At 46.9% G+C, this 72,089-nt stretch overlaps 1 protein-coding gene across 2 annotated transcripts; it reads left to right on the top strand.

The window, feature by feature from the left end:
• The first annotated feature begins 27,591 nt into the window (after positions 1-27,591).
• LOC137423487 (mitochondrial fission regulator 1-like) lies at positions 27,592-64,348 on the top strand. 2 transcript variants are annotated; one of them, XM_068110717.2, is made up of 8 exons: positions 27,592-27,782; positions 33,555-33,693; positions 34,533-34,640; positions 37,536-37,648; positions 43,351-43,577; positions 46,786-47,026; positions 47,766-47,958; positions 63,932-64,348. In XM_068110717.2, exons 1-8 carry the CDS (start codon positions 27,754-27,756, stop codon positions 63,974-63,976), a joined length of 1,095 nt encoding a protein of 364 aa, XP_067966818.2. In that variant the 5' UTR covers positions 27,592-27,753; the 3' UTR covers positions 63,977-64,348. The 2 variants fall into 2 exon arrangements, with proteins under 2 accessions (XP_067966818.2, XP_067966817.2); XM_068110716.2 differs by having other exon boundaries at positions 27,709-27,782; positions 33,562-33,693.
• The last annotated feature ends 7,741 nt before the right edge of the window (positions 64,349-72,089 follow it).

Raw genomic sequence — 72,089 nt, 5'->3', positions numbered from 1 at the left:
TGTCCATGTCGGTAGGTCACCAGTGAAGGAGCGGCGCTCCAACGCGAGTCGAAAGAATTGATGCGACCAAAGACGGAATTCGTCCGAGTTGCTTTATTGAAACAAAACAGCTCAGGTATTCTCACAAAAGCCCGTTTATCGGGCAGCAATATATATACACATTTATGTCGGGAAGTTTGCCTGGGAAAAGCTATACCGGGCATGCCCGGGTGTCAAGGGCGAGCCTTGGAAAGGCGAGTCTGGACCTGCCCGGGCGTGTTTGGCTGCGGCCTGGCAAGTCGAGGCTGGGCGTGCCCGGGCGCTCTGGACGAGCACTGGAAAGGCGAGAGCGGGCATGCCCGGACGCTCTGAGCGAGCCCTGGAAAGGCGATAGCGGGCATGTCCGGACGCTCTGGGCGAGCCCTGGAAAGGTGATAGCGGGCATGCCCGGACGCTCTGGGCGAGCCCTGGAAAGGCGATAGCGGGCATGCCCGGACGCTCTGGGCGAGCCCTGGAAAGGCGAGAGCGGCATGCCCGGGAAAAACGAGACCGGGCGTGCCCGGGAGGTTCGGGCGTGCCCGGGAACAGTGAGTCCGGGCATGCCCGGGGGAGGCGCGTCTGGCCGTGTTCTGGCCGGTGCAAGGCGATTGTGTGCATCCAGCGGTAACCGCTACAACTGCAAACGTCCATTGAATCATCATGGCCGCCGACAGACCCGAACATTCCCGATTAGGCTAAGCCCCGGCCCACTACCACAGACAGAGTCCGAACATTACGAACATTACAAATCAACTTGGTTCCGTCATTCACCGGTATTTTTATGCTCTCGACTTGGATGGAGCAGTTGATCAGGTGATCTCCAAGTGCCACCAGTGTGCTGCATTGCGCAACACACCTCACACCATCATCAAACAGTCCACTGGAGACCCTCCCGGTGCCGGCGGTATATCCTTCGCAACAGATGTAATCAAACGCAATCACCAGTTCATTCTTGTATTGCGAGAATGTACCACCTCTTACACTACATCGTGTATCATGGACAATGAACAACACAGCACACTCCGCGATAACTCGGTCCGTTTATGCATAGAACTCCGGCCATTGGATGGACCATCTGCTGTCATCCGCACCGATCCGGCCCCTGGCTTTACACGTTTGGTTCATGACGAGCTTCTTCAACATCATCGCATGTGCATTGAGATTGGTCGCATTAAAAATCCCAACAAGAATCCCATCCCTGAGAAGGCAGTTCGTGAACTTGTGGATGAACTTTTACGACAGCAGCCTATGGGAGGACCAGCAAACCCACTCACCCTTGCACTGGCCACTGCCAGTCTGAATTCACGAATTTGTGCACAGGGCCTCTCAGCCCTTGAGATGTGGTGCCAGCGGGATCAGTTCACCAATCAACAAATGCCGTTCTCTGACCTGCAAATGATAGAAACCCAACACCAGCTTCGTTCTACAAACCACCCATTTAGTGAGAAGGCCAAGGCGCCCAAGGGGTCTGTGTCAAGCCCAACATGTTGGTGGAAGTTGGTGATTTAGTCTATCTGTACTCTGACCGTAACCTGTCATGCGCAGGAAACCGTTACCTCGTGTCGGCCATTGGTGACCCTGGTGTAACATACGCAAGTTTGTAGGATCCCAATTGAAATGTGCAGCGTATCGGGTCAAAGAATCTGAATGCTACAAGGTATCCAAGTACTGGGAAGATACGCCCGCACTTCCTCGCAATAGGGTACATGGTGGTCCTCTGTACACTGAAGACGTTTGCCTCCAACCAACATCAAAACCACCAAACCCCCCATATCCCTGATAAGCTGTCTACACCTGCTGACAGTTCTGAATCCTTTCCAATCCCTATCAGCCAAGCACCGGATCACATCTCCATTACACCCCCAAAGCTTAACACCCGTCAACCAGATCACTTCCAATCTGTTGAGGCCATCGGTGACACCAGTGTGGATCATCCAACGTCTCCAAGCGACTGTGCACCAAGACGCTCCAGCCATCCACGATAACAGCCCAAGTACTTGAAGGATTATATTTTGGATGCTTAGGATCGTCATGTGATGGTCGTAATACTTGCCTAAGTACTGTTATGGGGCAGAATAGTCCCTGAGGTTGGAGTGGAGGCAAAACCCTGTAATAGACTTGCAGATACATGACTAATTACTCCCGCTAGGGAGTAATGCATTTGATCGTGTGTGTGTGTGTGTGTGTGTGTGTGTGTGTGTGTGTGTGTGTGTGTGTGTGTGTGTGTGTGTGTGTGTGTGTGTGTGTGAGTGTGTGTGTGTGTGTGTACAAGATATCTGGAAAAGTTCTGAACGGATTTGGATGAAAGTTGGTGGGATGATTGCCCTTGGGATAAGGAAGAATTGATTAGTTTTTGGTGAAGCTCAGGATATTATTCCGGATCCAGGAATTTTTGTGAAGGATTTTTTTACCATTGGAAGATCGGGCTCATTTTTTTTTTAACATTATCTTCGACATATTCTTCTCTATATTCTATATATATTCTTCTATATCTATCTATATATACAGTCACGTGAAAAAGTAAGTACACCCCATGTAAACTTTTGACTTTTTCAACATATTTCAACATACAACTATTTGATCTTCATTTCAACAATATTGTTGGGGATTTGGGAATTGTGTGTGTAATTTGATGTAAATTTTTACCCTTTGGTATGCTGTAAATATTCCCTGTAAATATCACCCTCCAATTGTAGTGTCAAAGATAAAAGGTCATCTGTAGTTAGGCCATCGCACACACGTAGCAAATCTATGATTTCCCTCATTAGTTATATCCTTAGTAAAGGTAGTTGAAGGTTCTGTGATCCACTAGTTCATTACGTTGCATCAATTAAATAAGACAGGTCCCTCCGACGCCCCATGGCATCTTCCAAGTGCCAGGTTTGCCAGGTTTGCCAGGTTTGCTGCAATTGACTCCTTTAGCCACTTTGCTGCATTTTCATCTCCTTTAGCCACTTTGCTGCATTTTCATCTCCCGTCCACTTTGCTGCATTTGACTCCATTACGCACGAGGTAACCTCGGAGAAGAAAGGCGTGTCTCCACCTCGTCATCTGGGGGGAGGAGTCAGCCAAGCGCGAGGAACAAGGCGTGGCTTTGCCAACGCCTCATCAAGAGGGGCGGGATCGGTGAGCCCTCGCACCAACTAAGGCTGAGGCGAGCTCACCGAGGGGCGGATCCAACGCACGCGGGTTGATCCCAAAAGCACGTCATAAAAGGGCAAGCGCGGGGTTTTATAGGAAGAAGCGGACACGAATGGTTACGTGCGCGGACTGCCTCAACGTGCTGCCCCCTTGCGCTGGAGCTTGCACCGCCTCATGTCGTCTTGGGCCCTGCTGACTGCGGAATCGACGCGAGAAAAACCAGCATCACGCCACCGGCCCTGACACCTTCTCGAAGCGACCTCACTGGACCGTGCCCCGTCCTGCTGGCATTCAATCCAATCGGCCATTTCCCCCGTGTAAGTGTGCCCGTTTGTCTGTCTTTCATGTTGTCTTGGGGTTATAAGTAAGACTGTTCATAGATAAGTTAATAACTGTGTCTTCTGATTCTTCCATTTCCTTGTATATTACTTTGATTGCTTTTCTTCCTTTAGTTGTGCGTAAATAATAATAAATCCTGTTATTCCCTACTTTGTCTTCTACTTCTTCATGCTCTTTCGGTCGCTTTAGAGGTTTCCATCATTGCACACCTGTGGCACGATTTGGCCAACGTTTAGGATCGGGTTTAGTACTGCTAATGGCTCGAACTTCAGGTTGCTAAAACCGCTCAGCAACTAGTCCATCTAAAACCGGGGTTCGAGCGGTACTTGTCTCCCTGTTCTGCGGAGGGACGGATAAAGGTATTCGGGATAAACCCTGGACCCATAACCCTGATCTGTTCCATCCCGCGGGAGAGCGTTACAAGTACCAGGACCGGGGAGACGGCCAGCTTAACAGGACAAGGGGCTAATCACCCCTTGCTAACGGGAGAGCCGTCCCCCGTATCCGTAACAATTAGTCAGGTTCACTATGTTCAGATTGTTAAGTTCATTGGTTTTCTTTGGAGATTTGCAAAACTATACATTTCTGGAAAGTTTATTGTATAACTAATTGGAAAAGTGATGTTTTCATTTGCACGGAAGGTTCCATGGCGGCCATCTTGGATTTTCAAAATGGCCGCGCTAAAAATTGATATTTCTCAATAGCTCGGCTTCTAGAATACCTAGGGTCTTGATTTTAACAGCTAAACCTACATTTTCAGGGGCAAGGAATCCAATCGTACCAAGTAAAATGGCATATACCCATCCCTAGACCAGTTACGGTCAGTTATGCCTTTTGTCCTACTATTTTTTCCATAGTTTGATATACATGTATCGTGTTTCCACTGTTCATTAGACCATTACACTTGTTACATCACTATTATGATGCCTGGTCCTATTATAAACTCCACACTTTTTCTTTTTTTTTTAATATACTGAATCGAGGCTCGTGAAAGAGCAAATGTGATTGTAAGCTAATCATAAGATGTGCAGTAATGTGATTGCAGTGCCACCTAGTGAGTGTAGTGACAACTACCGTTGCAACTGGTCCAGCGAGGACCAGAGTACTGTATGTTTTGCCCATTGTCAATAATTGTGGCATTTTGGATTGTCGCAAGTTTAGCCACGTGGTCCTATGCCTGACATTGGTCTTTGGCGTAGGTTCATGCTCCCACACAGTAATGAATATATACATTTGTTGAGACCCATGTAATGGTACAGCTAGCAAATAAATCAATGAAACAAGTGGCAGAATATCTGGTACCAGGCCTAGAAGTTCACGACACTGCGCGAGAATCAATTTAGATTCTCGTGGAAGAATTTCGCGACTCTTCTAATTTGCATATGACCCTTCTAGCTGTAGTTTTGATTTTGTGTATTTGCAGGTCCTAATCCATCATGAGTGAGGTACGAGAGCATGGTCAACACATGTGTGAGGAATCCATGAACTGGGAGCTATGCTTGCTGTGCCAGTCTGGTGATACTGGGAAAGGAGCCTTGGTGTTACACCCCAGAATAGACTCCTACAATCGTCTCTTGGGGGTGATAAGAGAGAGAGCCAGCTTGAAAGATGGCAACTTTGTTCAAGTGCAAATACGACTGAAAGACAGCACAAAAGAAACACTGTGCCAAGAGAAGGCTGTTTGGCACCGCACTTGCTACGCCAGTGCAACAAACACAGAACTGATACAACGTGCAAGGGACCGCAGAGATCATGAACTGTCTACTGGGTCATATATTCCAAAGAAACGTGGACCGAAGAGAGGAAGCACAGAGATGGATGAGTCAGGTCCACCAACTTCTGGTTCTTCATTATGTTCATTGCCGTTTACACGGTCCTGCACTGTGCCACTGGATAAGGACCAGTGCTTCTTCTGTCAGACGGATGATGACCAGCAGTTGTTCACAATTCGGACTGAAAATGCTGGTAAATAACTGAGAAAAGCTGTGGAGATGTCTGACGATGCATCATTGAAAACAAAGCTGAACACATCTATCTCACCCACTGATGCACACGCAATAGACGTGAGGTACCACAAGCCATGTTGGACAAGACATGTGTTCCATGTTGTGCGAGATGAAACTACCAGAAGTACAGACAAAGAGCACTTGCTGCAAAGGGCAAGTCTGATTGAGCTGATCAACCTCATCGATTTTCAAACTCAAAACCAAGCTTACCTCTCAATGGACGATATTGAAACCACCTATGTCAACATGCTTGGTGCAGAAGGCCTTGACCACCATTACCCTGCATTCACTAGACGCTGGCTGAAGGAAATGATCCTCACTGAGCTGCCCACCGTTAAGTCTGTTCTACAGAAGAATCGAAGGAAATCAGCCGTCCTCTACTCTCCAGACGCATGTGAGGAAGACATGGTCCATGCTGCTATCACAAGTGAAGAGGATGACGTGAAGAACATGAAGGCCATCTACAAATCAGCACAGGTGATACGCAAGAGCATTGCAGACTTCACAAAGAAGGACAAGCCAGAATGTGCCATACCAGTGTCTAGCAACATCGATGATGTTCCAGCTGAACTATACACCATGATCCGCAGGATCATGGTGGGGCCCGTGGATGAGCTGGAGACCGAAGCGAAGACCAGTGTTGTTGACAGAACGGCACTCACATTGAGCCAAAACATCATGTATGGATTCAAGTCCACCAGACAGGTGAAGTACAATCCAAGCAGTGATTCTGCAACATTCAGGCCACAACATGCAAGAGAAAACCCCCAAGTTCTGGGACTGGCACTGACTGTGCACCATGATACACGAAGCAAAATGCTGATGGGTCTTCTCAATGCACAGGGACACTGTGTCTCACATGGTCGCACCCTGCTCCTCGAAGCTGCTCTTGCCAATGCTGTCGTAGAAAACACTAGACAGTTCCAAGGCCTGTATGTGCCACCATTCCTGAAGAAGGGCGCCTTCGTGTTCTTTGCTGCTGACAACACGGACTTTGCTGAGGACACTGCTGATGGGAAAGGAACCACTCATGGAACTATCACTGCAGTGTACCAGAAAGCTGATGTTCCGGGAGAGCAGATTGCACCACCTCTGATCATAGGTGAAGCACAGAGTCTATCAGTCACTCCATACCATGTGGACATGCTGCACTGTGACAAGCCAAAACCACAAGTAACCAAGAGGACAGAGGAGTTCATCATCAACAAGGTTGGAGTCTCAGGATCATATCAGCTGACACACCTGGGATGGCTGGTCGCTTCTGCTGTATCAAGGATGCAAGACGGAGGACATTCGAGCAAGATTCCTGGCTGGGCAGGCTACAACTCGCTGCTGTCTGTAGGCCAGTCGGTAACTCAGGTTGGAGCCTTACCACTACTCCCAGAGGTGGCACATGAGTGGTCAACACTACTGACTGTGATCATGCAAGCAAGTCAGCTGAGAAGACTGGCAGTTGGTGAAGATCATCCTACTGTCATTTCATTTGACATGGCTCTGTACGAGAAAGTGGTGCAGCTACTAGATGCCAGAAACGCACAGTTGTTCCCAGACTGGGTGAACTGCATGTCGTGATGGCTGCTCTGAGGGCTATCGGAACCTCCATGGAGAACTCAGGTATCGATGACGCCTGGATGGAGGGTGATGTCTATGGTTCTGCCACGACCAGGCAAATCCTGAAATGCACGCATTACAAGCGCGCTCTCCGTGCTCACATCTATTCATATGTAGCACTGTATGAGATGGCACTGGAGGAGTTCTTCAGAGACAATCCACAACTGAAAGACGTTTGTTTGGTTGCCACAGAAGAAGTAGAAACTGCCTGCCGTGAGGGGAACAAATCCATGAAGGCCGAATCAGTGAAGCAAGCCAACTGCAACCTCCTTCAGGCCTTTGCCACTGCTGATGTGGTGAAGACATTCCAGGCCATGTTCAAATCCATGATGAACTACCTACCCCGAGTCGAGACGATCCTGTTCTTCGTGGCAGAATCTCGGAATGGTGATCTGGTGCTGCATCTCGAAGCTGGAGAAGCACTGAGCAAGCTATTCTTTGCCTTCGACCGCATCAAGTACAAGCGGCTCTGGCCCCTCTACATCGCAGACATGTATGACCTGAGAACCAACCACCCAGACACCTGGAGGGAACTTGCAGCAGGCAACATACCAGTCACCAAGAACGAGATTCCCTTTGTATCGATTGGTGCAGACCACGCATGCGAACATATCAACAAACTGATGAAGGTTCGCTCTGGACTGATTGGCATCTCTAACAATGCCAATGCTAGACAGAGATTCTTCATGGCCACACCAGAACTATCATGCCTGTCGAGAGAATTCAAAGGTCAGTTTCATGTGGAAGCTGGGAAGGTCACAGAGCATCATGACCTGGGACCAAGTGCAGTCAAGAAGGACCATGATGCAATCGACAAAATCAAGGCTGCCATACTCAGTCATGGCAATCCATTTGCCACAGAAGGTGACCAGTTGCACAATCTGATCACACATGCCTACATCCCACAGGAGTATGTTCCATCAATCTTGAACATTGATGTCACTGGTCAGCAGCTCTATGAAGACTATGTGTCAGAGAGAATCAATGGGGACACCAGCCTCTGGGCACCAGTGAAAAAACACAACAACAAAATGTTCATGTCGGGGAACAGGAAAGCCACTGTGAAACTCCGAGACAAGACTGTAGATCTGAAAGAGACCAAGGATCTCTATGGATATGGACGGCTGATGGTCCTGGCCAGGTCAAACCGAGACATCGACCAGAAACATGCAATTGGGAACTATTAGTTCACTTTGACACCGAGAGCACTCTTCGCTCCAAATGGGGCAATACTGACAAATCAAAGTTAATCCACCTCCTGGGGAAGTTGCCACAAGCAGAACCCCCCCATGATGATCAGCAGCCACTGCAAGCTGCAAGTGCTCTGCACCCAGATGCAGCAGATGTAGAAACCATGGACTTCACATCCAGTGAACCTCCTCATGCATGTCGGAAAATTGCAGTGGTGGACGGGATGGTGGTTGTGCAGAAGCTCACCAAGAAACCAGCCACCTTAGTGACAGTCAAATATCTCAGTGACTGCTTCAATGGGAGACTGATGTCTCTAACCAGAGAATATGATGAGATTATTCTCGTGTTCGATACCTACAAGGCTGACTCCCTGAAGAGTACCACAAGGGAGAAAAGGAGGCAAGGAAAGGATCCAATCAAATATCAGGTCAGAGATGACACCAACATCAAACACATTCCAATGAGCCGGTTCCTTTCCCATGACAAAACAAAGGCTGATCTGACCAAGTATCTGGCAGCAAAAATCCTTGAGTGCAACATAGACTCGTCAAAGCTGGTCATCACATCTGCTTCAGGACGCACTAGGAGCAACAGCGAGCTCCTCTTTCAGGACAACAATCACGAAGAAGCAGACACACTGATAATCCAACAGGCAGTGCTGGCATCACATCGGAACTCACGTGATGCAGAGTTGATGTTCTTCTCTCCAGACACAGACATACTAGTGCTGGTCATAGCAAATTATGACCTCTTGCTGAGAAACACATCAATTTCGATGACATCTGGAGTTGTCCAAGTCGAGCCAATATGGACAGCTCTAGGTCCCGAAAGAGCGAAGGCTTTGCCCGCCTTCCATGCATTCACGGGGGAAGACAATAGTGGGAGATTCTCTAGAATAGGCAAGGCAACATGGCTGCAAGTCTACATCAAATGTCATCAAGATGTCATCAAGGCTCTGCAGATGCTAGAAGATGCCACTGAGGTGACTGAAGATATGCTCTCTACATTATCTACATTTGTATGTGCTGCATACTCACCAAAGGGCATTCACATCGAGACGATCACAGAGCTACGATGGCATCTCTTCTGTAAGCACATGGCAGAAAGTGACAAACTTCCTCCTACCCTTGGGGCTCTCAAGCAGCACATCCTCAGAGTCCACATCCAGGCCAGAGTATGGGGTCAGGCAAGTATCCCTGAGCAGGAGTTCCTGGATCCACTGAAAAGTGGCTTCTACAAGGACACAGATGGTCAGGTCAAGCCCACCACAACTGAGGTCGTCCCAGCCCCCAAGGCCATCATCGAGATGGTTAGATGTCAATGCAAGGCAGACTGTTCATCTTCCAGATGTTCTTGCAGATCAAAGAACTTAACATGCACAGACCTCTGTCAGTGCAGCACCCAGTGCCAGAACGATGAGGACTCCCACGATGTGATGTTGTCTGATGAGAGTGATGACGATGTGTAAACGTGTTTATTGTCAGAGACGCTGTAATCGATTAGTCCCTATATAAATACTTGATCTGATGTGTTCTCCTACGCCATGATATTCAAGCTGATTTTTAGCTGAAGTCCAGGTACATAGCATCCAAGAGGTTGCCCTAAAATTAATGCTTGAGGTTACCTATTCCTGAAATTCACAACTCTCCATGCAGGTTATCTTCTTTGTACTACAGAATAAAACATTCGTCAACATAATATTTGGCTCTATGATTATTTTAGCTTATTTTACTTGGTACGATTGGATTCCTTGCCCCAGAAAATGTAGGTTTAGCTGTTAAAATCAAGACCCTAGGTCATCTAGAAGCCAAGATATTGAGAAATATCAATTTTTAGCGTGGCCATTTTGAAAATCCAAGATGGCCGCCATGGAACCTTCCATGCAAATGAAAACATCACTTTTCCGATTGGTTATACTATAAAGTTTCCAAAAAAGTATAGTTTTGCAAATCTCCAAGAAAAACCAACGAAAATACACAGTGAACCTGACTAAATTGGTGTCTGGGAGTGAGATTCGAGGCCCGAACCAAATTTTTAAACATCTCGAAAAATTTGGTCAAAATTAAGAGCGCCCGAAATTTTTTAACATCCTAAATTTAAAATAGTGCCATGGATGGTCAAGGCGATCGGATGCAGGTGGGTGAGTCAGAAGGGGGGGGGGTAGAAGTGACCCAGGACCCCAGGGAAATGTATGTGGGAGAAATGGAGGAGGAGAGAAATGAGGTTGTGGTTGAGGGGGCATCAGGCACACAAAATGGCGCCCTCGCGCACGTGGTTGTAGGGACACAAAATGGCCGCTCGCACGTGGTTGCGGCAGCCACGCCCGCTGCGCCAATGGGGGTGGTCCAAATGCAAGCCTTCATGGCCCAATTAATGGCGGAAATACAGAAAGAAAACGACAGTATGGACAGAATGGGAGAGCAAATGGGACAAATGATGGAAAGAAATAGTAAGCAATTGGGGGACTGAATGAGGGCCGAAGGAGAGCAATTGAGAAATGACTTGGAAAGCCAGATACAAAAATGTGGGGAGACCATGGATCGCATGTTGGGCGAGCAGGTCCCAAGGGTGCACGACGAGGTAAAGCAGGTCGAGAAGCGCTGGTTGAGCGAAGCGGAGAAAAGCGCGGGTAAAATGACGGGGATAGAGATTGCGACCCAGGGTATGGGAAAGCCGGCGACCACCGAGGTGGGAGAGAAAATTTTATTCGGACCAGCGGTCGAGGGAAAGAAAAAATAAATTAAGTCCGAATCATTCAAAGAAGTTATGGGAATTGAAATTGGAGAGACCGGGGGCTTAGAAAAGCACTCGCGGCAGGGAGGAATGGATTGTGCACAAAGTCTAAGTTCACATCCTGATGCCGTACTTGCTAATCCTTATAAGGATTTGCAGGTGCGCGTGGAGAAGAGGATCCCAAAGGTGAGATGGGCTGTATATGGTGCTAAGAGGTTTTTCGGCAGAGTGTTTGGCGCGAAGAGAATTGTCGCACGCTTGGGATCGCGAAAGCACCCGGGCGTTCGTGGAAGGTCCTTTGTGTGTTGTGTTAAAGCGAATGGCACGCGTGTGAGGAAAAAGTGTGCGTCAAAGAGTGAGCATGTTATAAAGTGTGGGAGTGATACCGAGTGCGAGCAAGAATGCACGTTGGAGTGTACGGAGTGTGACAAAGGGAGTGAGAGCGATACGGAGTGTACGTGCGAGGGTGAGAGTGACACGGAGAGTAAGGTGGTGGTGTAACGTGTGCGAGGAAGCACACCTGAGTTGGTTGTGGCGCGGGTGTGGGAGGGCACATCGGAGCGCGTTAGTGGGTGGATGCAAGAGTGCACGCCCATGGTGAGTGTTACGGAGGACGTAACGGAGGAGAGGTGTGGACCGAAGTGTGCGAACGGCGAGGGTGTGCGAGAGGTGTGGTGTGTAACAGGAAGTGCGTTGGTGGAATGGACGGAGTGTGTGGAATGTACGGGCGGCGTTGGAACGCCGGGCTTGGTGAGTGTGGAAAGGGTCGCGTGTGCGTGTGAGCATGCGAATAAGGCATCGACGTTGAACGGGGTAGCGTTTAGGGTGACGAATAGCCGACGCGGGCGCTCGGTGCGCGGCGCGCTTTGTTGGATGCGAAGCTTCGCGCGGATCGCGCTTTGTTGGATGCGAAGCTTCGCGCGGATCGTGCTTTGTTGGATGCGAAGCTTCGCGTGGATCGCGCTTTGTTGGATGCGAAGCTTCGCACGGATCGATGCTGTTTCGCCCCACTACAGAGCGTCACGCACGATTCGGGTCAGGCCCTGCACTGAATGGTCGGGGCCGCGTCAGAGCAGCGATCGGCGCGATTCCGGGGGAAGGGAGCCGGGTCGGACCTTCGCCCCCTGGCGGGGACGGGGTTCCGACCGGGCGAGCCTCGGTCGTCGGGCCGGAGACCGCAAGGTTCCGAGCCGCGATGATGCGTGGAACCTCGGCCCGAGCATGCCTCCTCCCCAGAATCGTGAATGCTGGACGGATCCAACTGCAGGCGACCAAACCACCCGAATTCATTGCTCGGCTTTACGAAGCCGGGCTTTGGAGATGAATTGGCGCACCGAGAGGCTCAAGTAAAGGACATTTGGTAGGGATAGGGAATTTGGAAAAGCAAAATTTGTGATTGGCAGTGGTTGGAAAATTTTTGATTGGTTGGAATTTTGAGAGCAAAATTGGTAGTGAGAGATGCCCGATGTGGTGGCATGGCAACTTTGCCATCTCTCACAACGGGGGCAAAGGAGCAATAGGTTTATGGGGTTTATGGCAGTGACAACTAGCCCGGGAGGGTTAGGATATAGTGTGTAGGGACCTAGAGATTGACCATAGGTAACGGTAAGGTTAAGTAGCGACTTTGGACAGATAGTGGGGACATAGAGAGGGTAGTTGGCTGATAATGACGTGGTATGTGCTTAGTTTAAAGGGAAGACGGGGAGCACCAAGTTAGCGGGAAACCAGGTAGTTCAGATGATGCCGTGTGGTTGTTTGAGAATTGAAAGAGTATTCAGAAGTGTATTGTGAGAAGGTAATTGTGAGTGTATTGAGCATGGAAGTGCATGGAGCAGTGAGTGAGGAACAATTGTGATTGCACAGGTGTGCAACTGAACAGGTGAACGGAACAGTGTATGAGTGAGTAGTGGTGAATTGTGTGTTGTGTTGACCAAATGGTCCAGGGAGGAAGGAGGGTGCAGGAAGCACCAGGTGTGATGGCACAGGTGTGCAACTACAGGTGAATGGAGAATGGTTGTGTGGAATATATGGAGTGTGGAATATATAGAGTATGGAATGGATGGTCGTGGAGTGAGTATGGTGGAAACTGTGGAGTGGAGTGGATGGTGCGAAGGTGTGGATGGGGGAAAGGAGGATGGACCCCCATCACAAATACCCGGGGAGGGTAGTTTAAGAGTTAGGTAGAGGGTATAGGTAAATTGTGGTTGGATATTGGCATCTGTGGTGCGTGTGGAAGAATGGAGTTTGGATGGGTGCATTAGTGACGTGGAAATGGCTGGGCGTGTGGCCTGTTAGTGTGTGTAGTTGAATGGGCACTCCACCACTGTGAGGATGTCGGCCAGGTGAGGCCGCAGGTGGGCTCTGGGAGCCGTTAGAGTTGTGGACGGGGCCCGAGGATCCGGAGGACGGACCCGGGTAGCCCAGTGCCAGAGGGCACCGAGTGGGAAGAGCGCCAGAGGGCCTTCCCCAGTAGATAGGTTAGGGTAAGGAGCAGGTAAGCTCGGAGGCAACTACAGTGGTGGAGGTGTGCAGGTGGGTAGACCTGCTGGGAGAACCACACGACCCAGTCCTGAAATTGTGCAAGGGCACAGGGAGTTGAATCGGGGGAGTGAGACCCCAAATTGAGGAAGCACCACAGTTTGGGCAATGGGAATTTGATTCGTAAAACCGCATCGAGTAAGATGGCCAATGGTTTTGCAGGGAAAGACCCCGGGTAGTGTAAAGTGTGTTAATGTCATTTAGAAGATAGTTAGGATTAAGAATCTCCTCGCACCATCGGCATCCACTCACCTGAGGTAACAGAACTCCACACCATGCCATGGTTTGTTGTTTTTATTTTACTGTGCAAATGTTTGGATTGTGAGACGCATCATGACGTGGGTGTGACACTGTGCTTGTTGTTCCATCTCTCCCTCCTTATGAGGATTGATGATGAATTGGTGATGGCAAATTTTGGTTAGAGGGATTGTGGGGACGAATTTGGTATAGGGGAAATATGGGGAAGACGTGACGTTAGTGACGAATTTGTAAATGTGTAGATTGTTGTAAATATGGGGTAAGGGCAAGGGTAGAGTAGGTGACGGGGGGGGGGGGGGGGTGAAGGGGTGATGTACGGTAGGGACGAGCTTTTCTCCGCTCCATCTCCAAATGCACCTCGCCTTGCATTGCCTTGTTCGAGGTGTACCCTTGTGACCTTACCCCTCACTCACCTGTCTTCTGTTCCCGTCTCCCACCCGAGGACTGTGCTCTCTGGGCGCGGAGGGGAGCGTGCGGGGGTCCGCCATGGTGAGCCAGAACTCCCGCAACCAGCATGCATTGCATTGACGCACTACTTATGGACCGCCGTCTTGCAGCCAAGCACCACTTTATGGACCCCACGTTTCACGGCCTGGCACCTCTGCTGGAGCCGGCCACGATGGCCCAGGGTCTTGCTTGCGGACCTCGGTAAGGTGGCACCTATGCCACGCAGGTGGACCACCCTTAGTTGGCCCCTGTGGCCCTAAATAAAAATGGACACATTCTGTGCTGTTGATTATGTCCAAATAGGCCGCATGAAGCAAGAAAACATCAGGAAGAACATCGGCCCAGCAGAAAAGAGGAAGACCACCACCAGTTGTTTTTTTTATGTGTGCTTATTATGAACTGGTGACTGTTGCACCGAAGGGTGCTCTTGGTGCTTTTGGTGATTGGTGCTTTGAGTGTATTGGTACTGGTGCGTCGATGCAATGCGTGCTGTCTCCTCTCTCCCAACAGGAATTTCTTTTTGTCTCCCCAAAAGAAAAATCACAGGTCCTGGGTTGCGTTTTGTAAATAGTAAAATAATGTCACTGTAAATAATGCTTCCCCACCGTAAATGTTTAGTTTGAAAATAATTCCGCAATTCGGTTAGCTGTGGGTGTGAAACTGTTAGGCAGGGTGCAACGCAATTAGCGGAACATATTTATTTGTGTTTTAAAATTGTCGCACTCAAGGTCAGGTTAATTGTAGAGGGAATTACACCTACGTGTCACACTAAAGGTAAAATTTTCGGGCCGGGACGTCCCGTAAGGAAGGAGGGTGCAGTATTGGGGATTTGGGAATTGTGTGTGTAATTTGATGTAAATTTTCCCCTTTTGTATGCTGTAAATATTCCCTGTAAATATCAACCTCCAATTGTAGTGTCAAAGATAAACGGTCGTCTGTAGTTAGGCCATCGCACACACGTAGCAAATCTATGATTTCCCTCATTAGTTATGTCCTTAGTAAATGTAGTTGAAGGTTCTGTGATCCACTAGTTCATTACGTTGCATCAATTAAATAAGACAGGTCCCTCCGATGCCCCATGGCATCTTCCAAGTGCCAGGTTTGCCAGGTTTGCCAGGTTTGCTGCAATTGACTCCTTCAGCCACTTTGCTGCATTTTCATCTCCTTTAGCCACTTTGCTGCATTTTCATCTCCCATCCACTTTGCTGCATTTGACTCCATTACGCACGAGGTAACCTCGGAGAAGAAAGGCGTGTCTCCACCTCGTCATCGGGGGGGAGGAGTCAGCCAAGCGCGAGGAACAAGGCGTGGCTTTGCCAAAGCCTCATCAAGAGGGGCGGGATCGGTGAGCCCTCGCACCAATCAAGGCTGAGGCGAGTGTCCTTACTTTTTCCACAGGCGAAATTTGCATTTATGTTTATTTAAATTATACAATGGACTACAAAATGTAAATGTTTCATGATATTTGTTATATTGTATCACCTTTATCGATCAATATTTTTGAAATGAAGATCAAATAGCTGTATGTTGAAATATGTTGAAAAAGTCAAAACTTTACATGGGGTGTACTTACTTTTTCACATGACTGAATAAAAGAAAGTTTTAGTTTGTTTGTTTGTTTGTCTGCGCAAGCTAATCTCCTGAATGGTGAAAGATAGGAGGAAACCTCTAATACAAGAAATGTCGGGACGGGCCCTGGAAAGGTTGTAGGCTAGGTGGCGAGGCCGGTCGAGGCCCAACTCGGCCAGGCTGGGCCCATTTCGCAATTAAAAGCTGAGCTGAATTATAGTAGTCAATCTTCTATGGCCGCGAGTAAAAGCTGAATTATGGTAGTAAATTCATTCAAAAAGAACTAAAAATGTCGGGACGGGCCCTGGGAAGGTTATAGGCTAGGTGTCGAGGCTGGTCGAGGCCCACCTCGGCCGGGCTGGGCCTATTTCGCAATTAAAAGCTGAGCTGAGTTATAGTAGTCAATCTTCTATGGCCGCGATTAAAAGCTGAATTATGGTAGTAAATTAATTCAAAAAGAACTAAAAATGTAGGGACGGGCCCCTGGAAGGTTATAGGCTAGGTGGCGAGGCCGGTCGAGGCCCACCTCGGCCGGGCTGGGCCCATTTCGCAATTAAAAGCTGAGCTGAATTATAGTAGTCAATCTTCTACGGCCGCGAGTAAAAGCTGAATTGTAGTAGTTATTTATTGTTTTGGGGAGAGGGGATGTTAAGCAAAACGTATTATTCCAACTTGACCCACGGCGGGAGTATGCGCTCTACTGAGTGGTGTTCTAGTTTGTACATTTATTTGAAGTGTTGACTGTATGTGAGATTGTGATTTGCCAAACGTTTTACTTATTCATTTATTTGTGCTTTATCCCTGGTTTATAGTGGGTTTTGTTTTTCAATGTGTTGCCTGTAAAGGGTTTTGTTCACCCTGTGTGCTCAATATAGTGGTACTGTAGCGGTTACCGCTGAACATACACAATCGCCTTACACCTGCCGAGGACGCAACCATGGAGCGATCGCTGTGCCGGGCTCGCCCAGACCGCCCGGAGACGCTCAGTCTCGCCTTTCCCGGGCATGCCCGGACTCACCTTTCCCGGGCACGCCCGGCCCGTCCGGCGACACTCAGTCTCGCCGTTCCCGGGCATGTCCAGACTCGCCCAGGTCTCCCGGACACGCCCAGTCACGCCTTTTAAGGGCAAACGCTCCGGCATGAGATATTCGAGTGCTTGTATATAATGCTGCCCGATAAACGGGCTTTTTCAGTTTTACCCGAGTTGATTTGATGCAATAAGGAAACTCGGACGAATTCCAGCTTTTTGTCGCGTCCATTCTTTCGATTCGAGTTGGAGAACAGCTCCTTCATTGGTGACCTACCGACATGGACACGGTAGTTGCCCTCAAACTGCCTACCTTCTGGGAGGCTCACGCGGCGGTTTGGTTCGCCCAGGCGGACTCCCAGTTCGCCCTGCGAGGCATCACCGCCGACGACACCCGCTTCCATCATGTGGTAGCAGCACTCGGCTCAGCCACCGCGGCCCACGCCCTCAGCCTCCTCCAGCACCTGCCAGCCGCTGACAAGTACGGCGCGATCAAGAAGCTCCTCCTCGACGCTTTCGCCCTCTCATCGGCGGAACGCGCACGGCGCCTGCTCGACCTGCCCGAGCTCGGCGACACGCGCCCGTCCGAGCGAATGGATTACATGCTCTAGTTGCTCGGGGAGCACGCCCCGGATTTTCTTTTTCAAGAGCTGTTCCTCCGTAAGCTGCCTCGCCAGGTATGCCTCGCCCTGGCAAGCACGCAGATCACGGATCCCTGCTCCCTCGCCAGGGAAGCCGACAAGATCTCCTCGGCAGGCCAACGCATTGGGGCAGCGACCTGGAGCCCGCCGCCGTCCGAAGCAACGCCCATGGCGCCCGAGCACCCGGCACGGTCGGCGGCCGAACTGCCGGCGCAATTGGCGGCCGCTACGCCGCGCCGACCGCCTCCAACATGACGACCGGGGCCTCCACCTGACCAGGCGTGGTGTTACTACCATGCCAGGTTCGGACAAAAGGCCCGGACATGCCGACCCCCGTGCACTTTCGGCAAGTCGGGAAACGGCCGGGCCGGCGTTCATTACCAGCCATGAGCGCCAGCCACACGGGCAACTTACTTTTTATCAGGGACAAAGCGTCCGGACGGCGCTTCCTGTGTGACACCGGCGCCCAACTGAGCGTCATACCCGCCTCCGATCTGGACAGGCAGTCCGCGGTTTGCGGCCCCTCCTTGGTGGCGGCCAACGGATCGGCCATCCACACCTTTGGCCCGCGCAACGTCACCCTCTGCTTCGGCAGCCAGCGCTTTCATTGGACATTTGTGACCGCAAGCGTGCCCATGGCTCTGCTGGGCGCCGACTTCCTCTGCGCACACGGGCTGCTGGTTGACGTCAAACGGCGTCGCCTCGTCAACGCCGAGACCTTCAGCTCCCTGGCATGCACGTTGAGCAGCTCCGCGCCGACCGAGCTAGCATGCGCCCTCCCGGCGGCGAACGAGTTTGCTCGCCTGCTCGCGGAGTTCCCGGCCCTCACGCGGCCAACGTTTTCGGCCGTCGCGGTACGACATGGTATCGAGCACCACATACCAACTACGGGCCCGCCGGTCTACGCCAGAGCCCGCCGCCTCGACCCAGCCAAGCTCGCCGTGGCCAATGCCGAGTTCGACGCTTTGGAACACCTCGGCATCGTGCGGCGCTCCGATAGCGCGTGGGCTTTGCCACTACACATCGTACCGAAGCCGGGGGGCGGCTGGCGCCAATGTGGAGACTACTGCCGCCTTAACGACGTTACCACCCCCGATAGGTATCCGATCCCGCACATTCAAGACTTCTCCGCCCGTTTGGCAGGACGGGTCATTTTTTCGAAGATCGATTTGATACGAGGATACCACCAGGTACCTGTCAGGCCGGCCGACGTCCCAAAAACGGCCATCATCACGTCGTCCGGCTTATTTGAATTCCTTTGAATGCCATTTGGCCTCAAGAACACGGCTCAGGCGTTCCAGCGCTTGATGGACGACGTGCTGCGCGACCTGCCGTTCCTCTTCGTCTACCTGGACGACATCCTTGTCGCCAGCGCGTCCCGGGCCGAGCACCTCCTCCACCTCCGACAGCGAGCACGGCCTAATCGTCAACCCGGCCAAATGCCACTTCGGCACGACGGCCGTTGATTTTTTGGGCCACCACATCACCAAGAACGGGGCCGTGCCGCTGCCTACCAAGGTCGAGGCCATCACCGCGTTTCCGCGTCCCCGCTCCATCAAGGCCCTGCAGCAGTTCCTCAGAATGGTGAATTTCTATCACCGCTTCATGCCCCGCGCTGCTCAGCTCATGCGGCCCCTCTACGAAGCCCTCTGGGGCAAGCCGGCCAAACACGACGTCGTCTGGTCCGCATCCATGGACGCGGCATTTACAAGCTCAAAGCGGGCCCTCGCCAACGCAACACTGCTCGCTCACCCGGTGCTCAACGCTCCCATCGCCCTCACCACGGATGCCTCTGACTACGCGGTGGGCGCCGTACATGAGCAATGGGTGAACGGGGTTTGGCAGCCACTCGCTTTTTTCAGCCGGCAACTCCGGCCGAACGAGCTCAAATACAGCACGTTTGACCGCGAGCTCCTCGGTCTACACCTGGCCGTTCGTCATTTCCGCCATCTCCTGGAGGGCCGACCCTTCACGGCTTTCGTCGACCACAAGCCGTTGGTTTACGCAATGGCCAAAGTCACGGAGCCGTGGTCGGCCAGCCAGCAGCGCCACCTCTCCGCCGTGTCGGAGTTTACCACGGACATCCGGCACGTCGCCGGCAAAGACAACGCCGTGGCTGACTGTCTTTCTCGGGCCAGCGCGAACGCAGTCCACCTCGGCGTGGACTTCGCGCTTATGGCGACTGACCAGACCACCGACACCACGGTGCAAGCCCTCCAGGCGGCGGACATGGGCCTCCGCCTGGCCGACGTCCCCTTCGCGGACACTGTCCTGCTCTGCAACGTCTCCCAAGGCCAGCCTCGCCCCATCGTGCCCGTTACCTGGCAACGCCGCATCTTCGCCTCCCTCCACGGCCTTTCCCACCCGGGCCGGAAAGCTTCCCAGATGCTGGTGTCGGCGCGATTCGTCTGGCACGGCCTTCGACGGGATGTCCGCGATTGGACCAGCACCTGCACGGCCTGCCAACAGGCAAAGGTCCACCAACACACCCAGGCCCCGCTGGCACCTTTCACCGTGCCCGAACGGCGTTTCGACCACGTCAACGTGGACCTGGTGGGCCCCCTCCCCCCATCACAGGGTTTCACACACCCGCTCACCATGGTGGACAGGACCACCAGGTGGCCGGAGGCCATTCCTCTCGTCTCCACCACCACCGCCGACGTGGCGCAGGCTTTCATCGCCACCTGGGTCGCCCGTTTCAGCGCACCGGCGGATATCTCTTCGGACCACGGGCCGCAGTTCACCTCCGAGCTGTGGGGCACGGTCGCCCGCAACCTGGGGGTCAGGCTCCACCCTACCACGGCCTACCACCCCCAAGCCAATTCGTTGTGCGAGCGGTTCCACCGTTCCATGAAGGCCGCGCTCATGGCCGGCCTTCAGGACGGCGGCTGGACCGACCGGCTACCGTGGGTCCTTTTGGGCCTCCGCACGGCCCCCAAGGAGGACCTCCGGGCATCCACCGCCGAGCTGGTCTACGGCCAGCCGCTACGCGTCCCGGGCGAATTCCTGCCCGACGCTACCAGTCCCTGCTCCGCAGCTCGCCAGCGCTCGGACCTCCAGGAGACCGCCCGACGGTTTGCCCCCGTGCCAACGTCCCACCACGGTGACCCCCAGTCCTACGTCCCCCCAGCGCTTCGCACAGCGGAGTACGTTTTTGTGCGTCATGACGCACACCGGGGGCCACTCAGGCCGCCGTACGACGGACCCTTCCGGGTCCTGCGACGGGACGACAAGTCCTTCGTCATCGACGTCGGCGGCAGGTCGGACCGGATTTCGGTGGACCGCTTCAAGCCAGCGCACGTGGACATCGACCAACCACCTCGGTTGGCCCTTCCTCCGCAGCGAGGCCGCCCCCCGTCCACGGTGCCTCCCGCTCGACCACCCACCCCCACTCCGGACCCCCCCCCCCCCACGACCCTCCAGGGGTCACTTCGGCCGGGTCATCAGGACCCCCCTTAAATTGACCCTGCCGGTGCAAGTCGATTCTGGGGGGGCGTGTGTAGCGGTTGCCGCTGAACATACACAATCGCCTTACACCTGCCGAGGACGCAACCACGGAGCGATCGCTGTGCCGGGCTCGCCCAGACCGCCCGGAGACGGTCAGTCTCGCCTTTCCCGGGCATGCCCGGACTCGCCTTTCCCGGGCTCGCCCGGCCCGTCCGGCGACACCCAGTCTCGCCGTTCCCGGGCATGTCCAGACTCGCCCAGGTCTCCCGGACATGCGCAGTCGCGCCTTTTAAGGGCAAACGCTCCGGCTTGAGATATTCGAGTGCTTGTTATGCTGCCCGATAAACGGGCTTTTCAGTTTTACCCGAGTTGATTTGATGCAATAAAGAAACTCGGACGAATTCCAGCTTTTTGTCGCGTCCATTCTTTCGATTCGAGTTGGAGCACAGCTCCTTCAGTACATAATATCCGTGACCTCCAACATTGTAGGTGATCATTACCTTTATTGTACTCAGCCATAAATTTTAGTAACCAGTTACTCTCACCTGTTTTCTTCATGTATAACCTCGAGAACTGTCTGAAAGGTACGAGTACAACAATGAAAGGATGTAGAAGGAAAAAAAAGAGGTTACGCCACCAACCACCATGTGTATTACACCTACGGGTGAGGGCTGGCACGGGGTTGCCGTGCAGGGGTTTTGGTTTTGCATTGGCTATGGGTTTGCCTCGTGTGGCATGATTGCAATTGGTGAATAAAAGCTGACTTATCACTTCAGCAAGACTGGTGTTTGGTCGGGGTGTCGAGTTTGGACTACATCCGGATGCTGATCTTCACCAAAATTAAATCGATTCTTCCTTGTCACAGACAACCGGTCCAACAAGTTTCGTCCAAATCCATCCATAACTTTTTGAGATGTCCTGCTATGTATCGTTTTTGGCCCTATCTCCAAATGGTGAAAAATCATTTCAGAATTAAATAGTTCTCATATCCGAATCCATATTCAGATCTTCACCAAAACCGAATCTATACGTCCTTGTCACACACACAACCTCTCCAACGAGTTTCATCAAAATCCATCCATAACCTTTTGAGATGTCCCAGGATGAGCTGATGTCAGAGGCGGTAGAGATGGGAGACCAGTCCAGATGATTGATGGCTGCTTGAAGACCATGCCAGTTGGCCTGAGTGAAATGCCAGACTCGTCGACGCTGAGGAGGCTCTCTGAGAATGGTCAGAGAGATGTCCACTTTAACAAGCACATGATCAGATGAGCCGATTGGAGCAGAAGAAGAGCAGCAGACATTTTCAGGGAAGTTAGTCATGACCAAGTCCAGAAGAGAAGATGCTCCGTTGACTGAGATCCGGGTCGGGAAATTGACAGATTGTGTCATTCCCAGTGAGTCGCAGAAGTCCTTTGCTGAAGAGCCATGGCTGGTGAGAGAGGTACCCACCCCCAGCCAACTGGCATGGTGACAATTGAAATCACCACATATGAGGAAGAGAGAGTTGGGATGGGTAGATAGAAGTTGGTCCATATTATCAGACAGCGAGATGTAGATGGAGTCATCACTGTTTGGTGGACTGTACAACACACATATGAACAAAAGGTGGGAGCGAAGGGGCAGCCGTAGCCAAAGGTATTCCTGGGGGTGAGGTGGAGAGAGGGCAGTGCAGGGCGAGTGAGGAAGAGTTTTTTTTCAAAGATAGCAACCCCACCTCCAGGACGAGGCTCAGGTCTATCATACTGGAGGAGGGAGTAACCTGGGCGAGATACCAAGGAATCAGAGACATCATGAAGGAGGAAAGTTTCTGTTAAGCAGATCACGTCTGGTTTGTCAGAAGCAACCTGTATGGAGAGATCAGTCAAGTTTGAGTGAAGGCCCCGGATGTTTGAGATCCATATCGTTAATGAAGAGGAAGGGGGAGCATCGGAAACAGAACAGGGGGGGGGAGGGTAGGGTAAGATGTGGAAGACGAGGAAGAGGTAGGGAGAGCTGTTGAAAGTGTGTCAGAGATTTCAGAATAGCTTGGAGAAAGGGAAGAATGGGGCGGACAAAAGGTTTGATGGTGATTGGGTGAGGCACAGTGAGGTGTTATTTGAGGAGGGGAAGAGCGAGGCAGAAGGTTGGGGGAGATGAAGGTGAAAGTTGGAAAGGGGAAGAAGTGGGGAGGACGCTTTGAGGAGGAGGGGTGAGAGGGGAGTCTAGGAGGGAAGGAGCGAGGGAGAGTCTCGGATGGGAGGGGTGTGGGGGGAGTTTAGGAGGGAAGGGGCAAGGGGGAATATTTGAAAGAGATGGGTGATGGGGAAGATTTGGAGGGGAGGGGCAAGGGGGTTGATTTTGAGGGGAGGGGTGATGGGGAGTTTTGGAGGGAAGGGGTGATGGGGAAGATTTGGAGGGGAGGGGTGAGATTGGATTTTGAAAAGTGTACGATTAATGGGAAACGAACATTTATTGCAAAATGAGTTTCTTGAGACCTTCAAGTCAAAAATACGTTTGAGGACGCTGAAGACGGGGTGGAGTGCAGGAGAGTTTCGGGAATGTAGAAAAGTGGAACTGTAAGAGATAGAATTATTTTTTTTGGAATGAATAGATTTGGTGAGCAAGTCGAAAGCATTCGTTTATAGAAGAAGAAGAAAAAGGTGTTATAATATACGACAAAATACAGTTCTTCAGGGGAAAGTTTAAACATTTTTAACAACGTGATCACGAACAACGTGGTCGAAGAACGAACGAACAAATAAGAACAACTAATAAACGAATAAGAACAGAGAAGGAAATTTTTTTCTTTTTTTTTCTTTCTGAGTTGAGATTTTAAACAAGGAAGTATGGGATGAAAGACTGGGACAAAAAACAGGGAACGAAAGTAATTGCAGCGCAATCGACGAACCGCTAAGAGAAAAACAAAGCCTCATGGTTGGACACGGAAGCCTACTAGGCCTCAGAATACGCGACACGAATTAACCGACGATTTTGTATGCAGGTATGAAAAATTAACACCGAGAATCTTACTAAAGACACACTATAAGTATACACACCGAAAGATAGATACAGTTTCGACAAAAAACACAATTGTGAAAAAATTACTTCACCTCGAAAGCGTGAGCGCATGGACAGCTTCGAAAGAACTTGACCTCCAATCTTGCGCATGCGCAGCTTTCTTCTTCACACTTATGGTGAAGAATCACTTATGATTAAATAATTCTCATATCCGAATCCATATTCAGATCTGCACCAAAACCGAATCTATACGTCCTTGTCACACACACAACCTCTCCAACGAGTTTCGTCCAAATCCATCCATAACTTTTTGAGATATCCTGCTTTGTATCGTTTTTGGCCCTATCTCCCAATGGTGAAGAATCACTTAAAAATTAAATAATTCTCATATCCGAATCCATATTCAGATCTTCACCAAAACCGAATCTATACGTCCTTGTCAGACACCCAACCTGTCCACCAAGTTTCGTCCAAATCCGTCCACAATGTTTTGAGATATCCTGCTATGCATTGTTTTTGGCCCTATCTCCCAATGGTGAAGAATCATTTTTAAAATTCTACTAACTGGATCCGGATCTGGATCTTCACCAAAATCTAATAATTTCGTCCTTGTCACATACGCCACCTCTCTGCCAAATTGCGTCCGAATCCGTCCACAACGTTTTGAGATATTTTGTTCACAAAAAAACAAAACAGTTCACAAACACAAACGGAGATATTAATACCGTAAATCGATGTTTTTGTGCACGTTCTGCCTGAAATTGCTGAGGCGGACCGCGGTTGTTTCCATTTGATAAGTTCTACGATTCATGTGTTTGTTATCTATTCTATATATATATATATATATATATATATATATATATTTATATAATTATAAAATTGAAATCTTGCGTGTTTGTGTGTAACATTCGATCGGTCCGGGGGCGTGGCTTACCCCTTTGAGAGAGTAGTAATATCCACCATTTTATTAACTCGCATAGCTTTGAGGCCTGTTTTGTAGGCCCGTGGTGTCTTGCTCTCTCACATAGTTTTATTTCAAATCAAATTCGATATATCATTTCATTTTTCACAGTCGCTAACATCGTTTTAGACTCGGTTGAAAAAAAACGGGAAGAAAATCCGATGAAAGTTTCCGTTTATAGAACGAAATGAATTCTGAAAGGCTTGTATCTTCAAGGCCATTGAGTCTGTCTCACGCCTTTATCTTCAATCTAAGTCGCCATCTGATTTCATTTTTATCGATGGTTTTAGACTCGGTAAAAGAAATAATTGAGAACATTCACGCACACACGGGAAATTGCAGAGATATATTTTAAAAATCGCGCCACGTTGATATACGAAAATACACCGCCTAAAATAGCAGGCATACAGTATATATCTTCGTTATTTCATTCAACATTATTACCCGGAAGTAAAATATGTTTCAGGAAATTACCGAGAGATATTTCTTCGATTTTTTAAATTATTTATATGCGCATACACTTTAAATAGGTTTATTTGAAATCTTTAATTTTTTACAATGTAATTTATTTGTCATTTGATGATCGGCAAAACTATAGCACAAACACAATACTATTTGCAGGAAGAATGTCGTATCAACCCTCCGACGGCGCTACGGGCGCGGACAACGAATCACACCTCAAGTCTATGGACGTGAATAGCAACATCCGCACGAATCAGTCATCAATGATTTTCATTGACGCGCCTGGAGGCACAGGGAAGACGTTTCTTATTAACCTGATTCTCTCTAAAGTGAGAGCGAGTGGAGAAGTTGCCCTTGCGGTGGCCTCATCTGGCATAGCTGCTACCCTCATGCCTGGTGGAAGAACAGCGCACTCAAGGTTCCAAATCCCTCTGACACCGAGGGAAGATGGCGTATGCAACATCGATAAAAAATTCCACTATCGCAGACCTCTTTCGAAGTACAAAACTCATCGTGTGGGATGAGTGTCCTATGATCAGGAGAGAGAGTTTCGAGGCTGTGGATCGCACGTTGCGTGATGTATGTGACAAAGACGAGCCTTTTGGAGGGATCTTGACGATATGCTGTGGTGATTTCCGTCAACTTCTGCCCGTGGTGAAAAGAGGGTGTGATGCTGACGTTGAGAATGCGTGCATAAAGAAGTCCTACTTATGGCAGAGCTTTGGAATGTTTCACTTGAGAACTAATATGCGACTGACCGACGGAAGTGGGCAGTTTTCAAGATTTTTGCTCGACATCGGCGAGGATAGAATCGAGAAAAATGCGGATGATGAGATAGATTTGCCAGAGGATATACTGCTGACAGCGAGTGGGCTCGATGAGTGCATCGATACCATATATCCATCATTCGCCAATCCGATGGAGGTTTTTTCAGCAAGGTCTATATTAGTGCCCCTCAACGATATGATGCGAAACATCAATTCAAGATGCATCACAAGGTTCCCTGGTGCTAGCAAGGAGTATGCTGCGTTCAACAGTGTGACTGAGGGTACTGATGCAACGCACTTCCCAACGGAATTCCTAGATTCCGTTGAAGTCTCGGGATTGCCGCCGCACAACCTCGAGCTCAAAAAAGGATCCCCTATCATTTTGATGCGGAACTTGGACCCTCCGAAACTTTGCAACGGGACGCGCATGATTGTTGAGGACATGCTTCGAAATATTATAGTTATAAGTTCAACGTTTGAAGGCGAAACTGTAATGCTCCCTCGGATCCGACTAAATCTGTCGGAAGCTGAGGATATCCCTTTGCAGCGCTGCCAGTTCCCCATACAATCCTGCTTCGCAATGACGATCCATAAGGCGCAAGGGCAAACTATGGAGAATGTGCTGGTCTACCTGGAGAAACCGGTCTTCCAGCATGGTCAGCTGTATGTGGCGCTCAGTCGAGGGAAGAGGAAAGAGAACGTGCGAGTTTATGTAAATGGAGGATCGTCGACAAAGAACATCGTAATCAGAAGTGTCCTCTGACAACAAAATCGTGGTAATCCACGGGTCGCGTGTTTTTTCTAAAAAAAAACAAAAAAAAAAAAACGTGATCGGAGATAAGGGCCGAAATCACGTGTCACAGGTAAGTGATTTAGAACGCTGGAGAGGTGAGCCTTATGGCTTGCTGGCCCAAATAATCTCCCTGATGATGTCCAGCGTTCGCTTTAGTTCTATTCTCATATCTATTCAAACTGACATTGACCCAACGGGTCATGGGTCGTCTAGTAAAGAATATTAAGCGCCTGGTTTCTTGTATCTTGACGAGGAACGGTGACGACACGGTGACGGGTCACGTGCACACCACAAACCAATGGGCGTGAACGTGTGGGCGCCACATACGGTCTGACACAAAACTGCCAAACAACGACTTTGACAATATTATTTCTTCATTCGTCCTCCGTTTTAATGTTGACAATACTATTTCTTCTTTGGATCCTACGTTCACTTTCCTTTGAAGAGAATTCGATTTCATTAACGTTTATAACATATTTAGCTATTCAGAGTGTATCTACTAACTCGATAATAGTTTCTCCCGCTCATAGTTTTCAAATAAAGTTACATTATTTTCCTAATTGTTAACTTGTGTGCATTTTATATATTAGTCTGGGAATGCAAAATGCTATTATATGGTTTGAAAGAATTATTTTATAATTCACTGTGGCTGCTGTTTCATCCAGAAACGCGACGTTTTATTTACAATTAGCCAATCAGCTCGCAGTTTTCGAAACATTCGTCCATTCATAACGCGATGGTGGAAACACAATGGGCCAATCAGCATGCTCGGAGGTAAAACGAACGTTCGTTTGAAGAAACGTTATGGTGACGGTGTACCAATCAATGAAAAGGTGGGTCTTCGTGTTTAACAATTAACCTCATCTAATGATGCATTCATTACAGGTTGGTGTACAGGGAGCTGATTAATTCAGGCGTGATGTTAATCTGAATTTAAAGATAATCAATCGATCGCGGCTAAAGACTTATAGTTATATATGGACATACACACAATGATACATACAATGATGCATACAATGATACATACACATACGATACATACACACAATGATACATACAATGATATATACAATGATACATACACATACGATACATACACACAATGATACATACAATGATATATACAATGATACATACACATACGATACATACACACAATTTTTTTTTTTTTTTTTTGTACACTGAATCGAGGCTCGTGAAAGAGCTGACATTTATTTCACAAACAAATCAACCAGCCAAACAAAATATATAAAAAGAGGGAGCGGAAGACAAGAGAAGGGGAAGCACACAAACACTTGAGGGCACACAACATTTGAGAGCAGGGAGATGTGTGGGAGGGAGAGGGCTTGGGGGGAGGAGGCGTGGGAAGGGTGGGAGAAGTATAAAACACAAGGACACCAAGGACTTCCAGGACAGAAGTTGGTATTTCAAAAAAGTGGAATTGGGGTGAAATTATCGGGGATAGAAAAGATCAAGGTTTTGGATGGGGGAAGATAAGAGATGGTGGTGAACAGCTGTTTTAAAGACCTGGAGGGTGGAGTGGGATTGAAGAAAGTGAGGGAGTTTGTTCCAGAGGCGGGAGAAGAGAGGAATGAAGGAGTGAAGGTGAGCAGAGAGTCTTGATTTTGGCAGTTTAACCATAGGGTTGCAGGCAGATCTTGTGCGACCTGTAGGAATATTTGGGGGACAGAGCCCAGAGAGAGCTGGGGGGCAAGGCCAGAGAGGAGTCGGTAGAAGACGGAAAGATCACCAACCTGCCTGCGCTGAGTGAGTGAGAGGCCCTTGGAGTTAGCTTCATCGCGGGAGATTCCAATGATTCTGAATGCTTTGGTTTCAACAGCGTGAAGACGAGCTAGGTGTGAGGCAGGAGCACAAGCCCAGATAGATGTGTGGGAGGGAGAGCAGAGGGGAGAGCAGTATTCCATTGAGCTGCGGATGAAAGCCTTGTATGTGGTGAGGAGCTCAGGTGTGCCAAGGAAGGACTTCGCACGACGGAGGATGCCCAGTCGGCGACTGGCTTTGGAGGCCAGATTTGAAATGTGGTTTTCCCAGGAAAGATCATGGCAGATAGTGAGACCCAAAAGCTTGAGTGACAGAACTTCTTGGAGAGGATTACTCAGAAAGTGGATGGGAGGGTTGTCCAGTCGGTCTTTTCGGAGAGACATCGTAAGAGTGTGAGATTTGTCAGGATTGAAAGACATGTTCCACTTGTTTGACCAGTCTGTGATTTTGTCCAGGTCTGCAGAGAGTGAGGAGGCTGCAGACTGCCGATCTGAGGGATGAGAAATGGAGCGGCAGAGAGTGGAGTCATCAGAAAAGAGATAGAGAGGATTTTCAAGAGAGTCAGAGAGATCATTGATGAAGACCAGAAAAAGCACAGGGCCCAGAACACTGCCTTGGGGAACTCCAGCCTGAACAGGAAGAGGAGATGAGAGAAACCCATTCAGGGCCACACGTTGACTGCGACTAGAGAGGAAGTCCGCCAGCCATGTGTGGAGATTTCCATGGATACCAAAGACACGAATGATACATACACATACGATACATACACACAATGATACATACACATACGATACATACACACAATGATACATACACACAATGACAATGATACATACACACAATGATACATACACATACGATACATACACACAATGATACACATAGACACGGATACACACAATGATACATACACATACGATACATACACACAATGATACACATAGACACGGATACACACAATGATAGACATACACACACAATGATACATACACACACGGATACACACACATGTACACACACACGGATACATACATTCACACACGGATACATACATTCACACATGGATACATACACACACTGATACATACATACACACACGGATACATACACGCATGGATACATACATACACACACACACACACACATACAGATACACACACACACACACACACACACACACACACATACATACATACACTTACAGATACGCACACACACGGACACACACACACACACGGACACACACACACACACGGATAAATACATTCACACACGGATACATACATTCATTCACGGACACACACACACACAGACACACACACACAATGATACACATACACACACGGATACATACATACACACACGGATACATACATACATGCTTGGATACATACACACACGTGACGGATACACACATACACACACGGATACACACACACATGATGGATACACACACATGACTGATACACGGACACACACACACACACACACACACACAGATACACACACATGACAGATGCGCACACACAAACACCCAAGATACACTTGGTGTTGGCTTAATGGTTAAGGTGGCTGGCTTGAGATCCTAGGATCTTGAGTTCAAGCCCCTGTTGTGCCATTGAATTAACATCAGGTGGGTCCACTCAGCCTTTCTACCTTCCGAGGTTGGCAAAATGGGTACCAGCTAGCTGGTAAGGGGGCATTGCATCACCCCCAGAAAATGATGCAGCCAAGCAGCCATAGGCTGCACATGAATACACGCACACAACAACACCTACCTCCCTTACAAAGATCTGGTAATACTACAACTACAAGTGAAATGCAGGTGGAGTCTGTGTGGGCCCAGTGACGAGCCTGAAAAGAGCCCTCTCAACGAAACTTTGAGAGCAGAAATATATCTTCACAGCTCGGTCTGTGAATCGTGATCCCATCCCTCCTCCGCCCCTCCCTCCTACCCCCTCCCCCCTCCCCCCCGACCCCCTAGCCTAACCCTGCCTGAATGGAGGTGGATACCAACACCCGTGGGAGCAATCCTCTCCACCTTCTGAAACACGCGTGAGGGCATAACAATCAACACACACCTAAAACGGCTGACTGACTGACTAACCGCTGAACAGCAAAGGAAAGGACGTAATATGGCTTAAGCCAGAGTTCAAAGATGTGACCTTTCTCATAGGAGGTCTCCATTTGGGTTTCATTTATTTGAAAGCTATTGTCCAACATGTGGAGAATGCAGATCTTGATGACTTGTGTATCGGTATGCTGCAAATACTACGGAGACTATCATAGAACTAGAAGGAAACGCACACATTCTGACATACAAAGTGGCACTGTGACATATCTCAAATGGCCAAAGTTCATTCCTTGACCAGCTGAACACGCTTGTGAATACAATCACATGGACCTTACGAATGTTGTGCAAAGTGTGTAACTCAGCATTTCAATAAGGTAAATATTAAAAATAAAAATAAAAAATGTTGGATGATGAGCAGTTCAGTGGATCCATGAATAACTTTCATGAAGAATACTGTACTGTTAAATCACACACACACACATCATGGAAAACAAAAATGAGAATGCTTGAAATTCTTATCAGTATGGACTTCATAAGGGCATCAACACCTCTAATCATTTGCTGCAATGTTGCCATGGCTGACAAATTGTGCAAGATGTGGTCATGTCTGCCTGGCTGATATGAAAGTGAGACGGCACCAGAAGTCCATGCTGCGGTCACTGCAGGAAACTTTGTAGTGAAGAGAAGCAACAAATGCTTCAACTAAGTTCCAATCAGACTGTAGAATGGATCAATAAAATGAGACGCGCTGAAATCGGGGCAAGAATCAACATTGGGGGACGCATGAAACATGTAATGATTTTTTTTTTTAATTTGAACCCCACAGGGGGTGGGTGGTCACAGGGGTAAAAACGAAAATAAAAAATATAAAAAATTTCAGAGTGCGTCATTCCTGGTGGAACTTTTTGCCATCTTTCCAAAATTTTGATCAACTCTACAAACTAAGAACACAAAACTTTACATTATTTATTTTCTAAACAAATCATGAAGAAATATTTTAAATAATTATTATTTATTAATAATAATCAATTAATTATCTACAGACAACAATAGGGTTCATTTGTAAGCCCAAAAGGAAAATATATCCTTCATTGTCACAATAATTCATTAAAATGTGCATAAGATTTTTGTATTAATGTGCAGATTGATGCAGTTTTGCACAAATGTCCACTTCTCATCAAGAGATTGCGCTCTCCAATTAAATAAAATGCATAATCGATCTTGTCGATTTAAACATGAATATATTTGTTACTAGCAGGAGTACTCGGTGTTGCTGGGCGGGGGAGGCAGGAAAGGGAGGGGTGAGGAAGGGAGTGGGGGGAGTGGGGGGAGTGGAAGGAGGATGGGAGGGAGAGGGAGGGGAAAGATATACTACATATATATCTTTGGGGGGGGGAGGGGGAAGGTGGCTTTTACAGGCCCCTCCAATTTGGGAGAGGGGGGGGAAGGGAAGGAGGAAAAATGTACCCATGCAAAGAGTGCTTTAACCTCTGTTACCCAGGTAAAAACGGAAATTGTAATACCCTATGCCACCATCACCAGGTGGCGCTGCACGGTTCATATTTACATAGAGAATTTACGCCCCTCTCCCGGTCCCCTACACTCCCGCATGATGCCGCGGCCACATAGCCTATGTTACCCCCCAGACAAAGTATAAAAGCGTTTATAGCTGGAGTACCCGGCATTGCTCGAGTGAAAAAGAAACATCAACATATTTGAAATGAAGGCAAATATAATAGAAAAGCAATTGCATCCAAATCAGAATTCATCACAAATGTCAAATCGTCATTTTACCTTTTTGTTGAATATATGCTGGTGAATGTGCCGTTCATGTGTTCAAATGTCTGGTCATTGATTTGTATTCATTTATGTGAATGTGTACTTGTATATAACTGTCATTAATCAAAAAGGCTTAGGCACTCTATCAAGCGGTTTATTTATTTGTTTGTTTTGGGTTTATTTAATCCAGAAAAACAAACTTTCTTTAAAAAACGAAAACGTTTTGCCTAAAACACTCCCAATCACTCACTGATGAACCTCTGAAAGTTTGACGAAGGTCCGTTCAGCCATCTCTGAGAAAAATGGCGACACACAGACCAACGGCTCTCTTGTATAGTCGATTGTTACGTCGAACTTTATTCTGATTGTGCCATTAGAAAAATAATATCTGATTGTTTGAGTATTTTCTAATGTATGATTAGTTAACTACTGGACTCGGTGATGTAATGGTTGGAGCGTCCGCTCCGAGTCTGGGAGGTCAGCGGTTTGAACCTTGGTCAAGTCTTCCCAAAGGTGTGTGTGTGTGTGTGTGTGTGTGTGTGTGTGTGTGTGTGTGTGTGTGTGTGTGTGTGTGTGTGTGTGTGTGTGTGTGTGTGTCCGTCCGTCCGTCCGTCCGTTGCATTATTGCTGCTAAATTTGACCCCTTTAACCTTGAGAAAGTTTTTTTTTTTTTTTGTATACCAAGTCGAGGCTCTTATAAGAGCTAAAAAAAATTCAAAAGATTGAAATGGTCCACATCATGTTCAGCATCCCATGCCCAGTTGATTCAGCATGGTTATTTTCTAGTGACGGAAATGTGCCGTCCTTTGCAAGAACACAAGCTCTTTTCAGGTTTACTATGACATCATCATACAGATTAAGTGTGCACCTATGATGGGACCTGTATGATGCTGTCCTTTAGCGAGAGTCAAAGCTTGAACTTTGAGTGTATAGTGCCAAATGTGACTTCTGAATGCTTACTATGGGCCAGGGAGCAGGAAGAACCTAGAAGAAACAAACTACCTTGCACAGAGACTCCTGGGACGAGGCGAAGAGTTGAGGTCACATGGGCATCGTTGCTTCACGTATTCTTGATGCTTCGACCTTACATCCAATCGTTAAAATCCCTGGTGAGTGTTTTTCTTGCTGCCGTTTGAATGTATAGCTTACTATAATTCACCAAATGTCCGTCTGTCCATTCTAAGGTACCGCAAAAACGGCTGAACCGATCGCAACGATATTTTGGGTGGGTAATCCTGGGACCGCTGGGAGTAAAATAGGCTATATTGTTTTTCCAGTTTTTCCAAACACGATGGAATAATATTTACCAATATGAACAGTGATGTGGCTTTTGTTGAAATTTTACGTACCAGGAGAGAGTAGATCGACTCCTGACGAACTCTTCCTATATAAACGTGCGGCTCCGAAGTAACACGGCAGCGTGTGCAAAGCAACTGAGAAACAGGTGTAGCGGCCGCTTCTGTGTTAGATTCGGCGCGCACTCTTCACACATAAACGTGCGACTGAGAGACGTGTAGCGGCCGCTTCCGTTTTGCAGAATTCAATCTTTTTTCAAAATGGGCGCCATGTACTGTTTAGATTTTGATTATTTGCGTGTGATATGATTCAACAGATGTTTATATGAATCGTTTAAAAATTTAAAAAGCCTTCAATTTCTGATATTTTGCCTTTTCATTTGGGCTTCCCAATTGAAGCCCCGCCCTACGGGCAGGTACCGTTGCTAGTAATGGTAATACATCGAGTGTGACATGCATGCTGCGAGGAGGAATGTGCAATTAACTTCCAGCATCAGGTTTTGCTCACCTGCAAGTGTTCTAATGTGCACCTCCCTTGGGATAACTCGATAATGAAGCTGTCAATTTGGTTGTTATTCTCGATTTATTTTTCAAAGAACTTATTCATGCTTTCAAAGTGCATGATTGTGAAAATGTCGTGTTTTTCATCACAGCTTCAGGTCTGGCTGTGGGAAAGGAAACCATATGGAAAGTCACGTAGCTTTGTCCGCCTTATCGGCTCGTCTCTGCTTCGGCAGCACTACATCAAATCACGCTTCCAGGTGACCACTGACTGATGTATGCTTCAGGTGTTGCAATATTTTTGTGTTTGTGTGCTGACGTTTGTTTTGAGTGTTGTTCCAAGAATTATGTCATCCCCAACTACATACTCGTAGTAGAAATGATACCACTGACAAACTCTATTAATGGCACATTATCTCTAACTAGCACGGACCCGCGGAACATCCGCACCATGTAAAATGTATCTTCAAGTGCTCAACTGTTAGAGATGAGGCTGTTGGAGAAAAGGAAGAATTTCATATCGACTGTGATGATTGTTTCCATGACATTGCTGATGAATGGAAGCAAGCTGATGATAGGTCTGTCGTTAAGGAGATCAGTTTTTGCACCTTTTTATGTTTTACATTGTGATATCGCATTGTGATGATGGGTGATGCATTGATCATGAAGCAATAGTTCATTAATAACAATGACATCGGCCAGTGGAAGGCCAGCCTGAATGCAGTCCATTGTGTGCAGTGATGAATCCCATTTTTTCCTCCCAAAAAGGGTGATACCCTTCACAGGGAGGATGATTTATCAATGTGTATGTCATAAACTGGGAATCTCATCTGCTAACGATTGTTGGTGGACATTAAAGATCCTACACTGCTGTTCACATAGTAGCTGAGCTTTTGGCGGAACCCTTTTTTAGCTCGCTTTGCTTTGTTGATTTGCATCTCGTCTTTTGTCACAAGGGTTTTTATTCCTCCACTGACGAACTCGCCGGGGGCATTATGTTTTTGGGTTGTCCATCCGTCCGTCCGTGATAGGTTTTCGTTCCCGCGATAACTTGAGAACGGCTGAAGGGACCCAAGTCAAACTTGATGCAGGTATGTATATTACATGGGTGAAACTGCTTCCGTATAGAACAGAACTCCGTATATTTGTAACGACCCATACAGAGGTTTCTGTATTTTAGTCATCAGAAAAACGTCGTGATTTTTGGAAATTGAGATGTTATTCTGATATGCCGATTCGTTTAACTGAGTACATTTGTGTCGAGGTTATCCGGATACAAAAGCTTGCAAGCCCGTTGCGTGATCAGACGTCCACCAGGCAGAGGAACGTCTGTTTACGTCGGTAAATACAGAAATAGCATCCATTGTTGGGGTTTCACAACGCCGTTCCCTCCTATGAAACTCAAGGGAAACACTGAAGTGCGATCTTTACACTACACCAAGTAAAGATGGGATTCTGCTGAACACAAACACAAAACCAGATAATGTCTGGTGGTTTGCAACCAGTTCAATACGAGACCAATACATCTTAACAAGGAACGTTGATGCAGGAGGAGGTGGTGATAATTGTTAATTCCATCTGTCTCTTTTTAAGAGAATATTACCAATTTAACCTCCTCTTTGGATTTGTCATTAACCCGAGGTGGCATAACGTCGGTCCAGTAGACTCAGCATGATTTCTGTTGTGCTACAAGTTTGTTATTGAAATGTTTATTTGCATGACATTCCAGGTGTGCCCCTAAGAGATGGTGACAAATATTTCTGTTGTATAATTTATTTATTTTCGTTCAGGTGTCAGAGAAATAAATAGTTAATTATTGGAAAAAAAAAAACCTGCCGTGTGTGTGTGTGTGTGTGTGTGTGTGTGTGTGTGTGTGTGTGTGTGTGTGTGTGTGTGTGTGTGTGTGTGTCTGTGTCAGTGTCAGTGTCAGTGTCATTGTCATTGTCAAAATTTTCTGGGGAGCATGCCCCGTCACCTCCACAAAAAAGGAGTGCTTTTCCTGTTTTGAAACTTCTGCAGTTTCACCTTTGATATAACAAGGTAAAGATGAACAAATTCGATTTTGGGGTCACGAGGTCAGTGGTGACGTGAGGTAAAAATCCTGTTACTACAATAACTTGTGAACCAGTGATGAGATTTTGACCAAAGTTGGTTGAGTTGAGTCTGTAATACATTTAAAACTTGAGAATGGCTTAGGGCATCAAAGTCAAACTTGGTAAAAGTATGTATAATGATGTAAAGATGAACTGATTAGATTTTAGGGTCAAGAGATGAAAGATCAGAGGTCATGTTAAGCTACAATTATTTTGTTATCACGACAACTTAAGAATGGCTAAAGGGATCAAAGTCAAACTTGATAAAAGTATGTATAATGATGCAAAGATGAACCGATTTTATTTTGCGGTCAAGAGGTCAAAGGTTGGAGTCTAATATGTTTATATCTTGAAATGGCTGAAGGGATCAAAGTCAAACATGGTACTGGTATGTATAATGATGTAAAGATGAACTGAATAGATTTTGGGTTCACAAGATCAAAGGTCAGAGGTCATGTTAGGTAAACATCCTGTTACCATGATAACTTTTGAACCAGTCATTGGATTTTGACCAATGTTTGTACAAATGCGTAATATGATTTAAAGATTAACTGCTTTTATTTTGGAGTCAAGAGCTCATGGGTTAAAGGTCGGAGTCTGTAATAGGTTTTTGTTACAGCGATAACTTAAGAACGGCTGAAGGGAACAAAGTGAAACTTGGTGCGAGTGTGTATAATGATATAGAGATAAATGGATTAGATCATGGGGTCAAGAGGTAAAAAGTCAGAGTTCCCATTAGGTAAAAAAAAGATTGTTACTGCGCGAACTTGTGAACCAGTGATGGGATTTTGGCCAAAATGGGACAAGTATATATTATGATGAAAAGATGAACAGATTGAATTTCTGCATCAAAGGTCAGGTAATGTCGTGTAGAAATGTGATACTTGAGAACAACTGAAGGGATTTAAATCAAACTTGGTACAAATATTATCATGATGTAATAATATGGGCGGAGGCATATAGGTCGACGTTGCGACGCCAAAGAGTGCAATTCTAGTTTTGAGTCTAATGCAAACTGTCCCACACTTAATCCAGTGACTAAATCTGAGCTTATCATTCCAGATCGATCGCGAAAAGCCGAAACCAGCATGTTGTCAAGAATCACAGGTGATCTGCACGCTCGCCGACACTGCTTGGATTGTGAACGACACGGGTGATGGATGTTCTCAATTGAGGTCAGTCTCATAACCACTGACTCATTGTGCTGGAGTTTGATGGACATGTGTGAGTTCTGCCAAGTTGGTGGCAGAGATGACGTTGAGTTCAGAGATTTAAAAAAAAAAAAATATATATATATATATATATATATATATATATATATATATATACTAGCCACAAAAAGAAACTGTGCACACAAAAAATGAAATTATATATTAGAAACACCTGTGTATACAAATATAGATTCAAACACGGCAATTAGTGAAGTGAATTCAACAGGTATGCACGCGCCACGTTTCGTGACGTCAATGGTTTCGGTATAGGCACGTGCAACACGTTTTTGCATGTGCATCGTGAGAAACTGCATAGAGCACATGAATGTCACAAACTGCTTTAACTTTGGTAAGGTTAATTGTTTGATTTTCAATCGTTCAAAAAATTAAGTAGCTCATGAAACGCACGTCATGCCACGGCTCACAACTGCACAGCGTCATGAGGCCGTTGGGATGATCCGTGGGGGAATGTCTCACCGGCAAGTGGCTGTGCATTTCCATCGTCACCGAAACATTGTCACCGTCTTATTATGGTCTCATAATCCACCTATTAAAGTTTACATGGAAATGTTACATTGTTGTTATATTTTCCAATTCAGACAGAGTTTTAACAATGCACAGTTTCTTTTTGTGGCTAGTATATATATATATATATATATATATATATATATATATATATATATATATATAATATACAGCTATTTGCAGCTATATATATATACAGTCACATGAAAAAGTAAGTACACCCCATGTAAAGTTTTGACTTTTTCAACATATTTCAACATACAGCTATTTGATCTTCATTTCAACAATGTTGATAGATAAAGCTGATATAATATAACAAATATCATGAAACGTTCACATTTTGTAGTCCATTGTATAATTTAAATAAACATGAATGCAAATTTTGCATGTGGAAACAGTAAGTACACCCCTACATTTATCACTACTTCAAATACCTAAAATTAGAATCAGGTGCACCAGCTCAGGTGCAAATGATTAGAACATCGTTAGAGAGGATCTTGGAGGAACCTGTCTTATTTAAACCTCAGACATTTAGTTTGGTGTGCGCTTTGTTGTTGAAGTGTGCGGCGCCACCATGCCTAGATCAAAAGAGCTCTCTGAGGCCTTCAGAAAGAAGGTTATAGATGCTGACGAGTCTGGGAAGGGATTTAAAAAGATCTCCAAACAATTTCAAATCAATCATTCGACTGTCGGGAAGATCCTCTACAAGTGGAGAAGATTCCAAACAACTGCCAACTTGTTCGTTCAGGCCAAGCCGCCCTAGTATAGCAAGTTCAGCCCGAGAGCAGACCGCAAGATGCTGAAATAAGTCTCCAAGAACCCCAGAATGTCATCATGGGACCTACAGGTAGCTCTTGCCACTGTTGATGTCAAAGTGCACGAGTCCACCATCAGAAAGAGGCTGCACAAATTTGATCTACATGGGAGGTGTGCCAGGAGGAAACCTTTGCTGTCCAGAAAGAACATCAGTGCAAGACTAAAGTTTGCCAATGAACACCTCGGCAAACACAAGCACTTCTGGAACAACGTGCTCTGGACAGATGAGTCAAAGGTCGAGCTATTTGGCCACAGTACCAGAAGACATGTTTGGCGAAAACCAAAGACAGCATTTGACCACAAGAACCTGATACCAACTGTAAAGCATGGTGATGGAAATATTATGATTTGGGGCAGCTTTGCTGCATCAGGGCCTGGGCAGCTCACCATCATAGAATCCACGATGAATTCTTCATTGTACCAGAGGGTGCTCAAGAGGATAATGTGAGGCCATCTGTCGGAAAGTTGAAGCTCAACCGAAGGTGGACCTTGCAACATGACAATGATCCTAAATATACCAGTAAATCCACCAAGGAATGGCTGAAAAGAAAGAAATGGAGGGTTCTGGAATGGCCAAGTCAAAGCCCGGATCTAAATCCCATCGAGATGTTGTGGGGCGATTTGAAACGAGCTGTGCATGCAAGAAACTCCTCAAACATCGCACAGCTGAAAGAATTCTGCATGGAGGAGTGGGCAAAAATTTCTCCCAGTCGATGTCAGAGACTGTTAGACAGTTACAAGAAACCAAGAAATGCCTACTTGAGGTTGTTTCTGCCAAAGGGGGCAACACCACCTATTAGACTTAGAGCCAAGGGTGTACTTACTTTTTCCACATGCGAAATTTGCATTTATGTTTATTTGAATTATACAATGGACTACAAAATGTAAATGTTTCATGATATTTGTTGTATTATATAACCTTTATCTATCAATATTGTTGAAATGAAGATCAAATAGCTGTATGTTGAAAAAGTCAAAATTTTACATGGGGTGTTCTTACTTTTTCACGTGACTATATATATATATATATATATATATATATATATATATATAGCCTACTGTGTATATATATATATATATAGCCTACTGTATATATATATATATATATAGCCTACTGTATATATATATACTATATATAGCCTACTGTGTATATATATATATATATATATATATATATATATATATAGCCTACTGTATATATATATACTATATATAGCCTACTGTATATATATATATATATATATATATAGCCTACTGTATATATATATATATATATAGCCTACTGTATATATATATATATATATATAGCCTACTGTATATATATATATATATAGCCTACTGTATATATATATATATATAGCCTACTGTATATATATATATATATAGCCTACTGTATATATATATATATATAGCCTACTGTATATATATATATATAGCCTACTGTATATATATATATATATAGCCTACTGTATATATATATATATATAGCCTACTGTATATATATATATATAGCCTACTGTATATATATATATATATATATATATATATATATAGCCTACTGTATATATATATATATATAGCCTACTGTATATATATATATATATACAGTCAGGGCCAAAAATATTGGCACCCTTGCACTTTTTTCAAATAACTCCCAATTTTTGCGAAAATTAAATTGAAATTGACAAAAGTATTTTGTCTCCACAATTCTTTAGTTCACTTTTAATAGTCAAGTCAAGCGCTTCAAGTCCAGTCATGCGCTTCCTATAGCCTTGAATGAGCTTCCTGCACCTCGCTACTGGCAGTTTGGCCACTCTTCCCATGCAAATTGCTCTATTTCTCCCAGATTTGAATGGTGCCTTCTCCCAACTGCTGTTTTCACATTTCCTCACAGGTGTTCTCAATGGGATTTAGATCTGGAATCATTGCTGGCCAATTCAGAACAGTCCAGCGTTTTCTCTTGAACCATTCCTGGGTGCTTTTTGAAGTGTGTTTGGGGTCATTGTCCTGCTGCAAGACCCATGACCTTTTTTGTACTTTTGCTGGTATATATATATATATATATATATATATATATATATATATATATATATATATATATATATATATATATATATATATACCTGTATATATATATATATATATATATATATATATACCTGTGTATATGTATATATATATATATATATATATATATATATATATATATATATATATATATATATATATATATATATACCTGTGTATATATATATATATATACCTGTGTATATATATATATATATACCTGTGTATATATATATATATATATATATATATATATATATATATACCTGTATATATATATATATATATATATACCTGTGTATATATATATATATATATATATATATATATATATATATATATATATACCTGTGTATATATATATATATATACCTGTGTATATATATATATATATACCTGTGTATATATATATATATATACCTGTGTATATATATATATATATACCTGTGTATATATATATATATATATATACCTGTGTATATATATATATATATACCTGTGTATATATATATATATATACCTGTGTATATATATATATACCTGTGTGTATATATATATATATACCTGTATATATATATATATATATATATACCTGTGTATATATATATATATATATATATATATATATACCTGTGTATATATATATATATATATATATATATATATATATATATATATATATATATATATATATATATATATATATATATATACCTGTGTATATATATATATATATACCTGTGTATATATATATATATATACCTGTGTGTATATATATATATATATATATATATACCTGTACAGTATTTTCGTTGAGGATGTGGGCATCACTGTCTGAGTTTATTAGTGGCATTTCGGTGGCCACCCGAAGTTGCTTTGTGGGCATTTATTGTCCACCCAAAGAGGATAGACCAGATTGGGTACACTAGATTATCCTCTTCCTGAAGGTCATTACGTCCGCTACCAATGGTGGATGGAGGTTATGTTTTCACCCCTGTCTGTCTGTGTTTTTGTGAACAAGATATCTCAAAAGGTTGTGGACAGATTTGGACGAAATTTGGCAGAGAGGTAGCGTATATGACAAGGACGAAATGATTATATTTTGGTGAAGATCCGGATTCGGATCCGGTTACTCGAATTTTTTAAATGATTATTCACCATTTGGAGATAGGACCAAAACGATACATAGCAGGATATTTCAAGAAGTTGTGGACGGATTTGGACGAAGCTTGGTGGACCCGTTGGGTGTCTGACAAGGACGATTCAATTCGATTTTGGTGAAGATCTGAATATGGATTCGGATATGAGAATTATTTAATTTGTCAAGTGATTCTTCACCATTGGGAGATCGGGCCAAAAATGATACATAGCAGGATGTCTCAAAAAGTTGTGGACAGATTTGGACGAAGCTTGGTGGACCGGTTGGGTGTTTGACAAGGAAGAATCAATTCAATTTTGGTGAAGATCTGAATTCGGATCGAGCTAGTAGAATTTTGACGTGATTCTTCACCATTGAGTGATATGGCCAAAAACGAGGGGTAGATCAGGGTATGAATGACTGGACCTCTGGTGATTCCTGTGATTGATTTTGATTAAATGTGATTCTGTATTGTGATTTTTTGGTCTACTCTGAGATACAAATGTAAACTGTTCACCAGGCGGAGGTATGCTCTCTTCTGAGTGCTGTTCTCGTTTTTTATTGGCTTTGACAAATGCTGTAATAATCGTCACTTTAAAGTTGCTTTTTCCATTTTACCCTAAATGCATGCTGGGAACAGGCCAGGTTCGCATGTCGGTAAACGTCATAACAACAGCACTACAATGTTGAATGATACCTCATTTAAGAGGGGGAATGGATGTTCATTTGGAGATGGGAGGATGGGAGGGATACAGACTTGAAGAGGAAAAGGGGAAGCCATGGACCTGGTGTGGGGATGGAGTGGTTGAGGAGCTTAAGTCACATTTTGCATTACGTGTAATTTCCACAGGTCCCTGCCATTATCCTGTCAAAGGACATTCCTGTCAAACTCCTTAAATATTACACACTCGGTTGGAAAGGAATTCCCTTACAACAGCCCCCCTGGAACCTTATCTGCTTGTCTCACTATATAACACACGTTTAACTACTTACAAACGCAATATTTCCATTGATAGCATTTGTGAGCATTCCCTTTTTGTTGTTTCCTTCTGAAGTTGTCAAAATGCATTTGCATTGATTATATAGTTTGGCATTATTTGAGTTTCTGTGTCTCTTTCAGAGTGGAGTTGGTGAATGGAGACTGTCCATCAGGCTTGTCCCAACAAAAATCCACGAATGTGTTTTCCTGCCACAAGGCTATTGCTCAGACGAGAGAGGATTCAAAACTACTCGACGGAAACGAATCGTTCACGAGCAAACGCTCTGCACAGCGTATCACTGCGTTAGAGGCTGAGCTGGCACTTATGCGCGCACAGATCGCCCAACTGGTCACTTTGCAGCAACTAGGTCTGTCATGGTGACCCCGCGTGTACAGCCTTTGACCTTTTGTCGATGCATTATTTAAATCCTTCAACCCCTTCCTTGTCCCCCATTCCCCTCCCTCTTTGCATCGTATCACCACGTTGTAATCTTGAATGACTTGGTAAAATGTCACAGAATGTGCCAAAGAGTAGGTTACTTGACTTATGGAGCGAAATATCTAGCAATACTGCCACATCAGTTCCACAACATGCTAAACGACATTCAGTGATATCCGATACCATTCCTTCAGGACAGCTGAATGTAGTTGTATAGGACTAAATCATAACCATGGACATTTTAAGGAACAGCATCTTGAATACTTGTAATTTATATAAAGAATGTTCAGTGGTTATAGAGTGCCTTGAGAAAGTATTCACGTGCCTTGACTTATTTTCACACTTTGTTGTGTCGTAGTCAATGTGTGGCTCCAAATGTAATTCTCACATCTCCTCTTCCTGTTCAGGCTGGAGTTCCTCAAGGCAATGTTCTGGGCCCTGTGATTTTTTAAATCTTCATAAATGATCTCTCCAACTCTCTGGAAAATCCTCTATCTTTTTGCTAATGACTCCACCCTCTACCGCTCCATCTATCAACCCTCAGATCGGCAGGCTGCAGCCTCTTCACTCTCTTCAGACCTGGATAAAATCACAGACTGGTCAAACAAGTGGCACATGTCTTTCAATCCTGACAAATCTCACACTCTTACGATGTCTCTCCGGAAAGACCGACTGAACAACCCTCCCATCTACTTTCTCAACAATCCTGTCAAAGAAGTTCTGTCACTCAAGCTATTGGGTCTCACTATCTGCCATGATCTTTCCTGGGAAAACCACATTTCCAAGCTGGCCTCCAAAGCCAGTCGCCGACTGGGCATCCTCCGTCGTGCGAAGTCCTTCCTTGGCACAACTGAGCTCCTCACCGCATACAAGGCTTTCAGCCACAGCTCAATGGAATACTGTTCCCCCCTCTGTGCTGGTGCTCCTGCCTCACACCTAGCTCGGCTTCACGCTGTAGAAACCAAGGCTTTTAGGATCATTGGTATCTCCCACGTTATATCTGATTCTGAGGGCCTTTTGCCTTCTCACCGCACCAGGTTGGCGGTCTTTCTATGTTCCACCGACGCCTCTCCGGCCTTGCACCTCCTGCTCTGTCTGTGCTGCCCCCCAAATATTCCCGCAGGAAGCACAAGGTTTGCCAGCAACCTGCTTCTGGTGAAACCGCCAAAATCAAGACACTCTGCTCACCTTTACTCTTTCGTTCCTCTTTTTCCCACTTTTGGAACAAACTCCCACTCTCTTCAATTCCACCCCGCTCTCCATGTCTCCAAACCACCATCTCATATCTTCCTCTATCCAAAACCTTGATCTTTTCCACCCCTGTTAACTCACCCCAAATCCACCTCTTTCAAATTACGTTTTCTTTTCTGAAAATTCCTGTAGTGTACATCTTATTTATCCTGTGTAACCCACGCCAGCCCTCTCTCTTCCACAGATCTCCTGATGTTCCTGTTCCCTGCTCTCTCTCTCGCTCCCCCTCTCTCTCTCCCCTCTCTCTCTCCCCCTCTCTCTCTCCCCCTCTCTCTCTCCCCCTCTCTCCCTCCCCCTCTTGTCTCCCACTCCCTTTATTATATTATGTTCTTTGTGTTAGCTTTTATACAAAAAAAAGTATTCAACCCCATTGCTATGACACTCCAAATTGAGCTCAGGTCCATCCAATTTCCTTCAATCATCTTTGAGATCTCTACAACTTGATTAGAGTCTACATGTAGCCAATTCAATTGACTGGACATGATTTCGAAAGAAACACACCTTTCTACATAAGGTCCCACAGTTGACAGTGCATGTCAGAGCAGAAACTCCACCAGGAAGTCCAAGGACCTGCCCGTCGAACTCTGTGATCGAATTGTGAGGAGGCATAGATCTGGGGAAGGATCTAAAACAATTTCAATAGTGTTCAAAGTTCCCAAGAGCGCAGTGAGCTCCATCATTAGGAAATGAAAGAACATGGAACTACGCAGACCTTTCCTAGAGCTGGCTGTCCAACCAAACTGAGCAACCAGGCAAGAAGGACGTTGGTCAAAGAGTTTACCAAGAACCCAATGACCACTCTGATAGAACTACAGCGTTCCTTGGCTGAAATGGGAGAACCTCCCGGAAGGACAACAGTCTCTGCAGCACTTCACAAATCTAGGTTTTATGGGAGAGTGGTCAGACAGAAGCCACACCTGAGAAAAAGGCCCATGACAGCACGCCTGGAGTTTGTAAAAATGCACGTGAAAGACTGAGAGCATGAGACAAAATATTCTGTGATCTGTTGAGACGAAAATTGAACTCTTTGGCCTGAATGCAAAGCACTACGTCTGATGGAAACCGAGCACAGCTCATTACCACCCCTACCGTGAATCATGGTAGTGGCAGTGTGAGGCTATTGGAATGCTTTTCAACGGCAGAGCCTTGTAAGAATAGAGGTAACAATGAATGGAGCCGAATACGGGCAAATCCTTGAGGAGAAGCTGCCTCAAAGTGCAAAAGATCTTAGACCTTGATGAAAGATTTACGTTCCAACAGGACAATGACTCCAAGCAAACAGCCAAAGCAACACTGAAATAGCTTCAGAACAAGAACGTGAAAGTCCCTGAGTGGCCCAGCCAAAGCCCAGAATTTAATCCCACTGAGAATCTGTGGAAAGACTTCAAGATTGCTGTTCACCGACGCAGCCCATCCAACTTGACAGAACCTGAGCAAATCTGCAACGAAGAATGGGAGAAACTCCCCAAATCCAGATGTGCAAAGCTGATACAGACGTACCCCAGAAGACTCGAAGCTTGTACGAAGTATTGACTTAGGGGGTTGAAAACTTATCTAAATTGGATATTTCTGTATTAATTATTATTTATTTTTTTTGGAAAAAGATTCTTTTAAAAAATTCACTTTGACATTATGTTGGTCTTTATTATGTGTAGATCGGTGACAAAAAATCTCAATTTAATCAATTTTAAATTCAGGCTGTAACACAGCAAAATGTGAAAAAAGTGAAGTGGTGTGAATATTTTCTGTGAAGGCACTGTATAATATCCCAAAGCCTTTTGTGTAGTTTACTCTTGTTTATTTTCTTTTTCCTTTTGTTTATACTGCACCAAATATATATATTGCTTCTTCAGTTTTCAATGCCTGCCAACCAAACTGCTCTACAGGGCCACTCCCGTCATCTCTTCCACCTCCACCACCACCTCTTCCACCTCCACCACCACCTCTTCCACCTCCATCACTGCCATTCCAGAATGACTCGGTCATTGACGTGATCCGACAGCGCCAAGCCAATAAGACGTCTTCCTCGCAGAGCAATGTCATGACTCGAGCACCAACTGAAAAGTTCATGAATATGATGGAAGTGTTGAAGGATATGGACAAAGTGAAGCTCCGTGCTGTACAAAGGTAAATCTTTGCAGTTTTTTTTGTTTTTTTACTTTTGAAATTCATAATGTGCTGCTTTTGTTGTCCTGGCAAGTTAAAGAACAGCTATTGTTTTTATTATAATGTCAAGCTTTTTGTGATTTTTGTCCAATTTTTTTTTGGTAGTTTCAGTGGAATTTCCACATGAACTTTTCATATTACTGCCAACTTCCATTTATATATTAAGATGTAATTAGAAGAATAATAAGAGCATTAAGCTAACTCGACCGACCTAACACTAAACTCCATGGTTAAGGGCAAGGTAATTTAACCCTCCCCCTCAAGCTTTACGGGTGGGTTAACTCCATACCACCCCCCCCCCCCCCAACACTCCCCCACCCAGAATGACGGGCAGGTTAATTCCTCCCCCCCCCCCCCCAACCCAAAACGACTAGCGGGTTAATTCCCCCCACCCACCCAGAGTTACAAGTGGATAAGTCCCCTCCCCTCAGACTAATGGAGAGGAGGGGTTGTTAATTTTCCTCCCCCTCCCCTCCCCAGTTACAGACAGGTTAATTCCCCCCCTTCCCCAGAGCAACGGGTGGATCAATTCCCCCCCCTCCCCCTTCCCCGCACATAGTGACAGACGGGTCAACTCCTCTCCTCCCCCCACTACCTATAGTGACAGGTGGGTTAATACCTTTGTCCCACAGGGTACACAGAAGCTTGCAAGGAGACTTATTAGCAATAGACGTGAAACTGACGAGCACTAACTGTACAGGTCTCCTGGAGGGACTCCGATGCGATGCAAACCAGCGACGCCGCATACTGATGACCCAGTAGCTCTAATCACTTCAGCACTGCGTCGGAAGTTTTCCCATCGCAGTCCGGTGACCAGAGAGAACTCTCCAGGGAAGAGTGACTCGTGGAGTCCCAAGGAGGCATTGCCCGTGCTTCAATTTCATCATCTGAAGGTACCAAGTGTCTGTGTTTATTTTTATGTTCTGATTTTTATATTTAAAAGTTCTGATGCTGAACAATGATTTCACTAGAGTGAGTTCCATGTTGAGGATTGCAGTTTTATTGTTTAAAAAAAACATGCCAATTAATTGTCTTTCATATGTGCTCATCTGATAGGATATGCCAGTCAGCACCAGAATCTGGAAGCACCTTTCGTGATGTGGTTTGAAAAAAAAAAACGTTAGGCGATGTTAATAACCTGATCATTCTGTGTTCAGAAGCAATCATTTGTACCAAGGTTCATAAGTTTTCATTTGTACTGGTGTCCACGAGGTTATCATTTGTACAGGGACTCTTCGCTACACGCACTCCCAGTTAACACACTTTTACTGATACACAATGAATAAAGTAACGAATATTCTTCACTATATGCCATGTATTGTTGCGTGCTGCGACAGTGAGAACCGAAGGGGATTATTCCATTGTAAAGCAAAGGGTATGAATATTATATATAACATACTAGTGGGGGTCACCCGTGGGAATCCCACGGGCATGGACGTGTGAGACATTTGGACATCTTGATTTAGATGCTGCACATTAAATTTTACAAAATGGTTACTGCCAATTCATCAGATCCAGAAATGGTGTAATGTACACAATTTATTTATTTCACATAATATGTGACCCCTCACTCCTCTCCACCTGACACTCTCCTCTCTCCACCCTCACGCCTCTCCATTCCCACTCCTCCTCACACTCCCCTCCAATACCTCCTCACACTCCTCTCCAATCCCTCACACTCCTCTCCAATCCCTCACACTCCTCTCTAATTCCTCACAACAACAACATGCATTTTAAGGCCATTTTCCCTGCCAGAGGGGGGGTTAGCCTTGCGGTCCCCATGACAATCTTCTCCATTTTGCCCTATTTTCTGCATCTCTCCTTGTTAATTCCTCACACTCCTCTCCAATTCCTCACACTCCCCTCCAATCTCTCCTCACTCTCCTCTCCAATCTCTCCTCACTCTCCTCTCCAATCGCTCCTCACTCTCCTCTCCAATCGCTCCTCACTCTCCTCTCCAATCGCTCCTCACTCTCCTCTCCAATCGCTCCTCACTCTCCGCTCCAATCGGCCCTCACTCTCCAACTCCTTGCTCCTCACTCTCCAACCTCTCGCTCCTCACTCTCCAACCTCTCGCTCCTCACTCTCCAACCCCTAGCTCCTCGCTCTCCAACCCCTAGCTCCTCGCTCTCCAACCCCTAGCTCCTCGCTCTCCAACCCCTCGCTCCTCGCTCTCCAACCCCTAGCCCCTCGCTCTCCAACCCCTAGCTCCTCGCTCTCCAACCCCTAGCTCCTCGCTCTCCAACCCCTAGCTCCTCGCTCTCCAACCCCTAGCTCCTCGCTCTCCAACCCCTAGCTCCTCGCTCTCCAACCCCTCGCTCCTCGCTCTCCAACCCCTAGCTCCTCGCTCTCCAGCCCCTAGCTCCTCGCTCTCCAACTCCTCGCTCCTCGCTCTCCAACCCCTCGCTCCTCGCTCTCCAACCCCTCGCTCTCCAGCTCCTCGCTCTCCAACCCCTCGCTCCTCGCTCTCCAACTCCTCGCTCCTCGCTCTCCAACCCCTCGCTCCTCGCTCTCCAACCCCTCGCTCCTCGCTCTCCAACCCCTCGCTCCTCACTCTCCAACCCCTCGCCCCTCACTCTCCAACTCCTCGGTCCTCGCTCCTCTCCCGTCTCATTCATTTTAGAAATGGAAGTTTCCACGCAACGCATGAATTGTCACGATCCTCAAGAGGAAGTGTCTCGTAATCATCAAATGGCAAGTAAATTACATTGTGAAAATTAAAGATTTCAAATAAACCTATTTAAAGTGTATGCGCACATAACTAATAAAAAAAAACGAAGAAATATCTCGGTAATTTCCTGAAACATATTTTAGTTCTTACTTCCGGATAATAATGTTGAATGAAATAAGAACGAAGAAAAGAAATATATGTCGTTTTGTAACGACTGTCATCAAAAGTCAAAGTAATATATCTTAACAGAAAAGAAAACGCGAATTTTAAATATATGTCGACATTTTCCCCAACTGTTATTTTAGGTGGTGTATTTTCGTGTATCATCGTGGTGCGATTTAAAAAAATATATCTCTGCATTTTCCCGTGTGTGCGTGAATGTTCTCAATTATTTCTGACACCGAGTCTAAAACCATCGATAAAAATTAAATCAGATGGTGAATTCGAGATAAAATCGTGAGGGTGACTCAATGAATGGGTTTTATTTTACAGGCCTTTGAGAAATCATTTCGTTCTATAAACGGAAATTTTCATGGGATTCTCTTCCCGTTTTTTTTCAACCGAGTCTAAAACGATGTTAGCAACTGTTAAAAATGAAATGATATATCGAATTAGAGTTGAAATAAACCTGTGTGAGAGAGAAAGACAGCACGGGCCTAACTAAACAGGCCTCAAAGCTATTCAAGTTAATAAAATGGTGGATATTTGTTTACATGAAGCCTCTCCAAGAATGGGTGGAGCTACTCTGTAAACGGAGTAAGCCACACCCCCGGACAGACAGACAGACAGAATCACCTTAGCCTATTATAATATAGATTGTTACGGCTGCGGGTTTCGTCTACTACAAAGGGGTTTGCCTACGTTCCCTCCCGAACTTACTGGACCTGAGGCTGCCATGCACGAATACCTTCGTACCTCGGTAGGTTGCTAAGCAACTACAAATGCCAATTGGCCCGTCGCGCAATATCACGGTCCTACCATCTGACATCGTTTACCTGCATCACTTGCCTTTTCCAATCGAAGAACGTACCCTACGGCGGTGTACCAATCCTATCCTTGGATGGTAATTTGGGTGACCGAGCTAATGCTAATGAACCAATTAATTGGGGAACAACCTCCCGCCTATGATGGGTGTGAACAGCGCTGGATCAATAAGGGAAAGGACATTCACGAACAGATTCAAAGGAAAATGTCAACAAAGGATTTATTTACAAGTATTTACAAGCACAGGGATCATGGAGGGGGGGGGGGGCTCGAGGGCTTTAATTGTTGGGGGAAGAAAGGGTGCACGCAAGGGGCACAATGGAGAAAGGTGAATCAATATTTACAAGCAGACGTTAACATAAAGCGTACAGCGAAACTTAGAAACAGCAAAGAAAAACAGACAAGAAGCAGAAGCACCTGAACCGTTGCCTTATCTTACTATAATTCACCAAATGTCTGTCTGTCCGTCCGAAGGTACCGCAAAAACGGCTGAACCAATCGCAACGATATTTTGGGTGGGTAATCCTGGGATCTCCTGGAGTAAAATAGGCTGTATTGTTTTTCCAATTTCAGCTTTCGCCTCCAGCATTTTCAGGTTTGGACTCCCGCATAACATTATTTTCCCGGGTGCCACACAAACGGCTGCACCAATCGCTGCATGGCTGCACCGATCGGCTACACCGATCGGACTCGGTGACCTCGGACGAAGACCTTTTATAAGGACATGCGTTGAATCCCTGCTTGAGAGAATGCCAACCCCCTCCCCGCCATCACAGCCGTCTCTCCAACTCACAATCCCACGAGATATGCGGAAAGGACGACCCAAAACCAGTTATCTTCTTTTTGATTCGTATATAAACATCCATAAAAGTAAATAATGACCTTTTTTTTTTTTTGGGATACTGAATCGAAGCTCGTGAAAGAGCTAACATTTACTTCACAAACAAATCAACCAGACAAACAAAATATATAAAAAGAGGGAGCGGAAGACAAGATGGGGAGAGGAGGGGAAGCACACAAACACAACATTTGAGAGCAGGGAGATGTGTGGAAGGGAGAGGGCTTGGGGGGAGGAGGCGTGGGAAGGGATGATGGGGAGGGAGAAGTATAAAACACAAGGACACCAAGGACTTCCAGGACAGAAGTTGGTATTTCAAAAAAGTGGAATTGGGGTGAAATTAGCGGGGGCAGAAAAGATCAAGGTTTTGGATGGGGGAAGACAAGCGATGGTGGTGAACAGCTGTTTTAAAGACCTGGAGGGTGGAGTGGGATTGAAGAGAGTGAGGGAGTTTGTTCCAGAGGCGGGAGGAATGAAGGAGTGAAGGTGAGCAGAGAGTCTTGATTTTGGCAGTTTGACCATAAGAGGGTTGCAGGCAGATCTTGTGCGACCTGTAGGAATATTTGCGGGACAGAGCCCAGAGAGAGCTGGGGGGGGCAAGGCCAGAGAGGAGTCGGTAGAAGACGGAAAGACCACCAACCTGCCTGCGGTGAGTGAGTGAGAGGCCCTTGGAGTTAGCTTCATCGTGGGAGATTCCAATGATTCTGAATGCTTTGGTTTCAACAGCGTGAAGACGAGCTAGGTGTGAGGCAGGAGCACCAGCCCAGACGGGAGAGCAGTATTCCATTGAGCTGCGGATGAAAGCCTTGTATGTGGTGAGGAGCTCAGGTGTGCCAAGGAAGGACTTCGCACGACGGAGGATGCCCAGTCGGCGACTGGCTTTGGAGGCCAGATTTGAAATGTGGTTTTCCCAGGAAAGATCATGGCAGATGGTGAGACCCAAAAGCTTGAGTGACAGAACTTCTTGGAGAGGATTATTCAGAAAGTGGATGGGAGGGTTGTCCACTCAGTCTTTTCGGAGAGACATCGTAAGAGTGTGAGATTTGTCAGGATTGAAAGACATGTTCCACTTGTTTGCCCAGTCTGTGATTTTGTCCAGGTCTGCAGAGAGTGAGGAGGCTGCAGACTGCCGATCTGAGGGATGAAGAATGAAGCGACAGAGAGTAGAGTCATCAGCAAAGAGATACAGAGGATTTTCAAGAGAGTTAGAGAGATCATTGATGAAGACCAGAAAAAGCACAGGGCCCAGAACACTGCCTTGAGGAACTCCAGCCTGAACGGGAAGAGGAGATGAGAGAAACCCATTCAGGGCCACACGTTGACTACGACTAGAGAGGAAGTCCGCCAGCCATGCATGGATATTTCCATGGATACCAAAAGAGGAGAGTTTGGTGAGCAGAGCGGGGTGCCAGACCGTATCGAAGGCACGTGATATGTCAAGGGAGACTGCTCTAATTTCCTGTTTGGCATTGAGGACTTCCATCCATTGTTGAGAAGGCAGAAGCAGCATGTCCAGAGTAGAGTGTCCAGGTCTGAAACCAAATTGATGATCAGAGATCAAGCCATTGGAGAAGAGGAAAGATTTCATATCTGAAGCTATGATGGATTCCATGACTTTGCTGATAATTGGGAGAAGGCTGATTGGTCTGTAGTTGCTGGGGTCTGTTTTTGCACCTTTTTTGTGCAAAGCGGTGATGTTGGCAGATTTCCAAGCAGATGGAAGATGACCTTGAGCAAAAGAGGGTGAAGAGAACAGAGAGAGGGAGTGAAAGAGCAGAAGAACAGGATTTTAGGACCCATGGGCTGATGCCGTCAGGTCCAGTTGCAGAATCCGAGTCGAGGGTTGACAGAAACTTTTCCACCTTGTCAGGAGGAAAGGACACAGAGTCCAGGAGCAGCTGGGTACGACTGGGTACGGTGGGTACAGAGAGGGATGGGTTTGGGACACAAGATTTAGAGGCAAACACAGAGTTGAGGCATTCAGCTTTTTCACGTGCGGAGTCAGCCGTGTGGCCATTTGAGGTGAGGGAGTGGATGGAGGGGGAACAAACACCAGAAACAGATTTGACCAGACGCCACCAGGATTTGGAAGAGGGAGACAGATAAGAGAGTTCGGTCCTGAGCACGGGGAGATATTGTTTCCTGGCTCTCCTGAGGGTAGACACACACTTGTTTCGGGCTTTGTGAAAGGAAATGAGATTTCCTTCCGTTGGATTTGCTTTCCAGGAGACGAAAGCAAGTTGTTTCTGGGCAATAGCCTCACCACAAGATTCCGTGTACCATGGACGGGAGGAAGGGTATGACAACTAAAGACGAGATGGGATAAATCTGTGCACGAGAGAGAGCAATTTACTTTGGAAGAATTCCCAGGATGAGTTGATGTCAGAGGCGGTAGAGATGGGAGACCAGTCTAGATGGTTGATGGCTGCTTGAAGACCGTGCCAGTTGGCCTGAGTGAAATGCCAGACTCGTCGACGCTGAGGAGGCTCTCTGAGAATGGTCAGAGAGATGTCCACTTTAACAAGCACATGATCAGAAGAGCCAATTGGAGCAGAAGAAGAGCAGCAGACATTTTCAGGGAAGTTAGTCATAACCAAGTCCAGAAGAGAAGATGCTCCGTTGACTGAAATCCGGGTCGGGAAATTGACAGATTGTGTCAGTCCCAGTGAGTCACAGAAGTCCTTTGCTGAAGAGCCATGGCTGGTGAGAGAGGTACCCACACCCAGCCAACTGGCATGGTGACAGTTGAAATCACCACATATGAGGAAGAGAGAGTTGGGATGGGTAGATAGAAGTTGGTCCATATTCTCAGACAGCGAGATGTAGATGGAGTCATCGCTGTTTGGTGGACGGTACAACACACGTATGAACAAAAGGTGGGAGCGAAGGGGAAGCCGTAGCCAAAGGTATTCCTGGGGGTGAGGTGGAGAGAGGGCAGTGCAGGGCAAGTGAGGAAGAGTTTTTTATAAAGATAGCAACCCCACCTCCAGGACGAGGCTCAGGTCTATCATACCGGAGGAGGGGTAACCTGGGAGAGATACCAAGGAATCAGAGACATCATGAAGGAGGAAAGTTTCTGTTAAGCAGATCACGTCTGGTTTGTCAGAAGCAACCTGTATGGAGAGATTAGACAAGTTTGAGCGAAGGCCCCGAATGTTTGAGGTCCATACTGTTAAGGAGGAGGAAGGGGGAGCATCGGATACAGAACAGGGGGGGGGGGGGGGGTAAGATGTGGAAGAGGAGGAAGAGGTAGGGAGAGCTGTTGAAGGTGTGTCAGAGATTACAGAATAGCTTGGAGAAAGGGAAGAATGGGGCGGACAAAAGGTTTGATGGTGATTGGGAGAGGCGCAGTGAGGTGTTATTTGATGAGGGGGAAGAGCGAGGCAGAAGGTTGAGGGAGGTGAAGGTGAAAGTTGGAAGGGGGAAGAAGCGGGGAGGACGCTTTGAGGAGGAGGGGTGAGAGGGGAGTCTAGAAGGGGAGGAGCGAGGGAGAGTCTCCGAGGGGAGAGGTGTGGGGGGAGATTTGAAAGGAATGGGTGATTGGGAAGATTTGGAGGGGAGGGGCAAGGGGGAAGATTTGAAAGAGATGGGTGATGGGGATGATTTGGAGGGGAGGGGCAAGGGGGAAGATTTGAAAGGGATGGGTGATGGGGAAGATTTGGAGGGGAGGGGCAAGGGGGAAAATTTGAAAGAGATGGGTGATGGGGAAGATTTGGAGGGGAGAGGCAAAGGGGTAGATTTGAAGGGGAGGGGTGATGGGGAAGTTTTGGAGGGAAGGGGTGATGGGGAAGATTTGGAGGGGAGGGGTGATGGGGAAGATTTGGAGGGGATGGGTGAGATTGGATTTTGAAAAGTGTACGATTAATGGGAAACGAACATTTATTACAAAATGAGTTTTTTTGAGACCTTCGAGTCAAAAATACGTTTGAGGACGCTGGAGGGAGGATGGAGTGCTGGAGAGTTTAGGGAATGAATGAAAGATGCACTATAAGAGATGGAATTTTTTTTTGGAATGAATAGATTTGGTGAGCAAGTCGAAAGCATCCTTTTATAGAAGAAGAAGAAAAAGGTGTTATAGAATATGACAGAATACAGGTCTTCAGGGGACAGATTAGACATTTTTTAACAACGTGATCACAAACAACGTGGTCGAAGAACGAACGAACAAATAAGAACGAATAAAGGAATAAGAACAGAAGGAAATTGTTTTTTTGTTTTGTTTTTTTTTAGGAGATTTTAAAACGAGGAAGTATGGGGTGAAAAGACCGTGAAAAACAGAGACCGGAAAGTAATTGCAGCGCGATCGGAGAACCGCTGAGACAAAAACAAAGCCTCAAGCCAAGGTCGGACACGGTAGCCTTGTACTACACTTAGGCCTCAGAATACGCGATACGAAAGACCGACGATTCTGTACACAGGTATGAAAAACCAACACCTCTGGCTACGGCTTCCCCTTCGCTCCCACCTCTTGTTCATATGTGTGTTGTACCGTCCACCAAACAGTGATGACTCCATCTACATCTCGCTGTCTGATGATATGGACCAACTTCTATCTACTCATCCCAACTCTCTCTTCCTCATATGTGGTGATTTCAACTGTCATCATGCCAGTTGGCTGGGTGTGGGTACCTCTCTCACCAGCCATGGCTCTTCAGCAAAGGACTTCTGCGACTCACTGGGACTGACACAATCTGTCAATTTCCCGACCCGGATCTCAGTCAATGGAACATCTTCTCTTCTGGACTTGGTTATGACTAACTTCCCTGAAAATGTCTGCTGCTCTTCTTCTGCTCCGATCGGATCATCTGATCATGTCCTTGTTAAAGTGGACATCTCTCTGACCATCCTCAGGGAGCCTGCTCAGCGTCGACGAGTCTGGCATTTCACTCAGGCCAACTGGCACGGTCTTCAAGCAGCCATCAATCATCTGGACTGGTCTCCCATCTCTACCACCTCTGACATCAACTCATCCTGGGAATTCTTCCAAAGTAAATTGCTCTCTCTCATGCACAGATTTATCCCATCTCGTCTTCAGTTGTCATACCCTTCCTCCCGTCCATGGTACACGGAATCTTGTGGTGAGGCTGTTGCCCAGAAACAACTTGCCTTCGTCTCCTGGAAAGCAAATCCAACGGAAGGAAATCTCATTTCCTTTCACAAAGCCCGAAACAAGTGTGTGTCCACCCTCAGGAGAGCCAGGAAACAATATCTCTCCGTTCTCAAGACCGAACTCTCTTATCTGTCTCCCTCTTCCAAATCCTGGTGGCGTCTGGTCAAATCCGTTTCTGGTGTTTGTTCCCCCTCCATCCCCTCCCTTACCTCAAACGGCTACACAGCTGACTCCGCACGTGAAAAAGCTGAATGCCTCAACTCTGTGTTTGCCTCTAAATCTTGTGTCCCAAACCCATCCCTCTCTGTACCCACCATACCCAGTCGTACCCTGCTGCTCCTGGACTCCGTGTCCTTTCCTCCTGACAAGGTGGAAAAGTTTCTGTCAACCCTCGACTCTGATTCTGCAACTGGACCCGACGGCATCAGCCCACGGGTCCTAAAATCCTGCTCTGCTGCTCTATCTCACCCTCTCTCTGTTCTCTTCACCCTCTCTTTTGCTCAAGGTCAACTGCCATCTGCTTGGAAATCAGCCAACATCACCGCTTTGCACAAAAAAGGTGCAAAAACAGATCCTAGCAACTACAGACCAATCAGCCTTCTCCCAATTATCAGCAAAGTCATGGAATCCATCATTGCTTCTGATATGAAATCTTTCCTCTTCTCCAATGGCTTGATCTCTGATCATCAATTTGGTTTCAGACCAGGTCACTCTACTCTGGACATGCTGCTTCTGCTGTCTCAACAATGGATGGAGGTCCTCAATGCCAAACAGGAAATTAGAGCTGTCTCCCTCGACATATCACGTGCCTTCGACACGGTCTGGCACCCCGCTCTGCTCACCAAACTCTCCTCCTTTGGTATCCATGGAAATCTCCACGCATGGCTGGCGGACTTCCTCTCTAGTCGTCGTCAACGTGTGGCCCTGAATGGGTTTCTCTCATCTCCTCTTCCTGTTCAGGCTGGAGTTCCCCAAGGCAGTGTTCTGGGCCCCGTGCTTTTTCTGGTCTTCATCAATGATCTCTCTGACTCTCTCGAAAATCCTCTCTATCTCTTTGCTGATGACTCCACTCTCTGCCGCTCCATTCCTCTTCCCTCAGATCGGCAGTCTGCTGCCTCCTCACTCTCTGAAGACCTGGACAAAATCACAGACTGGTCAAACAAGTGGAACATGTCTTTCAATCCTGACAAATCTCACACTCTTACTATGTCTCTCCGAAAAGATCGACTGGACAACCCTCCCATCTACTTTCTCAACAATCCTCTCCAAGAAGTTCTGTCGCTCAAGATTTTGGGTCTCACTATCTGCCATGATCTTTCTTGGGAAAACCACATTTCCAAGCTGGCCTCCAAAGCCAGTCGCCGACTGGGCATCCTCCGTCGTGCGAAGTCCTTCCTCGGCACACCTGAGCTCCTCACCACATACAAGGCTTTCATCCGCAGCTCAATGGAATACTGTTCTCCCCTATGGGCCGGTGCTCCTGCCTCACACCTAGCTCGGCTTCACGCTGTTGAAACCAAAGCTTTCAGAATTATTGGAATCTCCCGCGATGAAGCTATCTCTGAGGGCCTTTCACTCACTCACCGCAGGCAGGTAGGTGGTCTTTCTGTCTTCTACCGACTCCTCTCCGGCCTTGCACCCCCAGCTCTCACTGTGCTCTGTCCCCCAAATATTCCTACAGGTCGCACAAGATCTGCCAGCAACCCTCTGATGGTTAAACTGCCGAAATCTCGGCTCTCCGCTCACCTTCACTCTTTCATTCCTCTTTTCTCCCGCCTCTGGAACAAACTACCTCACTCCCTTCAATCCCACTCCTCCCTCCAGGTCTTTAAAACAGCTGTTCACCACCATCTCTTATCTTCCCCCATCCAAAACCTTGATCTTTTCTACCCCCGCTAATTCACCCCAGATCCACCTTGTTTGAAATTCCAACTTCTTTCCTGGAAGTCCTGGCAGGGTCCATATGTTTTATACCTCTCCCACTGCCCCCTTCCCACGCCCCCCCCCCCCCCCCAAAGCCCTCGCCCTCTCTCAGATCTCTCGATGTCTCCATGTCTCTCGGTCCCTGCTCTCAAATGTTGTGTTTGTGTCCTTCCCCCTCTCTCCCCATCTTGTCTACCGCTCCCTATGTTATATGTTTTATGTGTCGGTTTGTCTTTCTGTGTGATTAATGTTCGCTCTTTCACGAGCCTCGAACTTGTATACAAAAAAAAAAAAAATTTAAAAAAAAAAAAAAAAAAAAAAAAGATCGTTTTAAGGCCATTTTCCCTGCTAGAGCGGGGGTTAGCCTTGCAGGCCCCAGGACAATCATGGTTCCCTGTTTGAGGCAATGTTTTTATGGCCGGATGCCCTTCCTGCCGCCAACCCTTGGTCACGCTCTTACGATGTGCAGGGATACAGTGTACCTTATTCTAAATCGGGGTACACACCATGATCATTCATCCCAGCAAGCTGGTACTCAATTTGCCGACCTCAAAAAGATGACAGGCTGAGTCAACCCCCCTGGCATTAATTCAGCGATCGATCGGGATTCGAACCCAGGATCCTAGGATCCCAAGCCGGCACCCTAACCGCTAAGCCAACACCAACACCGGGAGTAAAGGGGAGAAAATACTGGTGGGGTATAAGGGTGTAGCATTGTATTGTATGCATTTTATCCCCTAATTTGGTCAGTGTTCCTCCATCCCAAGGCTCCCAGCTCGAGTCACCAGCGCAGGCAAAGGGCAGGCACCAACACGAGCAGGCAACTAGGCAGTCGGCAATCAGGCAGCCAGGCAGTCGGCAATCAGGCAGCCAGGCAGTCGGCAATCAGGCAGCCAGGCAGTCGGCAATCAGGCAGCCAGGCGAAAGAGAGAGAGCCCAGTCATCGACATGAGCATGGGCAGGAACCAGCCAGGCACCAACACGAGCAAGGGACAGGCAGGCAGGCAGTCAGTCAGTCTTAGCAAGACCAATCTCATTGGAACACCACAGTTCTCCTCTCCAAAAATACGAGCTCCTCAACGCACTATTAATTATCCTCACTAAACACAAGCTCCTAAGCACACTTAATTCTCCTGCAGGCCTCGGTCGAGGCAAATGGCAGATGGCTCTACACATCTGGTGGATGAGAGTCCAGTCGACTCCAACAACACGGGCGGAAGAGGGTGAATTCCCCAACGGCCAGCAGAGAGACTGAGAGGAGTGGCGACCCCCTGTCTATACCACATACTTACCCGTGTGTACCAGCCATAGAAAGGCAATGCCATCATTGCCCGAGGAGACTCGACATCATCAGTTCTCCTCACTCCTGGCTCCTCCCCTTTCTCCTCAGATCTCTCACAATCCCTGCCTGACCTTATCAGCTCCTCCCTCTTCTCCTCAGATCCAGCGCAAATTATCTTGCGTCTTTTTGACAGCTCCTCCCTCGTCCCCCTTGACAACCCACCACCCCTCTTTCAGGCGTTGGGCTCCACCCCCTTCCAGGGGATGATCATATCTCTGCCCCCTCTCATGTTGCCTGGCAGAATCCCTTTGCTTTCTGCCTCATTCCTTTCTCTGCTCTACAGAGACGTAACCCAGCACACCTGGTGGATGTTTACATGAGGTGAGGTTTCAAACACATTTCCTTAACTTTAATCCTTCTCTATCATTATCACAAGCACGACCCTCATATCGTGCACATTCAAAACAATCATTTAGGTAACGGCTAACAGGTCCCTACATCCTTACTTTCAAGATTTGCTTCCTATTCGTACATGGTTCATGCTGTTCTATATAGTTCTATACCTTCTGAGGTAATCTAACCCCACTCCCCACACCCATAAATGTAACACCGCACCCCTCCCTCCCGCCTCCGGAACCGCAGCTTCTGCAAGGTTCAATTCAGAGGCAACAGTTCCAGCCTTATCACTTACATACTCACACCAAATTAACCTCAATTAAATAATTCAGGAGGGGGCTGTGGGAAGTGAGCCGTAGCTAACTTGCTATTCTCCTTACCGTACTACCCCCTTAGTTGCAAACAACAATTCAAATATGTAAAATTATATGTACAATTTCTTCTCCCCCTTTTCTCCTCGCTCCGATGTCCTGGGGCAGGGAGAGAATGGCTCCAAAATCAAATGAACAAACAGGCTGACCTTATCGACAATTTAACTTAACCAATTTACAATTCCCACTACTTGACCACATCTCCCAGTGGATGTCACCTGCTCGAGCTAACAGCTGAGCCCAAATACCCAATTTCAAAACTACCTATCCAATTTCACAGGTTATCTGCCCTCCAAAGAACATATCAAGTCACATGGAACTGAGTGCAACATTTCCTCATACACTCATGCTCAACAACAACCATTAAAACAACTATTATAATTCCTACAAGGCCATAGCTTCACTCCTTGCATACTGCAGGTTTGGTCCTCAACTCAGCAGCGGGGGAGGTCCTGCACAAGCAAGATTGGGGGGGGGGGGTGGAAGGGGGCACAGTCACCACTCCTCCAGAGCCTGATCCATGCCTGCGGACAAACACACCTTCCCCACCCACAAAACCCCAAATGTCTCTCCCTCCCCCTCTGGCATTCAAATCTCCAGAACCTGCAATACAGGGACTTGGGCACCTACCCTGCCATGGCCTGCGTACACACGATCATCAACATGCAGAGAAACCACAATGCTTCATTCAAAACGCATCACAAAATGCAATTCTTCATTCACAATACAAATTACATTTTAACCCTTTCCACCCGACCCACATGCTTGGGTCTCGTGGCCACTCTTGCCCATCACCCATGATAGGTTTTCATTACCGCAATAACTTGAGAATGGCTGAAGGGGTCTGAGTCAAACTTGGTGCATGTATGTTTAATGATGTAACGATCAACTGATTCTATTTTGGGGTCACGAGGTCAAAGGTAAAGGTCATGTTAGGTAAAAATCGTGTTACCATGATAACTTGTGAACCATTCATGGGATTTTCAACAAACTTGGTATAATTATATAATTATTATGATGCAAAGATAAAGTGATTCAATTTTGAGGTCAAAGGTCAGAGGTCATGCAAAGTTACAATTATTTAATTCCTGCTATAACCTAAGAACGGCTGAAGGGATCTAAGTCAAACTTGGCACAGGTATGTATAATGATGAAAAGAAGAACTGATTAGATTTGGGGGTCAACGGTCAGAGGTAATGTTAAGTAAACATGTTGTCATGCCAACTTGTAAACCAGTGATGGGAATTGAAACAAACTGGGTACAAGTATATATGATGCAAAGATGAACTAATTGGATAAAATGGCATCAATAAGTCAAAGGGTCAGAGGCCATGTTTGGTAAAAATTATTTCAATACCGCGATATCTTAAGAATGGCTGAAGGGATCCAAGTCAACCTTGGTACAAGTATGTATAATGATGTAATTATGTGGGCGGAGGTATATTGGTCGAAGTCGCGATATTGAAGAGTGCCATTCTAGTTCGATTTCGGATCATGAGGGCTCCTGGGAGGGCAGAGGGGGAGAAGGGGTAAACTCCCAAATTTCAGATCTCTACTCATCACTTATTAACCATGCGATTGCTCTCAAACCCAATGCAGCCCTTCTACTTGATGGCTCGCACAATCGCTCAGGCTTTGATTTTCCGATTTCAGATCATGGGGGGCTCCCGGAGAGGAGGGGGTGGCTTGTGAGGGTAGTGGAGGGGGGAGCGGGAGGGTTTCACCCAAATTAGCAGAGGTCTGAACCGTCAGCCCACTTGGGGCTATTTATTATGTCTTATATTTAGTTAGGTTTGGTTGCAGAAGTTTTCTGAACATCAGCTCCCCAGAAACGCATCTTTGGTTGCAGACGTGCGACGTATTCTTTTGTGATGGCCGGTTATGTTGTTAACGCCAAATGGGCCTAGTCCTAGGTGGCCTTGAAGATGGTATTCTTCTTCCTTCGCATGGAGCACAAGGCTTCGGGTAGAATCATTGGCTGAGGGTGCGGCTGTGCCACTGATGCAATGGCCTCTATAGGTTAGGGCAGGAATTTGGAATTTGGCCATGGTGCCGCTGATAGCTTGTCTAGTCTTTGTGAAGGACACTGTGGGATCTTTCGCGTCCAACGAATGCTGATGCTGGCAGACGGGATGCCGGTTTAACATCCATCCAACATTGATAAATCACCGGGATGATAATTTATAGCTGGGGCGAGATTCCAACCCAGGACAGGCAGCTTAGAGACGAGTGTCCGGCGATTTGGTTAGCCCTGAAGATATTATGTAAATGAGCTTATTGTTTGAGCTAAGTAAATGGGTTTGTTGTTATTACTTGCAAAATCGAAGATTTTTCAAGTATATTGGTCGGTTGCATTTGTGGTTCTGTCTGTCCTGTCTGTCTGTCTGTCTGTCTGCTTGTTTGTCACTGGCCTACAGGTCACAATTCTAAACTGATCGTCACGAAACTTCACCAAGTTGTATAGGTCGTCCCAATTGAGAAGCCTATTGTTTTTGGAGTCAAAAGGTCAACATAGGCCAAAGGTCACCAACTTTGCCAAATTTCTAAAATCCTCAATTTTCATCCGATTGACTTGAAATTTGAAGAGAACTTGCATATCTGGTCACTCAATTCAACCACCAAGTATTTTTGAGGCCAACATTCGCCAAAAGGTCAACATAGGCCAAATTTCTAAAATCCTCAATTTTCATCCAATTGACTTAAAATTTGAAGATGACTTGCATATCTGGTCACTGAATTCAACCCCAAATTATATTTTAGGTGAACATAGGCCAAAAGGTCAACATAGGCCGAATTTCAAAAATCACCAATTTTCATTTGATTGACTTGAAATTCTAAGAAGATTTACATATATGGTCACTGAATTCAACCACCAACTATTTTTGAGGTCAACATAGGCCAAAAGGTCAACATAGGCCAAGTTTTTAAAATCCTCAATTTTCATCCGATTGACTTGAAAATTGAACAGCATTTGCACATTGAGTCACTAAATAGGGAAACTAACTATTTTTAAGGTCAAAGGTCAACCTTCCAAAATCATCATTTTTCATCTGAAAAATCGTCACTTTTCTTCCTGTTGACCCGAGTTTTGATCAAGATTGTCAATTTTAATCTGGATGAAATGGACAATTTGCTGTATCAATGGAATTTTTTTTCTTGGGGGTGGGGTGTGGATTTTGCAAGTATCGTGCTCCGCATGACGTCTTCTTGTTGTTTTTTTAATCCATTGTGCTCAAATCTTGTTTTCTTTTTACCCCTCACTCGCTCCCACACCCCACATACGTTCTCCAGTTTGAGCAGCACATGCTACGGAACGTGAACACAGGACATCTCTGACCAAGAACCAGTCGACAAGCGCCATTTCTCAATAGGATTTTGGAATGTCGTCGAGGAGTATCGCAAACATGCTCTGGCCTCATTGCGGTTAAACACTTGCTTATGATCCACCGTGATGTTTCATCACATCGCCATCGTTCGGGTTTTTATTTATGGGTTTTCTGAAATGTACATTTTGCATCTTGACAATGAAATGTTAAGGTTATTTCTCTCTTATGCTAAATGTTTACATGTCGTGAGGCTTATGCTTCATGGATTTCAATGGATATTTGATAAAAAAAATATTTTTTAATTCCAACAATTTAACAGTGCAGCAATATACATCTCTTATTTTATTAATCTACCTAATAAAAAATGGTTTTCTTTCATAAATTCGGACCAAATGCACTTGGCATAAGAGATCCAATCGCAGGTAACAAAATTAAAAGTGCACCGAGGTTATTGAGATTAAAGACAAATTATCCTGAACGGCGAGGCAAATATGAAGTTCTTGTCCGTGCGGTTACTCCGCCGTGCATCCTAATTCGGCCCTAAAGATGGGCATCGATCAGACGGAGGAATGGGAGTCGGGAAGACGCATTTAAATGCGAGGGGCGACTGTTATTTCCGACATTCCATGGTGATCCATCTCGAAAACCGGTTCCGTGGACGTCATTGCATCTCGTCTCATCATGTCACTGCCGTCCAAACATAGCCTGACCTTATGTAGTAAATGACCAGCCGAGCACCATTTCATTATAGATCTCTGTAGGGTGTTTTGTGTGATAAACATGAAGCTGGAAACATTTCACGCTCTTACAAACCCATTGGTAAAAAAAAAAAAAAAACCTGCCCTGTTCACCCACCCGGTTTATGAGTACTGTGATTGAGAGTGAAAACTTTGGAATCAACACATTGATCCAATGTTTCATTACAAAGATGGAGCTCGGTGCTCTTTTCACCAACAAAAGGATCACAAAGTGTATAAAGTTGCGTTTGAGGCTCGTGGAATGAGAGGCCAGTGCACGAACAGTTGTGCAGAGCCGGGTCAAATGGGCAGGTGGTTTAACTAGACATGGCAATAAATGGAGGGAAAAGTGTTTGGACCAAGGGTGTATGGGTATGGGAAAGAAAAATGTGAATGAGACCAGAAAGCGGATGTGTCAGGAGGGCGGCGGTTACTGTTCTGGCTCCATGCTTCATCGGCTGTCTGGATTTTGAAATCCATGGAGCATTTGTGCACTTTCATTCTTCCTCTAGCGCAAGATTATTTCACTTTGAAAACTCAAGTTGCAAACAACTCCCAACTTTTGGGATATATATATATTTTTGGGAGTTTGGATTCGCATGCACGCACACACACTGGTCAGTTATTCAAGTTTCAAAAGCGTCGCATTGACCGATTACCAAGACAAGTGATTAATGCTTATCCCCCGCTAAAGCAACGGTGAAGTTGCGTTTGTATGGAGAATTATGTGACGAGCAAAGCCCTGTTTGTACAGACTGGTGGTGACTGCATGTAGTTTGATGGTTGTGTGGGTTTTATTGAATTAAATTGCACTCCTTGATTTATATGTCAGTGCAGGACAGGGCACTACTCCAGCCTCGGAGTGAGATGGTTCCAAAACCTCTTCACCGAGCGCCTCACGAGTATAAATCAGAGGCTTATCAGGAACGAATCCAGGATATTTGCTTAAGAGATTGGGGGTGAATGCTCTTCATCAGGTCATGAAAGCTTTTGATGAATCTCGAGGTTGGAGGGTCACCTTGCTTGCTTTGTGTTAAACTATTTGTCAGCAGCATTCACTGCGGACCCATAAAGCAAGTGTTGAGTACAAGTCGTGTGTTATGGTACAAAGATATGTCCTTTTTACCTCCGCCACCAAAGGTGGATGGAGGTTGTTTTCACCCCTGTCTGTTTGTTTGTTTCTCTGTCTGTCTGTTTGTGAACAAGATATCTCAAATAGTTGTGGATGAATGCCGATGAAATTTGTCTGTCTGTTTGTTACTTGCAAAATCGAAAATTTTCAAGTATATTGGTCGGTTGCATTTCTTATTCTCTGTTTGTCTGTCTGTCTGTTTTGTTTGTCACCGGCCTACAGGTCACAGTTCTAAACCGATCGTCATGAAACTTCACCAAGCTGTGGAGGTCGTCACAATTGAGAAGCCTATTGGTTTTGAGGTCAAAGGTAATCTGGAGGTCAAATTTCTAAAATCGCCATTTTTCATCCGATTGACTTGAAAATTGAACAGCCTTTACTTATTGAGTCAATAAATTGGCAAACCAAAGAATTTTGAGGTCAAAGGTCAACACAAGGTCAAACTTCCAAAATCATCAATTTTCATCTGACAAAACGTCAATTTTCATCCGATTGACTTGAAAATTGAACAGCATTTGTATATTGAGTTACTACATTGGAAAACCAGCTATGTTTGAGGTTAAAGGTCAACTCAAGGTCAAACTTCCAAAATCTTCAATTTTCATCTGAAAAACCATCAATTTTCACCCAAATAACTTGAAAATTGAACAGCATTTGCACATCGGGTCACTAAATCGGGAAACCAACTATTTTTGAGGTCAAAAGGTCAACGGTCAAACTTCCAAAATCAATTTTCATCCGATTTACTTGAAAATTGAACAGCATTTGCATAGTGCTTCATTGCATAGTGCTCTTCAATCCCACTCTACCCTCCAGGTCTTTAAAACAGCTGTTCACCACCATCTCTTATCTTCCCCCATCCAAAACCTTGATCTTTTCTACCCCCGCTAATTTCACCCCAATTCCACTTTTTTGAAATACCAACTTCTGTCCTGGAAGTCCTTGGTGTCCTTGTGTTTTATACTTCTCCCTCCCCCCCCCACCCCCTTCCCACGCCTCCTCCCCCCAAGCCCTCTCCCTTCCACACATCTCCCTGCTCTCAAATGTTGTGTTTGTGTGCTTCCCCTTCTCTCCCCATCTTGTTTTCCGCTCCCTCTTTTTATATATTTTGTTTGTCTGGTTGATTTGTTTGTGAAGTAAATGTTAGCTCTTTCACGAGCCTAGATTCAGTATACAAAAAAAAAAAAAAAAAAAATTGAATTGGGAAAGACTATTTTGAGATCAAAAGGTCAAAGTTCAACTCTAAGTCAAACTTCTAAAATCATCAATTTTCATCTAAAAAATCGTCACTTTTCATCCTATTGACCCGAGCTTTGATCAAGATCGTCAATTTTCATCTTGATGAAATGGACAATTTGCTGGATCAATGGCAACCTTTTTTGGTCATCACAAACCTTGTGTAGGTCTTGATCTTCCTTGACCTTAGCTTTTGTAATGGTGATGGATCGAGTGGATGCCATAATGAGGAGGTGGTGAATGCTGGGAAAGAATCAACATCGCAAAGTTAGGGCTAGAAGCACAGCAGCATATGGGCATCATAGCCTTTGCATGCAAATCGTTCCACCATCTGACTTATGAATGAAGATGACCTAGGACCTAGACATATGCACACTGGCCTTTGAGCCATCTAACCTGGGTTTGAATCTCAGCCCAGCTATATATAAACTGTCATCCTGGTGACTGACAGGTAAGGCGGGGCTAATATCTGCCAGATATTGAGACTTCCTACACATCAGTGTATGTGCCATCCCTCGGGTAGACATTACTGGGCGGCCCATCTGCCAGAATTTGTTGGTAGACGTCAAAGATCCCACGTTGCCCTTCCGAAGAGTAAGCGAGCTATCACCGACACCCTGAAGAAATTGCCAATTCCTGCTCTAACCTACAGGGGTCATTGCATCAACGGCACAGCCTCACCCCCAACCAATGGTGCTACTCTCAGCCTTGTGTTGCAAGCAAAAGAAGAACTCCACTCTGACTTCAGCCAGCTGGACGATTTCATCGACGAGGAGCTGAAAATGCTGTTAATCTTTCTGCTTTCCTTGATACTTTGAATAACTTTGTTAACCATTCTGTAAGCCTCAAATATACATATATATTCATCACACTTCTGGAAGTTGGCAGGGATCAGCTTCACATCATCAACGAGGTTCTGGGTCATGACGAACACAGCCACTTTCTGGATGAAGAAGTAAAGCTTTTAGCCCTTGTGTATTCACCCCAGCATCTGTTTGATTGATGTCATCAAAAAGACATGAATTGGATGGGACATGTGTTGAGAGAGAATGGCAAAATGTTGAAAGAGGTGTGAAGGGTGGATGAAAGGTAAAAGACTGAAATGGTGGAAGAGTAAAGCGCAAGACAAAATCACTTGGAAAAGGGTGATTTGAGCCAAACCTGCCCCAGGACAGATCACTGTTATGATGATTGGGGGTGGGGGAATGCACTAGGCCAGGGGTCGACAACCCAAATAACAAAAAGAGCCATTTTTCCAAATTTGGTCAAAGAGCCACAATTGCATGTAATCCATATTTCAAGAATCCAGGATCACTGCTCACCTCCACTTATTCATTCCTCTTTTTCTCACTTGTGCAATCAACTTCCACATCCTCTTCAATCTCATTCTTCCTTCCGGGTCTTCAAGACAGCTTTTCACCACCATCTCAGATTATCCCCCATCCAATACCATGATCTTATCTACCCTCGTTGCCCCGTTTGTCACCCCCAAGCCGACCTTCCAACTTTCCTGTTTGTCTTGAGTTTCCTTCGGTATCCATGTTGTCCACCTCATGTATCCTCCGCTACCCCTCATTCCTCCCCACACCCATTGTTTGTCCAAGTCTACCTCTATTCTGTCCTTCAACCCTGCTGTTGGTGTTTTCCCCCTCTCTCCACTGTTTCCTTTCTTCTGTTGCCTCCTGATCCGTTCAGTGATCGAGGTTTTCCATGAGCCATGACTTTGTGTACAATTTTTTAAAATCAAATTAAAACAAGACAGCGAAACACCTTGATTACCCTCGCCAGAGAGGGTATTGCATTTGAGTCCGTTTGTCCATTTGTCTGTCTCTGTCCGCACAGAATAAATATGATTTTCTCTGCAACCGTTGGTCCGATTGACGAAATTTTCACCATGGTGCAACTCCACCTGCAGAATTTTTTTAGTGATAATTATGACGTCATAGGTCACGTGGTTCGGCCGCCTTCTTGGAAAAACTTTGCACCTCCATATCTCCAAAAGCGCTGAATAGAAAAAATTGAGACATGGTTCATTGTAAAGAACTCTCCATGGGGAATAAAATGTTAATGATGTCATAGGTGCCTCCATTATGACGTCATAATTTGTCAAGTACAAAACTTCATCCAATCAAGATGAAATTTCTTGATCGCCATGTCGGCAGAAACTGGTGGAGAAAAAAAATGATGACGTCATCGGTCACGTGGATCGGCCGCTATCTTCGAAAAACCGAAAAACGTTGCACTGAAGCGCGGTGCTACGCGCGCTTACTTGTACAATAAGAAGGAAGCGGACAAGGCGGTAAGTTTAAGTGTCTTTATTAAAAGAGTTCACTGTAGCACTGGCGCGCTCCGGGCTGCGCGCCCGGTGTATATCCCGCGGCCACGCCTACCCCTCGGGCGTGGCCGCCGCCCACTTGGTGCGTGGAATGATGCCCTCACGCCAGTGAGCTTTCGTGTCCGCCACACGCGCCCCCCCAGAATTCCCAGGCACCTGGAGGGCCAGTTTGCGGGGCAAACGGATGACCTGGCCGAAGCGCCCTCTGGTGACCGGCGGCGTCCGGGGTGCAGGGATGCCAGCTGGGATGCCTCCGGCTGCACCCGGGATGGGTGCAGGACCGGGGGGCGGCGTGGCAGCGGTGCCGTGGGTCCGCCCGCAGGGGGGCGGCCCCGACGCGGGGGCCGAGCCACCGGCGGTGGGTGGTCCACGTCGAGGTGGGCCGGCTTAAGGCGATCCACCGAGACGCGGTCAGGAGTACCGCCAATGTCCAAGGTGAAGTGCTTCGCCCCGGTCTCTAGCACGCGGAAAGGCCCATCGTACGGGGGCCGCAGTGGTGTCCGGTGGGCGTCGTGCCGGACGAAGACGTACTCCGCGGTGCGAAGCTCCGGGGCGACGTGCGTAGGCGGGTGCCCGTGGTGCGCCGTCGGCACCGGGGCGAACCTCCGGGCTGTCTCCTGCAGCGCGGAGCGCTCCTGCGCTGCGGACCATGGCGCCGTGGGGTCGGGGAAGAACTCGCCCGGCACCCGCAGCGGTTGTCCGAAGACCAACTCCGCCGCGGATGCGCGCAGGTCGTCCTTGGGCGCCGTCCGGAGGCCCAGCAGGACCCAGGGGAGCCTGTCGACCCAGCCGCCGTCGCGGAGGGTGGCCCGGAGCGCGGCTTTCAACGAGCGGTTGAACCGCTCGCACAGGCCGTTGGCCTGGGGGTGGTAGGCCGTGGTTCGGTGCAGCTGGACCCCGAGCCCCCACGCGACCGCCCCCCAGAGCTCCGAGGTGAACTGGGGGCCGCGGTCGGACGAGATGTCTGAGGGGGCGCCGAACCGGGCGACCCAGGTGGCGATGAACGCCTGTGCGACGTCCGCCGCCACCAAAGGCACGGCCACCGGGTGGTGCGGTCCACCATGGTCAGGACATGGGTGAAACCCTGCGAGGGGGGCAGAGGTCCCACCAGGTCCACGTGTACGTGGTCGAACCTTCGTTCCGGCACCGTGAACGGGGCCAATGGGGCCTGGGTGTGCCGGTGCACCTTCGCGCGCTGGCACGCGAGGCACGTCCTGGTCCAGCCGCGGACGGCCTTCCGGAGGCCATGCCAGACAAACTTGTCGGCGACCAACCTCTGGGAGGCCTTCGTGCCCGGGTGGGACAGGCCGTGGATGGCGTCAAAAACCTGGCGCTGCCAGCCCGCGCGCACGATGGGGCGAGGCCGCCCGAGGGAGACATCGCACAAGAGGGCCGCTTTGTCGCACGGCACCTCGGTGACGCGGAGGCCCGTGATGGCGGTCCGCAAGGCCTGGACGCCGGGGTCGGCGGCCTGATCCGCCGCCATCCGGGCATAGTCGATGCCAAGGTGGACTGCGTGGGCGACGGACAGGGAAAGGCAATCCGCCACCGGGTTGTCCTTCCCCACGACGTGCCGGATGTCCGTTGTATATTCGGACACGGCCGAGAGGTGACGCTGCTGCCGGGCCGACCACAGCTCGGCGACCTTGCCCATCGCGAAGACCAGTGGCTTGTGGTCGACGAAGGCTGTGAACGCACGGCCCTCGAGCAGATGGCAGAAGTGCCTGACCGCCAGGTGAAGCCCGAGCAACTCGCGGTCGAAGGTACTATAGCGGCGTTCGGGCGGGCGAAGCTGCCGGCTGAAAAACGCCAGTGGTTGCCAAGCACCACGCACCCATTGCTCGTGCACCGCGCCCACCGCGTAGTCCGAGGCGTCGGTGGTGAGGGCGATCGGTGCATCGGGCGCCGGGTGCGCGAGCATGGTGGCGTTGGCCAAGGCGAGCTTCGCGCCGACGAACGCCGCGTCCATCTGCTCGGTCCAGGTAACGTCACCTTTGCCCGGCTTCCCCCGGAGGGCCTCGTGCAAGGGGCACAGGAGCTGGGCGATGCGGGGCAGGAACCGATGGTAAAAGTTCACCATGCCCAGGAACTCCTGGAGCCCCTTGATCGTGCGGGGGCGCGGAAACCCCTTCACCGCCTCCACCTTGGCCGGTAGGGGGACGGCCCCGTGCCTGGTGACGCGGTGCCCCAAAAAGTCGATGTCGGCGACGCCGAACCGGCACTTGGCGGGGTTCACGATGAGGCCATGCTGGCCCAGACGTTCGAAGAGCGTGCGGAGATGGTGAAGGTGCTCTTCGCGGACGCGCTGGTGACGAGGATGTCGTCCAGGTAGACGTAGACGAAATCCAAGTCGCGCAAGACGCTGTCCATTAGCCACTGGAACGCCTGAGCCACATTCTTCAAACCGAAGGGCATCCGAAGAAATTCGAAAAGCCCGAACGGCGTGATGACCGCCGTCTTCGGGATGTCCTCCGGCCTGACGGGGACCTGATGGTAGCCGCGTATGAGGTCCACCTTCGAAAAGAAGGACATGCCCGCCAACCGGGCGGAGAAGTCCTGGATGTGGGGGACGGGGTAGCGGTCGGGGGTGGTGGCGTCGTTGAGGCGCCGGTAATCCCCGCACGGTCGCCATCCCCCGCCGGGCTTTGGCACGATGTGAAGCGGCGACGTCCAAGCACTCTCG

This window comes from Myxine glutinosa, chromosome 3 (genome assembly GCF_964187855.1).
Source record: "Myxine glutinosa chromosome 3, kmMyxGlut1.1, whole genome shotgun sequence".
NCBI classification, from domain to species: domain Eukaryota; kingdom Metazoa; phylum Chordata; class Myxini; order Myxiniformes; family Myxinidae; genus Myxine; species Myxine glutinosa.
Note: the sequence above shows the minus strand (reverse complement) of the source record. Positions and strands in the feature narration are given on the sequence as shown.

Bases quoted from the DNA above. Each gene is read 5' to 3' on its own strand.
- LOC137423487 (XM_068110716.2), top strand. From the start codon at position 27,714: ATGCTCGGAGGTAAAACGAACGTTCGTTTGAAGAAACGTTATGGTGAC. The intron at 27,783-33,561 runs GTGGGTCTTCGT...GCCAGGGAGCAG, and splicing joins GTGTACCAATCAATGAAAAG to GAAGAACCTAGAAGAAACAA. The intron at 47,959-63,931 runs GTACCAAGTGTC...TACGTTCTCCAG, and splicing joins TTCAATTTCATCATCTGAAG to TTTGAGCAGCACATGCTACG.